This window comes from Quercus suber, unplaced genomic scaffold, assembly GCF_002906115.3.
Source record: "Quercus suber isolate HL8 unplaced genomic scaffold, Cork oak 2.0 scaffold_227, whole genome shotgun sequence".
In the NCBI taxonomy this organism is placed as follows: Eukaryota; Viridiplantae; Streptophyta; class Magnoliopsida; order Fagales; family Fagaceae; genus Quercus; species Quercus suber.
Window position 1 is genome coordinate 219,341 of NW_027069685.1, and position 72,089 is coordinate 291,429.

The 72,089-nt window shown below is 35.0% G+C and overlaps 4 protein-coding genes across 4 annotated transcripts in view; 3 read left to right on the forward strand and 1 right to left on the reverse strand.

Annotated features, from left to right (window-relative positions):
• Positions 1 to 2,110, forward strand: part of LOC112027593 (myosin-binding protein 3) — a 4,302-nt gene extending 2,192 nt beyond the window's left edge. Inside the window, exons 3-4 of the mRNA XM_024060245.2 lie at positions 1 to 1,222; positions 1,355 to 2,110. The exon at positions 1 to 1,222 is cut by the window's left edge and continues 243 nt beyond it. Of these exons, the coding sequence (XP_023916013.2) occupies positions 1 to 1,187 (1,187 nt within the window). The 3' untranslated portion in view covers positions 1,188 to 1,222; positions 1,355 to 2,110. The remainder of the gene's footprint in view (positions 1,223 to 1,354) is intronic.
• Positions 2,111 to 14,691: 12,581 nt separating this feature from the next.
• On the forward strand, positions 14,692 to 16,756 carry LOC112027611 (HMG-Y-related protein A). The gene is made up of 2 exons (XM_024060267.2): positions 14,692 to 15,004; positions 16,011 to 16,756. The coding sequence occupies exons 1-2, from the start codon at positions 14,954 to 14,956 to the stop codon at positions 16,542 to 16,544; spliced, it is 585 nt and encodes a 194-aa protein (XP_023916035.1). The 5' UTR covers positions 14,692 to 14,953; the 3' UTR covers positions 16,545 to 16,756.
• A 6,318-nt stretch (positions 16,757 to 23,074) lies between these two features.
• LOC112027591 (DNA repair protein RAD4) lies at positions 23,075 to 39,221 on the reverse strand. The gene is made up of 14 exons (XM_024060244.2): positions 39,119 to 39,221; positions 38,391 to 38,462; positions 38,156 to 38,277; positions 37,633 to 37,938; positions 37,435 to 37,527; positions 36,576 to 36,668; positions 35,579 to 35,680; positions 33,345 to 33,394; positions 30,118 to 30,870; positions 27,985 to 28,330; positions 27,700 to 27,894; positions 27,445 to 27,597; positions 24,554 to 24,763; positions 23,075 to 23,775 (listed from the first exon to the last, which is right to left on the reverse strand). The coding sequence occupies exons 1-14, from the start codon at positions 39,159 to 39,161 to the stop codon at positions 23,377 to 23,379; spliced, it is 2,937 nt and encodes a 978-aa protein (XP_023916012.1). The 5' UTR covers positions 39,162 to 39,221; the 3' UTR covers positions 23,075 to 23,376.
• Positions 39,222 to 63,153: 23,932 nt separating this feature from the next.
• On the forward strand, positions 63,154 to 70,319 carry LOC112027603 (THO complex subunit 4D). Its single transcript, XM_065780187.1, has 7 exons — positions 63,154 to 63,472; positions 64,453 to 64,692; positions 65,546 to 65,689; positions 65,778 to 65,863; positions 67,001 to 67,190; positions 69,139 to 69,206; positions 69,869 to 70,319. The coding sequence occupies exons 2-7, from the start codon at positions 64,498 to 64,500 to the stop codon at positions 70,074 to 70,076; spliced, it is 891 nt and encodes a 296-aa protein (XP_065636259.1). The 5' UTR covers positions 63,154 to 63,472; positions 64,453 to 64,497; the 3' UTR covers positions 70,077 to 70,319.
• The last annotated feature ends 1,770 nt before the right edge of the window (positions 70,320 to 72,089 follow it).

Here is a 72,089-nt window from a genome sequence, read left to right on the forward strand (position 1 = left end):
AAGGTGGAGAAGCAGTTACCACTGTTGATCGGCTGAAAGCAGCACTAAAAGCTGAAAGAAAAACTTTAAGTGCTTTATATGCAGAACTAGAAGAAGAGAGGAGTGCATCTGCAATTGCTGCCAACCAGACAATGGCGATGATAACCAGGCTTCAAGAAGAGAAAGCAGCAATGCAGATGGAAGCATTACAATACCAGAGGATGATGGAAGAACAAGCTGAATATGACCAGGAAGCTTTGCAACTTATGAATGAGCTCATGATCAAGAGAGAGAAGGAGAAGCAAGAACTAGAGAAGGAGTTGGAAATATATCGTAAGAAGGTGTTGGATTATGAGGCAAAAGAGAAGATAAGAACCATGAGAAGAATTAAAGATGGAAGTGTAAGAAGTAGAACCTCTTCTGCTTCTTGCAGCAATTCTTGCAGCAATGTGGATGACAGTGATGAATTATCAATTGATCTGAATCGTGATGTAAGGGATGAAGATAATGGCTACTATGGCCATCAAGATAGCAGTCAAAACAACAGCCCTGATAATGAAGTTTTAAATTTGGAAGAAATGGCACTAGATTGTGTAAAACATATGAGTGCTCTCGATGAGTCATTGGTAGAATTTGAAGAAGAGAGGCTGTCTATTCTAGATCAACTCAAAGCACTGGAGGAGAAGCTAATCACAATGGGTGATAATGAAGGATTTCTTGAAGATGAAAAGTCAATTGAGCATACCTCAATGTATGGTGTTCAAGAGCTTGAGGAAAATCATGAATTTACCAGTCCAGAAGAAAATGAAATCTCAAATGAGTTTCCAAAGGATAAACAATTTCCAGACAGAAAAACAATGAGTTCAATGGCCAAGAGCCTCCTTCCTTTGTTGGATGCCACCGACAATGAAAACGAAGGGTTATTATACGAAGAAAATGGTGAATCTGAATATGTTGATATGGAAAACTCCTTCATATCCAATTTTGAACTGGATGGCAAAAAACTAGCCATTGAAGATGAAGTGGATCATGTTTATGAGAGATTACAAGCTCTTGAAGCAGATAGGGAGTTTCTAAAGCATTGTATGAGCTCCATTAAGAAGGGAGATAAAGGAGTGGATCTCCTTCAAGAAATCTTGCAACATCTTCGAGATCTGAAGGCTGTGGAAATCCGAGTGAAGAACATGAGTGACGATCCTCTAAGGTGAAATTTAAGTTGACTACCACAAATGAGAAGCAAGAGGTAATATTATAATACTACCTGTTATATTGTATTAGTATTTCCATTCTATCTGATATAGAACTGCAATGGAATTCTACTTCATATCACACCAGGTTTGAATTTGCATATAATAAATGTGTTTGACAAATACAGATTGCTTTTCTCCGAGGTGAGCAGGATGACTCTGCAGATGAAAGTGGTTGGATAAACCACTTCATACAGTGCACATTGGAAAGAAAGCTCATCAAAATGTATGCTTTCTAGTCCCAGGAAGTCTCTTGATGGAGAGGGAAATTCCTGGTAATGGTTTGTTTGAATTGGTGCATGAGATGCAGACTACAGAATTGAAGTCTGCTCAAACTTCTAATTTTTCTTTTGGAATTGAACTACTACAAGTTTGGTGCAAAACCAGAGATCGGAGTTTCCTCAACACCACCCTTTCCTAAGCAATTGTGAAAGATGTAGAGGAATGTGTCTGCCTGACCTAAGTCAGGGCACTTGGGGCTCAATTTTGCTTTATTCCTTTTTTTTTTTTTTTTTTTTTCTTTTTTCATCTCTTTAGTTTTAATCATGTTTCTATTTTTGGTGGATGTGAGAAGGAAGAGCTTGGAGGAGAAGACATTAACTTTTTCTTCTTCTGACCTTTTCATCCTAAAATTTCATATGGAGTTTCGGTATCCGGGGGCCAGAAGTTATATGTATACCACATATATAAGTTATGTCTATACTATTTGTGAGTGGGGGTCATATTGTTGTTCTAGTTGCTTTTATTGTTTCAGTTTGTTAACCAGTTCATGCCATGGAAAGCTTTGAACGGTGTGTAGCAGAAATCTTGTATTACACACTTTTTTATTAGACAATTATAAGTTCTTGGTAGTTAAGCTGCTAAGGTTAAGTTTTTTGCTAGTATAGGTCATTGTTCATTAGAATTAGTATCTTTTCCCTTCAAAGTTCACAGCGTAGCATAATATCATATGTACATAACCAAAGTAGCCTTATTAATTGATAGAAACCTGTAAAGCAAGATATTTATGCTTATATGCAGATCTTTTTTAAATACGGCTGAAATCAAGAAGAATCCAATGTGTAAACTTTCCCACACCCACCTTCATCTTTATTTGCTTTTCTTGGTTGCCTTGGTCCCTGAAAAATAACATGAATTTTGTTGTATCCCAAAAAATTTCTGTGTCAATTTAGTTCATATGTTTTCAAAACTAGTCATTTTGGTCTTTGAATATGCTGACATTTCCCTTTTATGATGCTGCAACACATGACAGACTTAAAAGAAGCGAAATGACCAGACACCTAACTGTTTAAGGGGGATGAATGAGCCACAAGATAACTATAGTCTTACAAAGGTGTTACTGTCTAGGTCTTTATCAAAGGTAGGGTTTACTGACGATGATTCTGGGTCCATTATATGTGGCACATTATCATAAAAAAGGGACATGTTAACAGTTTCCATCATTCTATGTGACATGGTAGTATAGAAGAGAGGTTTGGAAAATATTAGGACTAAATGGGGACAAAATTTTACAAGGATAAAACTAAAATTCTTTTGATTTTTCAGGGACCAAAGGCATTAAAAAATAATGATAATAACTATAAAAAAAGCCATTTTCCCCTTTCTTTTTAGCTAGATGAATCCACTGTATAAACCAAACTTTTCAAACATATACCCCAGTTTGATTGCTAGGATCTAGGTTTAAGTCGGCAAATTTTCTTGTGTCAAAAAGTGCTTTAATGAGGATTGTATACGTTCAAGTTTGTATAGTTAAGTAGTGGTCAGTTGCTGCTTTGAAATCTCTAGTTCCATGATTTTATCAACTAAGTTTCTAAATTTTGTTGCATGGTATAATAAATTGTGCCCAAGCGGTAATGCCACCTCAATGGACTAGGATCCTTTCCATTTTTCTCTAGTTCCATTTCCTACTTGAATTTGGTTACCTTGGGGCAAAATTTGCTCTATAGCACAATTTTAGAAAAAATTTAGGAGAATATAGCACCCAAACGAAGTTATTTAGGTGTTATTTGGCAAATTTGCCGTTACCTTGGTATGTAGTATGCACTTTCTGCCACTTGTTTCATGTTTATCAAAGAAATAAATCTTGATTGATACCAGTGGAGCTAAGTTATAGATTAATTGTCGCTTAAACCCAAAAGTAACAAGGTGTGCAAACAACATTAATTTACTCAAATTCTATGGTAGATTAATGCGCGTTTGGAACTCCTTTTAGAATAATGATTAAGCTATTGAAATCAACATTTCCTATTTGCTTAATCTTTTGGATAAATAATATATAGTTTTTCTTGATATTAAATAAGTTGGTCCTACTTTCAAACTTGTTTTCACTCTAATTTCCAAATACATATAGAGGGTTAAACTTGTTGCACATAAACTGTTTTACACAATTTTATATATCTCAAAAAGCAACTAAAAAAAGCACGATGATTTAGTTACTTTTTGGGGTGTGTAAAATAGTTTGTGTGTAATTAACACTACCCAAAAATAAAATCATACATGTGTAGAGAAGTGACAAAATAATAATTATTCTTAACAATCAAATTTACCATTTTCTATCCACTTAAACTTTTGAATAAGTGACTGTTTGGTAACTCCAATTGTTTTTAATAAGATTTTTCAAGCAAATATAGTCACATAATTCGGAGTGTAAAGCTGCATGCGAGGGGCATCCGCCCATAATTTCAAGTATTCTGCAGCTAAGGGTCCTCTACCTTGCTGCATGTTTCAATTCTGCTTTCTGTTCCCCACTGTGTAGCACAAAATTACACGCTAAACCGGGAACCTCGCTTGTGCTATCAATTTTCTTCTCTTTCAAATGATATCAAATCCAGCACTTCTAAGTTCTAACTGTCAAGAATACACCTATTAAGATCTTATACGTTTCTTCTCTCAATTGATTTTAAAAACTGTGCTGATATTTGTACCATATGCTCGATCAAAACACATTCCCAGAGGTCTGCACTGCTAAATTCAGTAAATTTATTGAGCTAATTAAGTTGACAGGAGGGTGAGCTTATTTCTAGGCATTTCTTCCATGTCCAGCCTCATTTAACATCTCCTGGGAATCCTGTTCTCAAAGCGTTCTATAAAAATATGCAATAGCTATGCAAGGACATGAATGCTAGCAGGAAAGTGCAAATCCTTCTTTCACAGTCGTGGCTGAAATACATGAAAATATGAACATGAAAACTTTATTGCATGGTAATATCATATTTCAAAAGAAAGTAACACCATTTTTTTTTTAGTTCTTCAATAGGCAAACGAATATATTTACCTCAATCAAAATACAGGAAACATGACAAAAGTTCCTTCTTGTATTCACAAGCGCTCTATTTCCCCAAAAAAAATTATAAATAAGATTCACTACAACATTACTCTTTGTTAGTTGAATGCTAGACAAGTACAAAAAGAAGAATGTTACGTGTGTAGCAGACTGTGCAATAGACATTGCTACTTTTTTTCGCATAAACAGAGGATATTTGAATTTTTTTTTTTCCAAATAACATTAAATATCAAAAATTTAGTTAGTTGTCACGTTTCAAAACAATATTGGAACTAGCATCTCGAGGGTCTAAAAGTCGAGTTCCAAGATAAAAATCGAGTTTTTAAGTCTCGATTTGTAAGTGGTGGTAGCTGATGTGGATGAAAATCCACGTGTAACTTGAGTTTTAAAGACTCCGCGTTCCNATAATTAAGTCCGGTGAGAATGAGGAGCAAATGGAAAGCATATTCTTCAAAGTTGACCTGGAATGACCAACATTCGGTGGCCTAGTTGGTTAAATACTGGGCCAACAAGTTTCAAGACTTGAGTTCGAGCCTCAACAACGTAGTTGTGTTGGTACTCCTTATATCCTATCTCTATTCCAAACGATCCAAAGATAATAAGTGAGTTTTTCATAGATTGAGAGTATAGGATCTCAGCCAGGAGTAGGTAGGGTACTACTATGGTCACACCCAAGTAGGGAAGCCACTTAGTTGTGTTGGTACTCCTTATATCCTATCTCTATTCCAAACAATCCAAAGCTAATAAGTGAGTTTTTCATAGACCTAGAGTATAAAGTCTCACTCGGGAGCAGGTAGGGTACTATTATGGTCACACCCAAGTAGGGAAGCCACGTAGGTCCTTACCCTTTACCCATTTTTTGTTCACCAAAAAAAAAAAAAAAGTTGACCTGGAATGCAAAAGTATCCCCGAAAGCATTGTGGAATACAATAAAGGAACAATTTTTTTGTCCTTTGTAAGTTGAAGTAGGTGAGCAAGGACAAAAATGTTTATTGTAACTTCTGTCTACATAGATGGAACTCGATACTTTCATTTCTGTAAAGAAAATTCTAAAAAAAATGAAAAGGCTTTCTATGTCTAAACAAAGATGAAAAATGAAAACTTGAGACCTTTGAATTAGTCGTGGCTAGAATGGCAGTCGAAAAATTCAAGTTTCTTTTCCTGAGACTCCACCAGAATAAAAGTTGGTTCAAATTCACATGTTTGAGATGAATAGGAGAATAGCAAATAGGTTCAATTCAATTGAAGAATCAAAAATGTTATTCTAAACATCAGAAACCAACTATCAATCAGTGGATGAGATAAATCTAATAAGTTTCAGAAATTTAACAATTCAGAGTTTTTTATGGATATCAACTGGGTTGATAATTTATGGGCAAATAGTACGTAGACTAGAGCATCTTATTGACTTCCCATCTCTCCCTCTTTAATAAACTTCTCATCTTGGAATTTGTTGATTGTTTCCAACCCTACTCTCTTATTTTTTGGCTAAAGAAAAATTTATTAGAACAAAGAAGGCTAGGGGCTCAAGTGATAGCCCAACAGTAATAACTAATAATATATTTTATGTTGTCCCATATCAGTAGTTAAAACCTCACCGCTCCTTTCTACACTATCTATTAAAGAAAAAAAAAGGAGGCTACACAGAAATACAAGTAGGCATGTCAAACATAAAGGAATTAACAACCCTTCTAGGAAACACCCTAGGCCACCATGAGCACCCTAAATGAATGATATATATTTGGTGTGGGCCCTTCCTAAACATAGGCTCGAGAATACGTCACTAACTTAAGATTAGAGCAAAAAATGAGGGTCACCACTTAGATTAGGTCCAAAAAACACTTTGTACTCCAAGCAAGTTATTGCAAGATTCATGAGTTAAAAGAAGGCATACCTAAGACTAGCGCCTATGCATATAAGAAATCAAAAGACATCCTAAACATGTTCCCACTAATAGGTATCTGTAGGGTGTCAATTTTCTGGACATGCCCAAAAATGAATGGGATCTAGGCCCAGTGGACCCATTACAATGAATTTGTAGAGAGTGGGCCGAAGAACTAGACTTTAGTGAGGGATAACAGTTAAAAAGGGTTTTTATGTTAATCAAACAGAAATGAGCTAAGTTTATCAAAGAAAGTTTGTCCTTGTCACAATTCAAGGAGCTCTACTCTTGCATATATGTTGGGTGGTAATGGTTACAGGAGTTCTTGAGATCGCCATAATGCTTTCTCTCCCTTTTTCCAGCCCCCACCTCTATGGTGGGTTTCTCCTATTATATAGTCCTCTTTAAACGATCTTAACCTTCCACTTGTTGATAATTCAAGCCTATACTTGAGTGACTGTCCTATCAGACGCCCTCTCTGGCGTTTTGTGAGTTGCAATAACCGAGGTAGCACTGTTCAGGAGTCATTTCCTCATAAATGCAGCCAGAACATTGGTTACGGGCATTTAATGCAGAGGTAACAGTTTCTCCTTGAATTGCTCCTCTACCATGTTCCCATGGCTGGCCCATTGCACTCGTCCTTCTTTTTGGAATGCTCTGGAAGGCTGCCTTTGATGGCGTGCCACTTTTCTCTTCCATGATCTTGGTTGACCCAGGACAGGATTGTCCTCGGCGATGTTCCTCGACAATTTGGGTCTTCTTCGTTCGTTCTCGAACATTCTTTTTTCCTTGGCATGGGCCTTGGGCTCAGTATAAAATGGGCCGGGGTTGCCAAATTCTTTGACCCCACAGTATCCTAGGAATGTTTCTATACATGTTAAAATTAAAAATAAAAATAAAAATCATCCCAAACATATTCCTACTTACTTGAAAGTATATTTTAGCATGTCACTAATCAAAAGAACCCATAAAAGGAGAGGGGACATACCAAAGTTAGCCTTCTATGCACCTATAAAAAGAAAGAACAAAGGAGAAAAGTAAGCATAATGTGGTTTCCAATCAAGTTGTGTATGCAATGACCTAGGGTGAGTATGCAATCTTGTACGTGCCCTTGATGCACAAACTAAACTTCAACTAAATTTCTACCGTAGGCATGTTACTAGCCTAATAATCAAGCATAAAGTATAAAGTAAAGAACTTTCAATAAAGACTGAAAATTAAAGAATAGAAATCTAAACAAGATGTTCAAAGACAAAAATTAAAAGAGGCAAAAACTAAGAGAAACTAAAAGGACTCACCTAGACGACTGATTAACTGATATCGGCTAATAAGTGATTGTGAGGATCCGCATTTTCTAAAGAAAAAGGTTTGGGCCCTTGGGGGAATAAAGTGGTTGCTCAACTGGTTATGTGGTACTGTTACCCCCTACATTGAGGATTTATAATAGTCTCCACTTATTTTATTTAAAAGGAAAATAATTTTTTTTAAAAACTAATGAAAAAAAACCTAATGAAATACGTCTTTATTGAACAACTATAAAATTACATCAATGGAGTAATGAAAAGAAAATTGCAGGGCCTTGATCTTAGTTACAATCTAAGAAACGAAAAGGTACAATTTAAGGAAATAAAAGGTACAATGTTTTGTTTTCTAGATACAATCTGAGGATCGAAAAAAGTACAACTGGTTTTGAACCGGTCTATGAACCCAAGATCTAAGTTTGGAGGCTAAATTACAAAATAGAAAGTTGTTAGGCGCCTATTCCTCCCAATCCAAATATCGATCTTCTAGAGATTAATGGATGGCATATCATGTTATGCATTCATCCAATCATATTATCATGCTACGCAATACCAAAAAAAAAAAAATGCTCATCGTGTAGATTTAACATAAATTAAAATCTAATTCTCAAATGCATGACATATTTTTATATGCGTGAACATGTTAAACTCATATTATCAAAAATCGTGATTTCGAACAATCAAGTATGGTGAGAATTAAATTAAGAGTATACTTGCATGCACAACCTCTTTCAAGTTTAGGAATTTGGACCACCTTGCTGCTCTTTTCCCCTTGGGTGAATCCATGGATCTTTCTCTTGAGTCTTTGAGGGAATTGTGATTGTTATGGTGTGTAGGAGATTGTAGTGTACTGTATGTAGCACTTGGAGAGTCGTCATGATTGTAGGAGAAGTTTTTGGGAGAAGATAAAATAGGTGCTAAGTATGCTTATGTATAGCTACTTGCAGAGAGTAATATTGCATATAAGCAATCTAATGTCTCTCTCAAGAAGCTCCCTCAAAATTTCTATATGCTAAAATTTTCTGAATTTAGAATCCTTTTCCTGATGATCTATATTTGTATTTATAGAGGGGAATGGATTAGGAAGTCTGAATTTCTCTTCCTTCCCCCTATCTAGGAGTTTTTGAACTCATGTTTACCTTCTTAGATGTTTAAATTGTAGATTGAGTGGAAAAAAAAAAGGCACCAAGCTCCAAATCTAAGATTTTTGGAATAATGTTATGTTAGGGTCATATTTTCTATATATTAGCTTATCTTTGATAAAATGCATTTTACTTATAATTAGATAGATCTAAGATGGGTTTAATATATCAAGAAGTATATTGCACAAACATAACAAGTGGTATCATTAAAGACATGAAGATTGAACTAAGAAACAAGTGAAGCCAAACAGTAAACTTCGACACTAGTCTCGACACTAGCATCTATCAAGACTTAATGAAGAATTCTTGACACAAACTCGATTTATTGAGATCTACGATTTCAAAATTCTCATATTTGAATTTCAGCCCATGATGACGTGGATTGCAAGGTTTTCATTCACTAAATCTCTAAACCACATAAAAGCTTTATTTTAAAATCATTAAAAACACAGAGACTCAATTAGAGAGCTCATACACTCTATGAGAAGCTATTGCGTTTTGTAGGCCTCAGGGTTTTGTAACTAAGTGCTTTCAAACCTTCAATGTGCTTTGGAGTGAAGAATTTTGCAACCAACAACAATCAATCAGTTGCTGGGAGTTAGTCACGCACTAAGGTCTGTGTAAAAGAAGAAGTCTCTACAAAATCAAGTCCAATTGGGGATTGGAGTAGAGGTTCAACTATAGGTTGGTATTTTGAAATAGTTCAGGGTGGTGATAAGATTCCTTATACTTGTAACCGCTTGATTCTTGATTAGTGGATTCTTGAGAGTGGTGACCTGAAATTCACCTAGTGGAGTTTTTGCCTTGCGAGAAATTTTTCACATTCGTCAACAAATCAACTTGTTCATTTAATTTCCACTGCACTTAGTTTATTTGGTGATTTGTTGGTGCCTCCACAATTTGCATGTAATTTGACCTAATTACTTGGGTAATTGAATTAATTAACCAGGGTCAGTTTATAACCCAACATGTTAGTTAACACTTTGACCATTTAACCATTTAGCTCCAATTTCGAATTTTACATAATTTTAGCTCGATTTACTGAATATTAATTTATTTTGAAGATAAATACAAATTTTTAGCCAATTTTTAATTAATATTTTAATGGTCATATTACTCCCTAGGATGTTTATGTCACTACTTGCCCATAAACTAGGAATGGAAAAATTCACCCAACCCGACCCTAATGGGTCGGGTTTTACCCGGCCCATGAAACATTAGGGGTGGATTTGGGTTTTAATTATCCAACCCATAGCGGGTTCAAGTCAAGTGCCACCCCGAACTCGACCCGCATAGAATAAAATTACAAAAATAACCAAAATATATATAACCGCTAACTAACCAACCCTAAACTTAATCAATTCTCTCAACTGCCCCTCACCCTCACTCTCATTCCCACACCAACCCACCCTCATTCTCACTCTCTCAGTCCGCCTCCGACCACCCCTTCAAGCCCTCCCTCCACCTCTCCATCTCAGCAACTCCCCCTTGTCACTGACCCATAGGCCAACTTGGCAAGCTCTCACTCTTAGTCTCTTTGTCTCACCAACCCACCCTCACTCTCACTCTCTCAGTCCGCGGCCGGCCACCCCCCTTAAGCCCTTCCTCCACCTTGTCGTCAAGGTGAACTCAACAACTCCCCTTTATTAGTGTCACCATAACTTGGTTTCCACTCTCACGAGTTCGTTCTCGTTCTCCACTTTTTTTTTTTTTGAGGGGTTGGTTACTTGATTTCCTACATTTATATTCATTATGATTGAAAAACAGGGGTTGTATATTCATTATGATTGAAAAACAGGGACTAGTTTCCTACATGTATATTCATTATGTTTTGTTTTAATTGAAAAACAGAGGCTGGATTTATGATTGAAATATAGTGAATGGATTTCAAAATTGAGCCATAGGTTGGGGCTTAAAGCTTCAAGAGAACATAAAATTGAATTTTTTTTTTTTTTTTTTAAAAAAGATTGGGTCACGATTTAGGGGCCTTTAAATTGGGCCATGAAGTGGCATGGTGGGGCAGGGCAAGGCCTGTGGGAGCCTATAAGGGCGGTTTTGGGGGTTAAAAAAAAAACTCGTTTAGTAAATGGAGTGGGTTCGGGTTTCGGGGAGCGGGTGACAGGGTAGGTTCAGGGATTAAAAAAAAAAACCGACCTATTGCCATTCCTACCATAAACCATAACCAAATTTTCCTTGCTTTATTTCAATAAATATGTTCATATGTAGTGCAAATGTAATGCACATCTCACCCCTCCTTCTAATTTTGAGTAACCAACACTCCATTTTCAAGAACTAGGTCATCCACCCTTTGAATGATTGACTTTAAGTCTGAGTTTGCATTTAAATTTTTTATTTAAATCTTGCATGCTTAGAAGAGAACAATTAGTGGGAACCTTGTTAGGAAATGACAAGCAATACAAGTGAAGGATTACCTATCAAACAGACCAATCCTAAAAGAAAAGAATGAAGACAAGGGACAATGTCCAGATTAGTAAAGGGAGTGAATAGTGGAAATGTGTGATGCGTTTGAAACACCGTAGCCTTATCAAGACCCCGATAGCACATCCATAGGATTGTTTAGGTAAATTAGGTTTACTCACCCACCTCTAATCGCCTGAGAAAGACAAATCTTTCAAGACCAAGACAAGAAGAATTGGCAAAAAGTTAAAGAATTTTGTAACTTAACTGTACTTCTTAGTGCTATTAACAGAGACATCTAATGTTCAAATAATTTTTCTCGCTGGAACTATCAAAATTTAGAGGAATTCATATAGCAGATGGGGCCAGTATGGCTTGATTAGAAGAAGAAAATAAGAGTCAAATAAAATACGAGTAGGAAACAACAAATTTAATCACTAACTAGTCTCCATCTTTGATCATATTTTTTATAACTTAAGTGTTAGTGCTGTTTAGATCAATGTCGTACAAGTACCACTCCGAGCATCTCTTTTTTGTTAGCATACATATCTAGGATTAGTCCATTGTATAACCAATTGCATCAACAACTATATTATATGTCACAAAATGATACTCCCATTTTAAAGATTAAAAATCCATAAATGAATCCCAAAACCCAACAATCTTCTTCTTCTCTTCTTTTTCTGTATTTTTCCTTTGGTTGCATTGGTCCATTGGATGGCCGGTTTCAAAATCCAGGTATTTGTTTGGGTTAACTTTTAACTTTCATTTTTTTTTTTTTTTTCACTTATTTGCTTGTGTACAATTTTTTAAAACCTCACTTTTTTAAAAAATACAATTATAATTTTATTAGCTTTTAATAAATTTTATTGAATAAAAAAAACTAATAGAAAATCATTTATTTGGGTGAAAAGAGGGGAGGATAGAAGATGAAAGTTTTACTCTAGTTGGTGCCATGGGAAAAAGGGAGAATGAAAAAGGAGGTGGGTGAAAGTTTTCTACTAGACAAATGGAGAGAAAATGTTTTCCCCCTTTCAAATTTACTATTTTGTCTAACCTTTTTGTTTTTTCTTCCCTCTACGTAATAAAAGAAAAATAGTAAATTTATTCAAATCAAAAAAAAAAAATTTCACTTGCCCATCCTTTCTACCAAATAAATATAAGAGAAAATTAAAAAAATTTATATCATGGGCAAAGTTTGGATCCAAATCTAATATACTAAATGTGTATTTAAATACTGCTTATTTTGCTGAAACTGAAAAATTATTACTAAAATTACTGTAAATAAAAGTAAAAATTACTTGAAATAGTACAGTGGGACCCACGAATATTAGCAAAAATAAGATGAATAGTGACATAATTTTAATTTTTCATTCATATCAAAACACACGCTAAGGTGTGTTTGTTTGGAGATGAAATAGGGTGGATGAAAAATTTTAGTGAGAAAATAGAAATAAAAACTTTTTGGAGTGTGTTTGGTTAAGTGGGGAGGAAATAAAATAAATTGTGGGATCTAAGTGTTTTCTCCTTGGACCCACCAAAAAGTTCTCTCCAAAATGAAGAGAAAACTGAAGAGAAAATTTTGACATCATTTTTGGACAAAAATGCTCATGTGCAACTACACGTGGGCTTGTTCATGTTGCTCTTTTTCATTTTTTTTTTCTTTTTCTTTTTCTTTTCTCCTAGACGTTGCCTCTTCTTCCTTTCTTATTTTTTTTATTTTTTTATTGGGCTAAGGTGTGTTTGTTTGGAGGTAAAATATGGTGGATAAAAAACTTTAGAGAAAAAATAGGAAGGAAAATTTTTTGGAATGTGTTTGGTTGAGTAGGAAAGAAAGAAAATAAATGGTGGAATCTAGGTGTTTTCTTCTTAAACCCACCAAAAAGTTTTCTTTCCAAAATGAAGAGAAAACTGAAAAGAAAAATTTGACATCATTTTTGGACAAAAATGCTCATGTGCAACTGCGCGTGGGCTTGTTCATTGTTCACGTTGCTCTTTTTCTTTTTTTTTTTTTCTTTTTCTTTCCTCTTAGACATTGCCTCTTCTTCCTTTTATTTTTTATTGGGCAGGCTTCCTAGTTCCTACACGTCCAGCTCTCATATTCTTCTTCTTTTGCTTTCTTTTGTGTTTTTATTTTTTTATTTTTTTTTTTAGATGTGATTTTTTTTTTCTAGACATGATTTTTATTTTTTAATAAATTTAGGTGATTGATTTTTTTTTTTTTTTGGTTGTTTATCCCTTTTGGTTTAAATTGAGCATCCTTTTTTAATAAGAATATACGCATAAATTTATACAAACTCATTTTTTATATTCTTCCACTTTTCCACTTTCAACTAAACAAAAAAGAGAGAAATTAAAATTTTTTCTATCCTCCCTCTTTTCTATCCTCTCACCATTTCCTATACTCCCACTTTTTCACTCCTCCAACCAAACAGACTATTAGTTAAAAGTGGATATGTATTAATGTTACTATTTTAACGGACATTGAATCCAAGTCAAGTCCTTAACTTCTTTTATCATTTCTCAAATTTCTAATCTAATAACCTCTCACTTTTCAACCTCCCATCCTTTACTCTTTTTATTATTTTTCTATTTTCTAATCTAGTAATCTCTCATTTATTTTTCATCCTCCCAATCAAATAGGTAATTTATGACCCTATATTATACTATTAAAAAGAAAAAAACCATTTTCGACCCTTTAATATCTTTATTGGTGGGTAAGGGACCACATGATAGCTACCCCATAAACCTCATCTCCAATTCCAAAAGGACCAAAACGAAAAGAAAGACAATCCGGTTTTTTCTATCCTCTCACAATTTCCTATACTCCCATTTTTTCACTCCTTCAACCAAACAGACTATTAGTTAAAAGTGGATATATATTAGTGTTACTATTTTAACTGACATTAAATCCAAGTCAAGTCCTTAACTTCTTTTATCATTTCTCAAATTTCTAATCTAATAACCTCTCACTTTTCAACCGCCCATCCTTTACTCTTTTTATTATTATTCTATTTTCTAATCTAGTAATCTTTTATTTATTTTTCATCCTCCCAATCGAATAGGTAATTTATGACCCTATATTATACTAATTGAAAAAAAAAAACCATTTCCGGCCCTTTAATATCTTTGTTGGTGGGTGAGGGACCACATGATAGCTACCCCATAAACCTCATCTCCAATTCCAAAAGGACCAAAACGAAAAGAAAGAGAACCCGGTGATTTCAAAATTTTCACCAAAATTCAAATTTTTAATTAAATAAATAATTAAACAGAAACCCACCCCACCTCCCACGTCATCGATCCGCGTGTATTCCCCGATCTATCCTGAACCGTCCGATCATCATCCACTCAGACATCCCCAGCCGTCCATTTCATTTAATAAAATATAAAAAGCCCCATTTTTAAATGATTGTTATTTTTTTCAAAAAAAAAAAAAAAAAAAATTTGCACTCTTTCTTTAAATCCAAACCTCAAACCTTTGCAATTGCTTCCCAGATCAAACATTTGGGGTTGTGTTTTATTGTTTTTGTTTTTGAACAGAAGTGTTTTGTTGTTGTGGCTGTTCAGTTCTGTAATAGTTAGCTCTGTGCTTTGAGTGTGAGACACTCTTTCTCTCTCTCTCTCTCTCTCTCTCTCTCTCTAAAAGCCCTTCAATAGCTTCTTATTTTCTCTCTCTTTCTATAAAGATTGCAACTTTCATGGCAGCTGAAGAGGTTAATAAGCCTAAATCACTTCCTCCTTACCCAGAGGTACACCACTCTATCCCTACAAATCTCCACAAAATAAGAAACTTTTTTTCCCAAAAAAAAATCTTTGTGGCACTTATTTTATATATTTTCCTCATCAGGGTTGAGCTCTGATTGATCTAAATTTTTTTGCTTTTCACTATGTTTTTTAATTAAAACGGGTTCTTCAAGTTAACAAAAAATAATAATAATAATAAATAAATAAATTCTCAATTTTCTTTTTCATTGTCAAGTGTGAAGTCTACTGGATCTAATTTCTTTGTTTTTCTTTGATTTGGGTCTTGTTACTTGTGCTTAGTCTTTGAAACCTTTTATTTAAAAAAAAAAGAAGGGTTTTCTACGGAATTTTTTTTTTTTAATTTTCTATTTTAACACTTTTTTTCCTCCTCATAATGTGCTCTGGATGGTCAATAATTCTTTGTTTTCCATTTGGGTTTATGCTACCTCTGTCCAATTTTGGGTTTTATTGGAAAGAAAAATGGGGTTCCTGAAGGACTTCAAAATTTTGCTTGTTTTTTAACCCAAAAAAAAAAAACTAGTTTTTCCTTCAGACCATGAATTTACATTTTACTGATCATAATTGAGCCCTAATTCATCTAAATTCTTAATCTTTATGCTTTGGTTCTTGTTACTTGAGCTCAATTACTCAGTACTTCAAGAAAGGATTTTGAAAAAAAAAAAAAAAAAAAATCAACATCTCCCATACCCAATTCGCTTCTTCTTTTTTCCCCATCAATCTAAATTTGAATTCTACGGAAATTTTGTTAATACTGCCTTTTAAAATTACCCATCTAAAAGATTAACTTTTTGGTGATGTATGAGTTTTGAAATTCCAGATGATTGAAAGCAATTGAAACACTGAATTGAATTTTGTATTGTACTTGCTTTTATATAAATACTAGCACTTAAAGTTAATAAGACCACATTTAAAAACAAAAACAAAAACAAAAATTACCCAGCCAAAAGAAAAATAAGCGTTACTGATAAAGCTTGAGTTTTGAAACTCCAGATGATTATGGATGCAATTGAAGCATTGGATGAAAAGAACGGTTCAAACAAATCAGCCATATCAAGGCACATTGAGTCCACATATGGGGACTTGCCTGCTGGCCACTCGGCACTCCTCACAGACCACCTCAACAACATGAAAGACAGTGGAGAGCTTGTTTTCTATAAGAACAACTACATTAAGCCAGACCCAAATGCGCCTCCTAGGCGGGGGCGTGGCAGGCCGCCAAAGCCAAAGGACCAAATGTCACAGGGCTTTGACTTGGGTCCCACGAGGCCTAGGGGTCGCCCACCTAAGGACCCAAATGCGCCTGTGCTTCCAAAGTCGCCCAAGGCGCCCCCAAAGTTGCCCAAGGTGAAGGCCTCATCAGGTAGTGGGAAGCCGAGAGGACGGCCAAGGAAGATGGCGAGGCCTAGTGGAGGATTGGGCGGAACAACGGCAACAACAGAGCCAACAGCAACAACTACTGGAAAGCCTAGGGGTCGACCTCCAAAGGTGAAGGATTCAATGACTGAAGTGAGTGTTGAACAATAGACTACTCTTTAATGGTTGTAGTGGTGTTTGACGTCTCTATGTGTTTCTTTGTAGAATTGGGTTGGTGTTAGTTCTAGTTTTATGGTGTTTTATCATGTAATTGCATGTACAATGTGATGTAGCTGTCTTTGAGGCTTTGTTGGTTTCTAATCTTAACAGAGGATATGGCTAGAAGTCTAGAATTAATTATGGATGCTGTAGTACTTTGTTCATTTGTTATGTCTTCAATAGTCTTCATGCCTGCATTTCTTCATTTTGGGGGGCTAGAGTTTGAGAATGTAAAAGTGGGTTTTGTTCTTTGTTAATTAATGACTTGCTTGATGTTGGTCTATTTTGGATGTAAATTAGAGATAGTCCCTAGAAATAATGATGATTGTATAAAAAGCATTAGCTTGGATTTGGTTTAGATAATTGGAAGGAGGAATAGACAATTTGATCTATGACTGTGTTGGCACTTGGCACAGAGGAATTTGCATGGGCAAGAACCTCGTAAGGTACTTTTGTTAAATTTCAGGGATAAGATTGAATTTTGTACAAAGAGATTGCCTTTCAAGGGGTCTTATCCATAGCCATTGACGTGTCTCTGTCTGTGTTAAAAGGCCCTTTGACAATTGGTGACTTCATGTGGGGGCCTGATCTTGTTGACAATATGGTTTTTTGTGGAGGAATATGTTGCCTCCACTTAATTGACAATTGGTTTCTGTATCTGTATGTTTGTTTGGGGAGACCAAGAATATGGGGGAATCAATATATATCTATGAGACCAAGAATATGGTTGAAATTTATGGGGGCAGTTTTTTTCAGTGTAGTAGTTTGCTTGAATTTCTTAGCAAGGTTTGGTTTCCATGCTTTCAATGGTGCCATTAAGATTTCAGCCATGAATGAATTCGATTAAGCCATGACCCACAACCCGTTTTTTGTTCAAACAGCTGTGTTGACTTTACTTTGCTTTATATTGCAGATGAGTCATTGTCTGAAAGCTCATTGCATCATGTATTGGGCATAAATAGTGATTTGTCATAGCCTCATAGGAGTATTTGTTATCTTTGCCGTTGTTTTGTTTATATCACTTTTTTTTAGAAGAATTGTTTATATCACTGAGAAATAAAGTAAATCAATATTTTGTATATATACAAAATATTGATTTACTTTATTTCTAAGTGATAATAATAATAAAATTGTACTTTGTACTATCATTTTCGTTCTTGTATTTAGCCAGAATGTGAAGTGTTTGTAACTACCCATTATATGATCATCTCTCTTTTGGGTTGTTGATATAGATTCTTGTGACCTCTATGGTTCAAAGCTTGGTATTGAGGCAAAAAGAGATTCAATTATTTGAAAAACATTTACTAAAATCTAGCCCCACCTATTTTGAGCTGTCAATTAGGGTGAAATGTATCTATTTGCCCTTGTAGGTTAACTCAGTTTTATAGAGGCTTGGAGTTTTCAAGTTTTCTAGTTACATTATGTGTGATATTAATTGTTTTATACACTGTTTTTATCTACTTCTTCAAAAACCTAATATAAAATTACACGAGATAAACGTGATTTCACATACAAATGAGTGATGACTAATCTACAACTCTCTCTAGTCACACCTCTTGTAGGTTTTAACGAGAAGTAAATAGAAGTGATCCAAATCTAGATAGTCATAGAGATAATCTATAATGAATAATTAAAGTGGAAGCTAAACAAAGTACTAAGTTAATCCTTTTTTCTTTTTTCTTTTTCTTTTTCTTGTTTGAGAAGAAGTTAATCTTTTTTTTTTTTTTTTTAATACAAAATAGAATTCTACTCTGTCTTAATTTTAGTGTATATGTATGTAAATCTATCTCCTGAAGACTTGAACTTCAGTCATTGCTCCTCACACTTTACAAGCACTTATACTTATAAAATGATCATCGCACCAAAGATGTGCGGTGATAGAAGTTAATCCATTTTAATTGTGTTTAAATGTGTGAAATTAAGTTTTAGGTTTGACTTACTTTTAGTATTTTTTAAAAATGAATCTCTTTTTGTTGTAATCAAAGATGGTCATATCACCTACTAACAAAATAAAATGTGAAGATTAAAACTTACTACCACTTGTCATTGTTAACAAAAAAACATACCCAGTTAAAAAGTACTTGAGGTAAGGGCTGTAAGGCAAACCCTTAAGTTTTTAAACTCTATTATAATTTTATGTTAAAATGTTTTTTAACTAATTCATTTTGATATTGTAAGCGGGTCCAACAGGCTAAGCCCACTTAGAATAGTGGATTTAGGATAGACGGCTTAATACAATTAATTTGTTAAAGAATGGGCTTTCGATGTCAACTTCAGTATATAAGTATGGATTGGCTTTTAAGTTAATGGAGATAAAGTTAAATAATTCTTAAAGATGAAACGAAATTTGGGATTAAAACTTCTTTGGGTTAGGTTGAGGAGCAAATGTTTATAAATTGTTCAAGTCTTAATTACAGGATAGTGATGTGCAATATATGTATTTCTTTTCAGTTTTTATCTCCTATTTTGTTGGGGTTTCATTTCTTTATATAGTTAGCTAAATTACATCTGAGCCCTCCACTTGTACAATCACTGACCTTCTTTTAGATGCTTGTCTCATTAAGGTTTTATTAGAAGCAGTAGAATGTGTTGTAAGTGGTAGAATGTGTTCAGAGGTCATTCCTCCATTAATATGGTCAGCTGAGTTGGTACAGTGCATTGAATATAGAGGTGATAGTTACTTTGTCTGGATACTTTCTTTCTTCTTTGCTTGCACGTCTCTACCGTCTTCTTCGATATTCTGTTATCTAGTGCAAGTGGCCTGCTTGACAATTCTCGAGGAACGCTCACTCTTCGGGCTTTTTGGAATGTCAGCCTCTTTGTGGTTCCTCCTTAGAATCTCATCCACATGTTGAGTCAAGATTGATGTGTGGGTGGGCCCTTCCCCCTCCTCGAACTTGGCCCCCGGGCTCTATTATGTACTCGAATCTTACCCCTTCCACAGATACTATTTCCAATATATTTAAATTACCTTTAACCCATTTCAAACCAATCCAATTCTCTCTTATAATTACAAGGCTTATCATTAACTCTAAATATAGCTATTAACAATACCACGTTTTAAAAATCTGCTTATGCCTTTTTCAAAGTTTGAAAAAATAATAATTATTCGTAGCATTTATTTTATGACAATAACAAAAATTAGGTTAAAAAATATAAATTAAGTATATAAATAGGATAACAGATCTTTTTTCCCCCCTAAATCAAGCAATCTAAGTTGAGCACTTGATTTTTTTTTTTTTTTTTTTTTTATAGAGGTTTTTTAATAGTCGGTAAAAATTCAACACCCTCCTCCCCAAAGAAAAAAAGACATTGACAATATTATGCCTAGGTGCAAATATGTTATGCATCTATCCAAAACAAATGATCATATTAGATTTGTAAGTTTGTTTTAAAAAACAATGATGTCATCTTTCAATGGATGGATGACAGATGAAGGATGATAGCTAGATGTCTTAAATTTTTTAAGTAGATAGATTGTAATCGTCAAAATTAGGGGATTCATTATCTTTCTAATGATAGTCAAACATTACAATTGATAGCCAAATTAAATGATCAAGAATTCAAATTCTATCCTATTAAGTATTAATGTTTACTTTTGAAAAGAAAAAACCAAAGTTGAAATCCATCATTCAAAATTATTATAGTTATTACTTATAATATTTGTAAAAATTTATTATGGCATCTGTATCAAGGATGATAACCAACTATACCAAGGGATTAAGATTTTCAATAGTTTTTAGGGTAACTTTACTACAAAATTCTCAAAATCCTATTTATTCATTTTTTTTTTTAATGAGTAGATTAGATTTTATCAAATCATCAATATTTTATATTAGAGATATATTATTCCAATATAATAAGCCCAAGTCCAATTTTTCTATTTGTGTAAGTCAAGTCTTCTACTTGTACTAAAAGTTTATTAACCATAATTAATATATAATTAGTTTAAGATTTAGACTACTATATATTCTCATGTTATAGTTCATTGTAATACAGGATTTGTATTACACTCTCATATGTTAAAGATGTAGCTCGTTTCCTCTATGAACGTAAGTTGTTAAACTAAACTACGTAACTCTCATGTTCTTATGTTCTCATACTTTGTGCTTACGTTTTCATATCTATTCTAGCATATTCAACATGATAATATTTAATATTCTAAAAAGTGTTGATTGTTACAATTTTAGTGTTTATGTAAATTATTGATGATGTGGTAAAATCTAATTCATTCATTTCAAGATAGATGGATAAGATTTAAGAATTCTATATTGAAATTATCTCAAAAACTAAGGAGGATCTTAATCTATTAGAAAGTACATATTAGTTATTGCTCTTAATTGCACAAGTGTGTATGTATAGATACTACAAAACTGCATCAAACGTTGTTTTTTCTTGCATATATAACCTTGTTATTCTATTAATTTCAATTTGATAGGCAATCCATGACTTGTTTGAAAACCATAATTCGAATTATGAAATCTTTCTCGTAATTTATATCTTAAAATGTGAACAAGAATTAAGGGTTTTCTTTTTTTTCTTTTTTTTTTTTTTTTTTTTTTTTTTTTTTTTTTTTTTTTTTTTTTTGAGATAGTTACAATATACTCCCAACTCCGCAGCTCAAACTCTTTCCTCCTAAATCTCCCAAGCACTATACACATGAAAACGTGTCAATTCAGCTATAAAGCCCTTCGCGGAACTTAGGGCTACTTAAGTGCATTAAGTTTTTAAATACATTATTGGAGCCAAAAGTACCCGACCAGTCTATGTTTTCTAATATTTGTCATATACTGTATAACCTTTAGGTAAGTCGCCCATTGAAATTTTCGAGCTTCAAAGATCGCCCACTGAAATACGGATACTTCAAAGTTTTTGAGCGGGACGTGAAAGCCATTTACTAGAAATTGCTTTTGACATTCCTAAAGTAATAGAGTGCAAAGTGATGTGTCATTTTTTTATATAACAAACAAACATACATGATACAACAACACGCCAAGTCTAAGGCGGTTAGAGTCGCGGAGCTATTACTTTAGGAATGTCAAAAGCAATTTCTAGTAAATGGTTTTCACGTCCCTCTCAAAAACTTTGAAGTATGTAGACAATTTGAATTTTATGAGGTGAACAACAGTGAAGTAAGAAACCAATAGACGAATCCAAAAGAATGTAGTACAGGCTTTGGAAGATAAATATCTTCTATAGAGTTATCATGTTCTTATGGAAAGTCATGAACACCTTCAAAAAGATCTTCAAGGCAAAATAGTAACAATAGAACATATGGAAAAAGCATAACCAAAACAACTTTTGAAGACAAACCACTATACTACACCCAGCAAGCCCTCCAATCCAAATGATCCAAATCCTGAAAGAAATTTGGACCATGGTGCTCAGGAACCAGGAATTATACCCCCACCAAAATTAATCCCGCCTTAATGTTTCAATTCATTCAAACACTGTAACCCATGACAAGTTATAATAGTAGTTTTCTCCAACCCCAAGATGTATCTTGAGGAATTTTGAAATTCCAAAAGCTCATCCATAAACCCATGCTACCCATATGAAACCAGCTTTAACAAACATATTCCAAATATGCTTTAAGATTGTTGTTTTATTCCAATGCCTTTACCCATTTTAACTCCAAACCCCACTCTCTTTAAGTGCACAACCAGATTCGAAGCCACTTTTGTATTGATTTTCAGCCAGAAAATATAATAATAAATAATAATAATAATAATAATAATAAAATAGCTTGTTCAGTAGATGCTACCACAATTTTGCACAGGCATGTTTATGAATTGCTAACGATGAGATCCATCTCAGCCCATCTAGCCATCTCAAATAATGCATGCAAACACCTAGAATGCTCTAGGAAGTAGGAACCTAAATCTACGGCAGATGTTACAAAAACTAAAGTAGAAACTATGATTTTTTTTTTTTTGGTTAGTAGGGAATTTGAAACTAGGTCCTCCCTATGGATGAGATTGGACAATGTCACTAAAGTTACAAGGCTTTTCAAAACCCAACCTTCCAAACAAAATTTAACTTACCAAACTATCTAAAACATGTGATACTTAATGAACGATATACAAATTTTATAACAATTATGAAAAAGGATGTAACTAAACAGAGTTTAAGAAAAATAGAGAACCAATAAATCAATATGTACTGTGGAATTTAAGGCTTAAGCCACCCATCAACTAACAGACATCGTAGACACAAGCTGAAGTACCAGTCACTTTTCAGAAATTGACTTCTCTTGCTAAAGATCATACAAATACCAAAGATGAATCCAGTTTGAGTTGTGCAAGGAAAATAATCAAGAATATGGGTCATTAGTTGCCTTCCTGGCTGTAATGTACCACACATCTTCAATGACTACAGTTTTGTACTGTTCATTTTCTATCAAGTATCAACAACCACCTCCTCCTGCATGTAAAGATGCATGAGATTTTGCAAACCATATAATGTGTTCATCCATGTAGAAATGGAGAAATGCATGTTTAAGTCATCACTACCCAAAAAGGAGAAATTTGTACAAAAAGGATCCTGTAAGTTTATGTTCTCATTTGTACTCAAAGAAAGGGGAAAACCAAGACTCTCTCATGTCCCTAGATATTTACATCATTACATGGAAGTGTAAAGATATCAATGCCTGGCTCACTGCACAACTGACAGAAATTAGACGCATAACAAAATGGCAATGCTTTATGAGATTGACTTCAGTAAGGAATCTACTTGTACATCTTCAAGCATTAAGTTAATGTAGAACAGTGTCACATCTATAGTGCTACAATTCCTCCACTTGGACTGAAAATCCACAATGACATCGCTTTGTCAGCACCAAACTCTCCTCATCAAAAGTCTGGTCCTCTGTCAAGAAAACATGCTCATGGTCTTCTGGCAGGCTAGCTTGAGCATCCAACTTGGCATGATTTATGTCTTCTGTCTTGCATACATGAGACTGCTTGCCTTCATCACCTCCACCAACTGGTGCATTTAATTTGTTATTAATATGTTGAGTGTTGGTCTCAGTGGATGTTTGTGATGACAAGCTGTCACCATAACGGTTGTTCAACCTTTGCCGAGTTATGATGGAACAAAGAAGCTGATACCACCTAGAAATAGCTTGTGCTTCACTTCGTTTCTTCTCTTCGGCCTCTCTCCTTTCTTCTTCTTCTGAGTATGCCTGGAGAACAGAAACAACAAATATTAGAAAAAAGGCCTCTCCAATAAAATTAGTTGACCAAACACACAAAAGAGGAAAAAATTAGTTGGAATTCATGGAAAAATGGAAGGATGTCAAATTTTTAGGAAAATTTAGGAAGAAAGCTTGAAGGATAATAAAGAAAAGATTTTTGGACAGTTTAAAAGATATGAGTTTATCCTCAAAAAATCATTTCTCAAAAGCCTAAACTATTAGGAAATATTGAATTTAATATCATTATTCTAACACTCCCTCTCATGTGAGAGCCACTCTCCATTAATAAGTGGGACCCAATACATGGGATTTTTAACTTTCTAAATGGAAGGCAGGGTTTGAAATCAAGACAAGCTGGCTCTGCTAACATGATAAACTACCACTTATCCCAAAAGCTTAAACTATTAGGAAACAATGAATATCCTTTAACCAATATTTTAACAAAAATAATTTTCTTTTATACCCCAAAATTTGTTGAGGATCCATAGCTAATCCCAAAAAATCTGGAATTAAGACTTTGAGCTTTGTTGTTGTATTGGTCAACCCAAAAACAAAAGTAACTATCAGTAGGTTTTAATAAACAACTTGAATGCCATCAAATATGTAAGCAAATCTGGATGAAAGAATCATGTATGCCTCAGGAATTTTACAGAAAGGGAAAGGGAAAGGAGAAAAATATTAATCACAAAAACAAATACAAGAAATTCTAAAAACTTCACACTTCTCTCAAGGGCCCTAACACATCATAAAAGTGCAATATAGTTACCTCTAAAATTGCATCCTTGAACTCAGCACACACCACAATACCATCAAAGACAGGATGCGAGTGTCCATTTCGGAATTCAAAACCAACCATGGCAGGCGCATAATCAATCTCCAATCTCTTGGCAACATAAAACACCCTCGGTAACCTCAAGTGCACAGTACCAGGTGGGAGGCACTTCTCAGACCAAACTTCCACTTGACCACGTTCATTCTGTGTCCAATAGAGAACTTAGCTGTAAGTGATAATCAAGCTTCATAAAGAGCTTGAGAACCAAACAGGAAAAAACTAGCTGGTCCATACACAAGTAGCATTTTGAAAGTAAAAAACTTAGATAACCAGATAAAAGTAGTGGGGAAGTGCGAGAATATTCTGCTACTAATTCTCCATTCTGGCATGCATATAATTTTGCCACATACAGACTAGTAGAGAATCTTGGCAAGCCAACATAAAATCTCAAACAAAATCTTCAGGCCTTAAAACTTGTTCTTTGACAAAAAACATAGGCAGCAAAGAAATATTATCTAATCAGATTTAAGATAGGAAACAGCAACATAGGAAGAGTACAAATCCCTTGCCAAATGATGATAAAAGATCAACAGAAAAATTCCAAATTAAGAATAAGAAATAAAACTACAATACTCTAGCTTGATGCAACTCAAAGAAGAAATACAGTCTTGTCAGTTGGTCATAGCCACCTATAGAATATGTTTAAAACCCAATCATGAACCTAAACAATTTTTCCTGCAGCCCTTATACAAAAACCAGGACCCATAAAGCTGAAGTAACGTGCAGGACTCATAAAGAAGGATCCCAGCCAAAAGGTGAAAACAAACAACAAAGGATAAAAGGGGGAAAACCCTATGCCACAGCTTGAAAGATAAAAGCAACTATATAATGGCCCTACTAAAAAAGGGACCAAATCCAAAAGAAACATATGCAATAAATGACGGAAAGGTGGACACCTGAGAACCCGAGAATAATAACTAATCCTGCCTATACAATATATTGAACTTACTGGGATGTGTACACTATTTATATTTCAAACCATATTCTGAAATTTAGTTATTTGCTAGCAGGTAATCTTGTTGACCATATATCACTGATTGAGCACATTTGCCACTATGTAATTGGAAAAACCTAGCCACAGCAACATATTGCCCAACATGTCATGGGATAAAATTATTCTCTAGAAAAGCTTTAACTAAATAAATGAAACAATTTTCTAGTAAAACATGCACAGAGTCCAAGTCAAAAGGGACAACCACCCAACTGAGCAATAAAACTTTCTTCTATTGTGTATACATTGTATCTAACAGGGGGAAGTAAAACAAAATTCAGAGTAGCAGCATGGTAAAAATGAAAGAGGATTTGGCACTGGCAGTAAGCATATGGGTAAGCTAATTCTAATTTGGGTAAGTGCCCGCCTCATTTTGCCCCTAGATACTAAAGGGAGTTCAACCTTAAGGATTATTATAAAAGTCAACAAAGCCATAGTTACAAACAGAGTAATATATTCACCCAATGGGATACTTCTGACGTTAAGAGTTTTTTTTTTTTTTGATAGGTAATAAAAGCTTTATTGATAGCAAAAGTGCAATGTGTTTACGATTGTAATCTCACAGCAATGCAAAAAATACAATCAAATCATATGGAAAATCTAACAGAAATAATGAAATCAGACAAGGAAATACAATGTATGAAACCCCAAATACGAGACCACTCAAATGAAGTCCTAGCTAGCGAAGTCTTCAACAGATTAATAAGTCTCTCAATGTCCTCAAAAGTTTGGGCATTGCGTTCCTTCCATACTAACCACATAAGACACACTAGTACCATATTCCAAACATTTGAAAAATAATTCCCCAACCAATTCCTCCAAGCAAAAAGAAGGGGGACAACTATACTTAGCATCACCCATTTAACCCCAAACATAAGAAAAACCTCACTCCACAAAGCATGAGCAAACTTACAGTGGAGTAAAATATGATCCACAATTTCCTCACCACACCAACATAAGCAACACCAATTAACAAGAGGCAAGTTCTTCTTAACAAGGTTTTCTATTGTAAGAATACCACCCCTAGCAGCAGTCCATAAAAAGAAAGACACCCTTTTAGGTAACTTAACACACCAATTGCTCTGCCAAGGGAAGGAAACAAAAGGGGCTTTCAATAAGGACTTATAAAAGGAGCGCACATCAAAAATACTACTACAATTCAACTGCCAAATCATAACATCATCACCCTCCCCCCTTGGAATTCTGGCAGAAACATGCTCAAAGAAAGAGTAAAATCTCCCCATTTCCCAATCATTAAATTTACGATAGAAAAGTAAGTTCCAACTCCTACCTCCCCCATCTGGTGCATATAAAACTAAAAATCATTGCCATCACATCATACACAATACATCATTAATTTTTTTTTTTTTTTTTTTTTTGATGGATATCATACACAATACATCATTAATTTATAAAATCATACTTGATGACCCAAACCCAGCCCTTACCCCCCGCCCCCTTCTTTTATTTTTTTTCCTCCAATGCAAACTTTACAAAAGTAATATGTATAATAGAAACAGCTTGCAACCCAAAAAGTAGACCATGACGATGCAAGCTTGATATCATTTTCTAAACTTTTTGATGAATCTAAGTTAGTTGTTGTAGCAAAAGCACATTTGAGTTCTTTTAATGAAATAGTGATCCATCTGAATGGCATGTCAAAGCACATCTATGTGCAATTATCTCTCCATCCAAGATAAAAGCTACGAAGCAACAATTTCATACATCAGTCAGGACCAATAGGAATTGATGATTGCATATAAATAAGAAAGAGCTGCTTCAATTTTAATGAAATGAACCAACTCCATGGGATTAAAAAATAAATAAAAATCACCTTTGGAACAATTCCATTTACAGCATGAGGCAGATTCAATGGTTCCAGTTGCCACTTCCCATAAAGTTTAACTGTTCCTTCATAATTGCCCCCACCACATTCATCATCTTCAGGAACCTGTACTTTTTGAAGCTTTGCAGAACGTTTCAACTCCTGTCCAGAGAGAAAAAATAAATAAATACATGGACTAACTTTAATAAAGAACCATAAAATCTAATAGAGTAACATGGTAGAACCCTATAACCCAGAATCAACCTTCACAGGAAGCTCATTCGCTTTAATTTGCAGCCCTTCCCGTAGCCATCTTTCTTTTGTCTTGATTGTGTGTACACAACTCCGTGGATAAACTGGATGACCAGAACAAAAGCCGAGAACTGGACCCTTTGGATGAAGTATCTGATACTTGGTAAGCCACCTTTCAATAGCATAAAGTTGATGGTTTTTATAGGCCTGCATATGGTTAAACAAAGTTTTCCATGAAGAACTAGCCATTTAGAAAGTTTACCACCATGTCAATCTAAACTTAGCAGTTCACTCTACCTGCTGGTTAGTTGGAAGAGGCTCAGTTAATGCCCTAGTTTCCAACTCCATGTCCTCAAGAGAGCTCCTGCTAGCAACAAAAGATTTGCCACTCTTTTTTGAGATTTCTAGGCCGAACTTCCCATGCAAGTTAGCACCTCCTAGAATATCATCCCTAGTTGGATTATCCAACTTTCTGGATGCTTTAACTTTCTCATGTTCAGTCAAGGCCTCAATTTGTTGCTTTTCAGTATGGACCATGCCTGCAGTGGCTCCTGCCTCTAACTCTCTCAGTGGCGCCAACACTGCATCCCACCAAATTGAATTAACTCGATGTGATCCTATCTTGTACCACTTCATACAATACCTGTAATATGCTCATTTTAGTACCACACCCAGGAATTGAGATAATTACTACCTCTTTAAGAAATTTCAGCCGTACTAAACACTATTACCAGAAATTTGAAACTATAGTCAAGCAAATAGAATAAATAAAAATAAAAAATAAAGAAAAAAAACCATAAAATGACTATTGGCATTTATAAGGTCCAAGCATTAAGTTTCCTGTCATCTAGTGTGACAAACCATTAACAGTATTCCTCATAAATTTTCATGTATTGTTTTCAGAACACTACCAACAAATACATGGAAAATAATCACCAAAAAAAACCAGAAAATGAGTTAAGACAATATGCAACAATTTACATGAGCATGTCTGGAGAGGCTATTTATTATGCTGGTCATCATATAAATAGAAAGATTCAGGCTTAAAGCACACATTGGCCAGTGAAGCATATCAAGTGCGTAAATGGATGCAGGTGCAAATAAGCAGAAACTAATATCTAATAGTGTAAAGAAAGCTCAAGAATTATCAACAATAAACGCTGGCTACTGATGTCAGATGGAACAGCAGGACATTGAGAGCCTTTGTAATTTTCAGCCAAAAAAAGTACCTCTGTAATTTATCGCAAAAATAATAATAAAAATTGTAGTTGGCAATTAAAGATGACCAAATGACCTTTGAGAGAACAAACAAAATATTCTCATGCAACTTTCTTCCATCATCTTATTAGGGCATCAAAGCTGTCTTGGTTTAGTGGTAATTACCAACCACCTTAGAAAATCGTAAGTTCAATCCTATCATTTGATAGTACACACACAAACACAAACATTCACATCCACCCTTTATTAGGATTAGTTAAAAAAATCATACATTCTTTCTAAACCATTGTCTAAGTAATTTTTTTATGTGCTAAAACACCATCTAAAGATTCTAAATTCTACCATGGCATCCATGTTCAAAAATAAGTTAGCAGAAAAAAGCCATTTTTAAAATTAATTATTTAGAGATACCTAACATTTTAGATTTATTATTCCAAAATTCAACACAAATAATAATTACCTTCATTGGCTAACAAATAAAACTTTAGTAAACATGTCAATGAAGTTAATGAAGAGACCACTACTACAAATATGTAAGTGCAGAGTTATTGTCATTTGTCAGCTTCAAGGATTTGGATTTCTGTGGTCAATTTGATAGAAGCTTGACTAAACCATCCAACTTCATTAAAAGTCACATGAGCCTTTAATAAACTAAAGGCATAGTAACAAACAGAACATAACATATAGAAATAAAAGACTTGTCCTATAATAGCTACGGGCTAAGCAAAATAAACTACTGGGCCTTCTTTGCTTTGGGCTAAGATGCTCCTGCATCGATTTGATAGGCATTATACATGGAAGATTTATTATTTTTTTCAGGATTTAACCCCAAAAGAAACACATATAGGCAAGAATAAATTCAAATTATGAATACGTATATATCTCCACATTCTACCAAAGAATCCCTAAGCTTCAGTGTGGAGATCATTTGGTAGAATATGTAGATTTACATGAACCCAAAATTTGAAGTTATCAAATTATAAAAACTTGAAATTTTTTAGGTAAAATCCTCTTTACTTTATTTATTTATTTACATATTTTTGATATATATGTGTGCGTGTGTCTTTTGCAATGATGCCATTACAAATGCCTGTTTGAAGGATAATGCAACAAGAAAGCACTGGAAGCTGATAGTATCCATAAAGGTAACAAGGCTACAACTGAATCAGAAAGTAACTGTGCATTAGAATTACAATCGTAAGATGGCGAAACCTGCGTGTCACGTCTTTGGCCCCTTGCCCAGCAAAAGCAACTACATATCTCAAAGATGTTTTGCATGCAGCAGCCATAGCTTCAACCTTCAGCTCCCCATCAATAACTGCATTGACAACATCAACATGCACCCACTTTCCAGTCAAGTTGTCACCGTTGCAGTATACTTCTGCCCAATACAAAGGAGATCCTACTTTTCTTGAGCCAACAGCAGTAGAGATCCCCTGGGAAGAAGTAGGAGATTCTTCACTTACAATTCTTTTCATTCTTTTCAGTGGAGAAGAGAAATTTGATGAGTTCAAGTCTTTCACATCTGATTCTATTTTGCTCTCCTGAGTCACAACTGCTGTTGCAGTTAGAGCCATTTCCAACTGCATCTCAAACTCAAGATCCCCTTTCCTATTCAGTCCTTGAGATTTCTTGGTAAGGCTTGCATCAGAGATATCATTTCTTGCCTCACAATGTAATGAATCTGACATTATAGCATCCAGCTCACCAGCAACAGGTGAATCTTTGGACTGAGCAATGTTATCCATACTTTTGCATGAACCCCTCTGAGAAGTTTCACAGATATTGCCACTCTCATTGCATGAAGATGATTTAACAGGAGAGACCGAAGCATGCTTTGGTTTAGCCACCATTAGTGTTGAAGTTTTAAATATCCCCTTACTCGATCTGCTTGCATCTTGAATGAAAGATTCAGACCTATCAGCTTCTGGTTTTAAGGAGGAAACATCCAAAATGGACACAAACCTGACAACAAATGTATACTTTTAATACAAGATATGCATTCATATATCCAACTCAACATGAGATATGACGCTTTCCCAGAATCTGAAACCCAGGCAATAATAGAAAAGAAATCAACCTAACAGAGAACCTTTATCATTAATCATCACTATTGAAAAGTGACTACTGCATGTCAAGAGATACAATGTCATCCTGAGCTTTACTAGGACTTACAACAGCATAGGATCTGTTTATGTCCTAAAGAAGAACATATGCTGTAACAAAGTTGAAGAAATAGTACGTAATTTTGCAGTATTTTTTTATACATAATCCCATGGCAGCAAAGTAGATGCAAAAGCAAATCTTAAAACCCAAGGGTACATCAACCAACATATTTTGATCGAGAAAATCATAAGCATAGACACCTATGGAGTTTAATAGAATATTTACTGATTCTGAGAGTCAAGCACATTGGCTGTTAACAACTAATTTGGCAGTTCATCTATGGAATTTAAAGGTGAAAAAGTCAAATTCATAATCTTTAAATGATCACATATTCACATCTTTTTCCAATTGGAAAGGTACATACTCCCATTTTGTCTTTGTTAAATTACTAATTCTCCCAAAAGCTTAAGCTATTAGGAAACGGAGAATTTAATCATTTAACCATAGTTCTAATGGTCTTAAACCCATGACTTTACCCTCTACCTAGAGAATGAGATGCCATTTTTTGAGCAAAGCTTTGACTCTAGTCTTCTACATCTACCATGTAAGAAAATGATAGATAAAACAATTAAACTCTAAGACCATCTCAATAAGGAAGCTATAGCTCCAATTATTAACCTCCTTTCCATAAACATTGTGTTTAAAATATCATTCTACTATGGCAGGGCATTTGGTTAAGGTAGAGGAACACATTTGCCATCCTGATGAATTAATCTCAAGAAGTTGCAACCATAAACGATACATTATCAATAATTATCAAAAACAAAAAATAAATAAACGAAACATTCTCAATGGGCATGAAAGGCTTTATTAAAAGTAGAGGAGAGACCTCATATACACAAGATGCGTATACAAAGTTCCCCTAAAGAAAGGCTTCTTATGCAGCTTAAGCAAAATACTTCTCAAAATATGAGAATACAAGGTGAAAACTTCATGTCTATGGCTTACTCTTATATCTTACAAACAGGGACGAAACCAGGACTTAGAGTTAGAGGGGGCAACTTTGTTGCTAACTGTGTACGAGGCTCCAATCTTTAAGTCTACTGCTTTACTACTAAGGAGTTTTATTTAAAATTTTTTAAATGGCCAAATTGTTTGTTCGGGGTAAAATAGATTGATTACGCTTAATTTTTTTAGTTTTATTATTGGTAATTTTTGTTATTGGGATTTTTTTTTTTTTTTTTTTTGTGCTTGTATATTTTGTTTAAGATTTAATCTATTAATTTTTTATGTCCTTTAAAAGGTGAAAAATGCTAAAATCACAAAAAAAATTTACAAATTGCTAATATGGTTAGTAGTTATTGATAAGTAAAAAGTGATGCAAGTGTATGAACCAATAAGAATTTGCTGTCTCAATAGTTTGTATAAACTTTGTAAAAATGTTTGTGGCTATAACATTACTCTCGAAAGAATTAATGACATTATTAAGGAGGGCAAAGTGTAATTTTATTGAACAAAATTGCTAAAATTAGTACTAATTAATATAGTAATATTTAAAAAAAAAAAATAGGGGGGGCCATTGCCCCACCTGGTCCAATAACAGTTCCGTCCCTGCTTACAAACATATTTCAATCAGCAACCAAGATTGACAACCTAAACTTAATATTATCCTTCTTATTCATGACAGTCCTTTAGTGGACAATTTCTTCATTACATAAGAAGCTTTAGGACTAAGAAATATTCGCATGAATCTCTTCTAGACAATGAGAAATTTTGAATTTTATACTATTTCATAGCCAACTTCTCACAATAGCTTCTTCAAATCAACACTAAGACAATGCATAACAAAACTATTCAAAAAATCTATACATCTTATCTCATAAAAAAAAAGGTATATATGAAAACAGGTTTGAATCAAAACAAACATGGATTATTAATTTAAGGTTCTAGGGTTATGGTAGCTTCAGTCACCTCTCAAGTTAGGTTTAAAAGCCAAAAATGCAATGAGAATTGAAAGTCAATCCTAACATAGTATTGTTATGCTCAAATGATGCTACAAGGACCCCATGTTTTGATGAACTGATCAGTTTTTTGGAGAGAAAGTGGTAGTAAATGAAATCTCATGGTAGATCAGCACAAAGGAGGTCTGATGGTCTATATATTGTTTAAGAAAAACCCTCCAGGTTCAAGCTTCCAACATCAAGAGGTTCAAAAAATAAAAGATATATTCGTACTTCAAATGCAGATATAATAAAAAAATTCTATCAACAAAATGCATTTATAATAGATAACAGGATATATTATTATCATTTTTGTTATAACAAATGCCATACCGGGTTGTAAGATTCAAAGCTCTAAATAGTGCCACAGACAATGCAACAATCTGCAAGAAAACAATGACCCTGTAACTTTTCCTTAGAGCACTAAGCAATATATGCATATTCACAGAATTTCCCTTCTCCCAACAGTGAAGTTAACCCAATCTGAATGAAATTGCTGATTCTATGGAAGGTAGAGTTTATCATATGTAAACACTTCCCTGAATATCTGAGGGCGAAGAAAACAGAAGGCTCATCCAAGAAAAGCAAAAGTGAGAATAGTTCACAACCTATTAAAATGGTTAATGATGTCTAAAATCCAAAAGCATATACACTCACTAAGGAAGAAGCAAGAAAACCGTCTCAACATTTTACCCAACTAAGTATAAAGGTAAATCAAGACAAAGAAAAGTAACATCAACACCAAAGAACTGGCTGGCAACTGGATTCTTTTCACATAAAACTTAAGTTTATATTCATATTTTTAGCCAAATTTCTATGCCACGTAATTTCTGGCTTAAGCACACTTTTTTATTTAATCACTGTTATGTGAATTGAATCTGTTACTCCTTTTCTTTTCCCCAAAAAAATGCCCTCACGTCCCCTAAACTTTTGACTGTAGCTATCACAGTCCCTAAACTTTTATTTTAGCCAAATCAGTATTTCTGCTACTCTTCCATTAAAACTAACACCCTTCACGTGGAAAACAAAATTACCAAAACCAATTTATAAATAACCGATGGAAAGAAAATTCAAAAAAAATAAAAAATAAACCCAGGCTAGATTCAGTTTTGAAAGAGACATCTCAGTATAGCTTGCTGCATCTCATAGATCCACCGCCGATCTAGGTTTTGGAGTCTCCAATCACTGGTTGAACTCGCTACCATCATTCTTGATCCCGCTGTGGGTTTAGTTTTCTGCACAAAATTTCCGTGTGTGGGTTTGTGCCTCTGTTAATGTTGTTTTTAATTTTTTTTTTTTTTTTTTCTCACCACTTTTCTGGGCATTGAATATGGTTTGGAAGTGTTAAAGAATATGGAAGATAGGATTTGGGTTTGGGGTTGGGTCGGAGTTGCTAGGGTACCACCTTCTAAACAAGTTTTTTGTTTAATCATATAAATAACAAAGGTTCAATTTTAATCAGGGGTGGTTAATTTTAAATGAATGGTGGATTTACTTTTTTTTTTTTTTTTTGATAAGTAAGAAGAGAATATTACTGATAAAAGAATAGCAAGAGAAACACAAAGAGTTCACGGTAGTGAACAAAGGAAAAAAAGAAACAAAAAGACAGAAGCAGCCCCTAATCTATTCTAATAGATGAAAGAAAATCCAAAAGGGTAGAACAATCCGAATAACCCCAACATTGAGACCAATCAAAGAGGGTCCGCTGGCAATACTTAGCTACATTATTTGCAGTATAAGATTTGTAGTACAAGGACTAAGCTACATTATTTTCTGTGAAATTTTTTATAAGCTGAACCCAGCAAAGCGGGGAAAAAAAAAGGTATTTTTTTGGTGTGTTGTGCTTACCAACATGAAAAGCTTTAGAACTCTGGTGATGGATGTCAAGCGAAGGTAACTATGGAAGGCAATCACTCTCTCTTCTCTCATAAGTTTTTTGTGAATTGATTTTGGTAATTTTGTTTTCCACATGAGGCCATTAGTTATCCTAACAGTAGAGTAACAGAAGTACTTATTTGGCAGATGCGTCACATTCAAGGAGCAAATCAGCTAAAATAAAAGTTTAGGGGGTATGATGGCCACTACCCTAAAGTTCAGAGGGTGTCAAGGCATTTTTCCCTTTCTTTTCCTCCCGCCCCCCTCCCCTATTTATTGGATAATCACAAGAATTTGCATATGACAAATCAATAATCTGTTCTTCACCAAGAATGCATTCAAATAAATTAATTGATGTGATCTAGCTCTCAAATTGGATACAAAGATACTCTCAGCATATATTGGCCCTTTTTCCAGAATTAATTTACATGTGTGATATTATACATTTTTTTTAATTAAATTCAAAAACCTCAAGACATATTTAATTGCACTATGCTCAAGGACATGAATTTGCAAGAAAATATAGTATAGTATTTTCTAGCAACGGTAACTAATTTAGTCCTATAAAGGCACTTGATAAACTCCAGGTCTTTATCAATACTAGTTTACATCTAACAGAGGAAAACAAATCTATATAGGACAAGCCAACAGAGTCTTCAAAAAGATTTAGTCATAAGAGATTAAGAAGCTACCTCCTCTGGAGTCCCTTCATGAGTTTCAAGAGCAAAGGCCAAAGCCAAAGGAAATGACCTCTCTGCATTGGTTGAGCTTTTAACATGGAAGCTATTTTGAAACTGCAAGTTTTATATAAAGGCATTAAAGAAGATCGAACAAGTGACATGTCACAAAAAAACTACAACTCAAGACAGCATCTACAAATAACCCCAACAGTGATTTCAGATGGTTTTAGCTTGCCTATCCATGGTTTAAATAGTATCACTTCTGAGGTTCTATTTATTATGCTTCCATAATCCGGTTCATGATCCAGACATCAAAAAAGAGAGGGGAAAAGTGACATTTCACTATGCTAGATAGGGGTAAAAGTGACATTTGCTTTTATATATCTCTCTTTCTCTCCTAAGACTATGTTTCTCTCCTGGCTTAGCCATGGCCAATAGCATCTTTCATAAGCTGTCCTCTACTTCTGCCAATTTTCAGAATTGAGTGATTGTGTGTGTGTGTGAATCCATTTGGTTGCCAAAAAATACAAATTTTAATGATAAACAATAACAACCAAACCTTAGTCCCAAATTTTTGGGAACGGTTATGAATCTTCAATAGATTAGTCAGGGTTAGCCACAAGTATTATCATAGTGAGATTTCTTAAGCTACATCCCATTGCCACAAAGGCTACCATGCTTGCCTCTCAAGATAATCGTAAATGCTGTCTTGTCAAACGCTATGTTGAATTTTAATTGTTGATTTCTATTATTGGGTATGCAGTTCTTTGATTCACACATGAAAAGTTTATTTGGGAGGTCATTACGTTATGCTTTTTCATAACCTTAAATGGGTTTCCTTTTCTGGGTGTCATGAAATGCTACTTTGAATATACATCTTTTTACTTATCAAAAAAAATGAAATGCTACTTTTTAATCCAGGGGTAGGCAAGGGGAAACCACTCCAAACCATAGATGGTTTATTTTTTTGGTAATCATCCCAACATATAATAATTGAACAAAAGCATACCCAAAGAACAAGGGGACACAAAGCATCTGCAGTAAGTTCTGTGACCTTTGCTATGTTCAGCAAGTGTGGAGGTAGAAGAGACAGTAAAGAAGCCTGCCACAATAATCAGATTTATTCATAAATAACAAGTAGTGTCTCATTCCTTCCATTTCCATGACCACTGAATGAAAAAAGATAAGGGAACTAATAATCTAATATTTTAAGAGAGATAGAGAGTGAATAACAAGAATTTTGTTCAAAGCAACAAGATTTCTTCAGTATACTAGGTGTATATAAAAGATCTCCTAAAGATTACTAGCAAAACAGAACTGCTGAACAAAGAAGTAGTACTTTCTGCTTCTAAATAGTAAACCCTTGACAAAATAAGTACTGATCCAAAAAGTAAACAGATTAACAAGAAAGCGAAGTAAAAATGATAGACAATAGACAATTTTTTTTTCCCTGTTCTTTCTATAAGTATTATAGTTTACAGACACTAGGAAAACCAATAAAAAGTATTATAGACACTAGAAAAAACTAACATGCATTATTTGAAATAACCAGCCTTTAAAGCCAAACTATTGTCTCGACCCCTTATAAACAGAGGCTTTGGTTTCAACCATGAGAGCAGTAAGTTAGGGAAGTGGAAAGCTACCCTCAACAATGCAACATAAAGTGACCTCTGATGCAAAATAATAATACAACAACAATTAGTGTAGGAAATCAAAAACATGGTCCTTGTCAAGTTGTAATAATAACATAATTATAGTAGTTTGACAAACACCATTTATGCAGATGACAATAGACTTCTGAGTGAAGCTTAATGATGGCTATAACTATAAAAATGCTGAGTTAATCATTAGAATTAACAAGAAACAACCTGAATAAGAGGATCATCACAAGCTCTGTCAACTAATCTGCCACGTGCAAGCATACAAAGCAAATGAACCTTATGCACAAGCTCTGCCAATTCCTGCACGAGAGGGGAGGACAGAATATATTTTAAGTAGGAGAAAGCTTTCATGAGAAAAATTCCATGCCCAGTACTCTAATGTTATTTTAAAAATGCATAATCCACCTTATCCTCGGCAGAAGCTCGACGAACAGGTTTCCTTACACCAGAATTTGATGTCTCACTAAATTCAATTGTAACTGGAAGATTGCATGTGGAATCTGAAATGGGTATTGAACCATCTTCCCAGTCCGAGTCATTCAATTCTTCCTGATTTTCTGAGAGGAATTGCTGTAAATTTCCCTCATCAACTTTCTTTTCGTGGGCGGTCTTTCCCATTGGATCCTTACTACAACCTTCAGCCTCTGAAATATTCCACTGGGCCCCTGAATCCACATCTAATTTATCATCTCTTTTTGGCCCACCCTCTGTCTGAAATTAAAATAAAGTAATGCAGAAAGAATAAAACGGATATCAAATTTTACACAGAAAGAACATTCAATTTCTGTAATGACTCCAAACTGGGCAAACAGAAAATCAAACTCCATAGAACAAAGATGCATCATGCACACTCACTAGGCCAAAGTTCCATATGGCATAATATCATAATGCTACTACTTGTCGAAACATAAAAGTTAACAGGACCAACCATGCCAATTGAATCATGCTGGCTCAGGTTGTTGTAATGTTTCTCTTTCCCGGAAGAGTCACGCTTCTTGGCATGTCTAAGAAGTCTGCCAACAGCCTCCCTTGATATGTCAGCAAGTGTTCCTGAAATCAAGTAAAAATACCGATTACACTTTAATGACATAGAATGCTATCTCAACCTTTACCTGAGACTCATTACACCTAAACTAACAGAAGATTTAAGGAGTTAAATATACCACTGTCATCATGCGACTCTAAACAGCTTCTGTTTCCTGATTCCGGTAGAGCTTTTTTAGCATTGTCCCTACCTGCCCAAAGCACACGAACAATTACGTAACAAACTGACTGTATAAAGAGGCAAAACAAATATTTTGAGAGTGTACATAACTCTCAATGTGTATGCTGCTGCCATTCCTTAAAATCCATATCTTTAACCCAAAAAAAAAAATTTACTTTAGTTTCTCGTGTTTCATGCTATCAGTATTATAAATTCAAATTTGCAGTTTCTCTACCTTCCCCACATATATTCTCAGACACCATATATGGTACTAACTTCAAAAATACACACACTCAATAACACCATAAAGCAATCTCAATCAAACCCAGAAGTTTTAATCACTTTGGCAAACTACTGCATTCTCTTAAGCTCAAATTAACTTCTAAATACAAGCAATGCACCTCATTTGGTTGCCTAGAAAGTGTAGGAAACCAAAAAAACGAACTTCACAAATCTCAAATTCTTAATTTTAGGAGAACCCAGATGGCCAGCAACCAAGAGACCATAATTCAAGAATTTTCCACAAGTGAAGTGGGCTCTCTTCACAATCTGGGAACCAAACAAACATTAAACATACAATATATGTAAATTTCTTCTTCTTTTTTCCCCTCTATTTTATTAGAAAAACAAACAGAACCCAGAAAACAAAACGAGGAAATAGTTAAAGGTTGAAAGGACATGAAGTACCAGAAGATTGTTTCTGCCGCTTGGACTCGTTCCTGGTTCGCATTTTTTACAAAATTGTTGAAGTTGGAGAGACAGAGAGAGAGAGAAATGCGCGCCTATTAACTGTAATGCACAATTTATATTAGTCCAAATTTTTATATTTTTTATTTTGGTAAAAAGTTCAAAATTATTTTCTCTTTTTTAAATAGAAGTTGTTGTGAAATTATGGAAATATATATAAAACAAAGTGAAAGAAACAAAAAATATATATTGATAAACTCTTATATTCAAGTAGTCATCTACAATTCTTTTGATCTCTCTTAGACGTGTACAATAATAGTAAAGAAATCTTACATATATATAGTAACTTAGAATGCTTGTAGATTTTAGGGATAAGGTTATAATAATGAGTACAATTATGAACATACATCTCTCCTGTAGGCTTTACACATTTCAGTCTTTACACATCCCAAATAACATTTTCATTACCCAAACTTTACACATTCCAAACAGACTTTATTTCTAACACTCCCCCTTTGATGACCACTTTCTAAAAATATGTCTCGTTAAAACCTTACAAAAAAAAAAAAAAAACCCTGTGGGAAAAAAAATTTGGGTAAGGAAAAATAGTACAATATTCTTATATATCTTCTAGTGCCTTAGGATTGCCTCATTAAAACCTTGCAAAGGAAAACCCAATGGGAAAAAATCTTAGCGAAGGAAAAAGAGTACAACCAGCACACATCTTTTAGAAATTTTACTCCCCCTCATGAGTATATCAAATATCCTTAAGTCGACGCATTCCAATGTTGTTCACCATCTTCTTAAAATTCATAGTTGGTAATGGCTTGTGAACATATCGACCAAATTATCACATGATCGTATTTGCTTAACATCAATATCACCATTCTTCTGGAGCTCATGTGTATAAAAGAATTTTGGTGCAATATGCTTGTTTCTATCACCCTTGATATATCATCCCCTAATTTGAGTGATACAAGTGGTATTATCTTCGTATAATATCATTGGACTTTTTATGATTGATGATAATCCACAGTTGTCACGAATATGTTGAATTACCGATCTCAACCAAATACATTCACGACTTGCTTCATGAATTACGATAATCTCTGCGTGATTTGAGAAAGTAGCAGAAATTGTTTGCTTAACAGATCTCCATGAAATAGCAGTATTTCCATAAGTAAATAAATTTCCTGTTTGTGATCGGCCTTTGTGTAGATCAGAAAGATAACTTGCATCAGCATATCCAACTAACTGTGGTTTTGATCCATTTGGATAAAATAATCCCAAGTCAGTAGTCCCACGAAGATAACGTAAAATATGTTTAATTCCATTCCAATATCTTTGAGTTGGTGCAGAACTATATCTTGCTAGTAAGTTAAATGCAAATGCTATATCAAGTCATGTGTAATTTGCAAGATACATCAAAGCACCAATTGCATTAAGATATGGTACTTCAGGACCAAGAGTTTCTTCATCATTTTCTTATGGTCGAAACAGATCTTTCTTGACATCAAGTGACTGACCCACCATTGGAGTGCTCAAAGGATGAACTTTATCCATGTAAAATTGTTTCAAGACTTTTTCTGTGTACATTGATTGATGAACAAGAATTCCATTTGGAAGATGTTCAATTTGTAGGCCAAGACAAAATTTTGTTTTACCAAGATCTTTCATCTCAAATTCATTCTTTAAACAATTTGCTGTTTTTGTTAACTCTTCTGGAGTCCCTACAAGATTTAAATCATCAACATGTACTGCAACAATAGCAAATCTAGATTCTGATTTTTTGATAAAAACACATGGACAAATTGGATTATTCTCAAATCCTTCTTTCAAAATATATTCACTGAGATGATTATACCACATGTAGATATCATTATCTAATGATCCATATAGATATGCTATAACAACATCCATTAATCGCATATCCAAATTTTCTTTTGCTACCAAACTAATCAAAACTATTAATGTAATTGTGTCCATTACAGGAGCATATGTTTCTTCATAACCAATACCAGGTCTCTACGAGAAACCTTGTGCTACAAGTGGTGCTTTGTACCTTATAATTTTATTTTCTCATTTCGTTTACGTACAAATACCCATTTGTATCCAACAGGCATTACACCTTTAGGTGTTCGAACTACAAGTTCAAAAACTTCACGTTTACTTATTGAATTTAATTCTACTTGAATCGTCTCTTTCCACATTGGCCAATCATTTCTACGTTAACATTCATCAACGATTTGTGGTTCATATTCATTATCATTACTTCTGGTAATATCAAAGGCAACATTATATGAAAATATGTTGTCGACAACAATTTTATTTCTATCACATATTTCTCTTGTATTTACATAATGTATCGAGATCTCGTTATTTTCAGGTACCTGATCCTCTTTAGGGGATAACTCTTCAAGAGGTTTATTTTTAGGAGATTTTTGTGCATAAGTTTTGGATAGATCAATTATTTATGTGACCTGTTTCCTGGGTATAGCCTCTTTATAGGCTGCAACTTGTTTTTCTTGTACTTCTCTCTTCCGGGGAATTTTATCTTTAACACCGATAGGTCTTCCACGCTTCAAGTGTGGTTTTGATTCATTTGCTGTTGTATTAACTGATTGTCCTACAGGGACTTCAATTCATGTTGGAGTATTAGCAACTAGAATGTGAGATTTCACTATTTTTTTTTTATTGTTGGTGAATACATCCGGTAATTAATTTGCAATTCCTTGCAAATGAATAATCCTTTGAACTTCCAGTTCACATTGATTTGTACGAGGATTAAGATGAGATAACGTTGAAACATTCTAAATAATCTCACGTCGTGCTTCAGTCAACAACTTTTCTCCCCCAAATGGTGGAAAGATTGTTTCATTAAAATGAAAATTCTCAAAACGTGCCTTAAAAACATCACCAGTTAGAGGTTCAAGATATCTAATGATAGATGAGAAATCAAAACCCATATAAATTCCAAGTCTATGTTGAGGACCCATCTTAGTGCGTTGTGGGGGTGCAATAGGTACATATACAGCACAACCGAATGTGCGCAAGATGAGATAATATTTGGTTGTTGGCGAAGTACAAGTTGCAATGGTGAAAATTTATGATAAGCAATTGACCTAATGCGAACTAATGATGCAGCATGTAAAATAGCATGACCCTAAGTAGAAACTGGTAATTTTGATTTCATAAGCACAGGTCGAGCAATAATTTGAAGTCTCTTGATAAGTGATTCAGCTAAACCATTTTGAGTATGTGTATGGGCAACAGGATGCCCAACATCAATCCCAATTGACATGTAATAGTCATTAAAAGCTTGAAATGCGAATTCACCAACATTATCTAAACGAATTTTCCTAATTGGATAATCAGGAAATCGTGCTCGCAACCTAATTATTTGAGCAAGAAGCCTAGCAAATGCAACATTTCTAGTAGAAAGAAAACATACATGTGACCATCTGGTTGATGCATCAATTAAAACCATAAAATACTTGAATGGACCACAAGGTGGGTGTATTGGTCCACATATATCACTCTGAATTTTTTCTAAGAAAGATGGACACTCAACAACAATCTTTGAATGTGATGGTTTGGTAATTAATTTACCTTGATAACATGCACTACATGGATAATCACTAGGTAAAAGAATCTTCTGGTTCTTTAAGGGATATCTATGGGAGTTTTCAATAATTCGACGCATCATTATTGATCCTAGACGATCATGCCAAAGCATAAAAACCTTTGGATCCAAACACTTCTCAACGTTATCTCATGTTGACGTTATCTCATTTTGATCCTGGATGACCTAGACGATCATGCCAAAGCATAAAAACCTTTAGGTCCGAACACTTCTGGTGTATTGTAACATTTGTTTCAATTGTTCTCATTGTAGTATAATATAATCCAGAAGAGAAAATATGCAGTTTTTCTAATATGAGCTTCTGGCCCAATACTATTGAAGTAATATAAAGAAATTCTTCACTACCTTCGTTATTGGTTTCAATATGATAACCATTATAACGTATATTCTTAAAGCTGAGTAAATTTCTGCTTGATTTAGAAGAATATAAAGTATTATCAATACAAAATTTTGTGCCCTTTGGCAACATGATAATCGCTCTTCGAGAGCTTTTAATTAAGTTTGATGAACCTGATATGGTATTGACATTGGCTTTGCATAATTTTAAAATTTTAAAATATTTTTTATCTTTAAGGATCGTATGAGTTGTTGCACTGTCTGCCAGACAAAAATCTTCTCTATTCATCTTGGAATTGATTTTACTAGTATGACCCATGCCTCTTCTCATATGCAAAACATAAATTAAACTTTATTACTTTAAATATAAATAAAACATATCAACATAAAAATACTTATTTCATTGCCATAATATATTGAAAGAAAAATAATTAATTGGCATGGACATTTCCATTACCAATCACACTTATTAGAATACAATAATATAATAAAAGAAAATAATTAACTGGTATGGACATTTCCATCACCAATCAAATTATCAAATTTTCAATCAACATCCTTAAAGAAATCAGAGACTTCAAGATGAGTCATATCCACTCCATTCGAAAAATGAAGATAATTCATAGGATCTTCAAGATCATTATGATTAGCAAAGTTCGTTTCAATTCCCTTTTCCTTTTCTTTTATGGAGGCTTGGTATAGATCTACCAAATGTTTAGGAGTACTACACGTACGTGACCAATGATGGTTTTCATGACCCTTTGATGGTTTTCAGCAACAACTCATTATTTTGTTCAGCCATTAGAAAATTAAGCATTAGTTCATAACACTTTATGAACATATCGATATTGCTACTGCAGTAGCACATTCAAAACATGATATATGTGTCTTCTATTATATAATTTTAATTGTGGGCTAATTTTAAAGTGCCATATTAACTCATTTGCACCTTTAGTTTATTGCAACTTTAGTCATACTGAGCTTTTAGGATGATCAAGTTCTTCTAGAACTTGTAATTCTCCTAAGGGGTCCTTTATATTAAAGTACTTAGTTTTTATATAAATAATAACAAATAAAACTTATTGCTTTTGAACGATCCTTCTAAGATACTCTGTTGCTATCCATAATAATATCTTCAGGATTTATTACATCAACATAGATCTCATCAAAATTCATTGCTTCCAGATGAATCTTAATATCAGGGATCCATGATAAGAAATAACTGGCTAAAATATATATTTACAAAAGAAATTAATTACATAATTACATAAGAAATTTAAACTTTGTAAAGTTTGACATCTATATCAAATATATAATTACAAAAGAAATTAAATAACTAATTTTTTTTCTTATACGCAATTTTAATGAAACAATACTACACATATATATTCAAAATTTGATTGTAATGAAACAATACTTGCATATTTAAAGTTTATCAAAACACATTACATATAGCTATAGGTATGATTGAGTTGTTTTATCACTAACCATTTTTAACAATATCTTTTTAATCAATTAAATGTGAATCTCATAACAACATATAACAATAGGATAACGTGAATCTCATAACAATATACAACAATAGGATAACGTGAATCTCATAATTTTTTTAATCAATTAAAAATCACTAAAATTATGAGCATAAAACGTAAAGACAAACAAATAGGATAATTACTAATTCCTTAAAAAGAAAACTTACAGTGAGTTGAGAGAACTATACAAATAATCTTTGATGTTTGAAGAACAATGGGATTACAACTTCCTTTTGAAATTGGGTAGAGACTCGTGATGATAACGTGTTGTGAAATGATGGAAATATATATAAAACAAAGTTAAATAAACAAGAAATATATATTGATAAACTCTTATATTCAAGTGGTCATTCACAATTCTTTTGATCTCTCTTAGATGTGTACAATAATAGTAAAGAAATCCCACATATATATAGGACCTTAGAATGCTTGTAGATTTTAGGGATAAGGTTGTAATAATGAGTACAATTATGGACATACATCTCCCCTATAGGCTTTACACATTTCAGCCTTTACACATCCCAAATAACATTTTCATTGCCCAAACTTTACACATTCCAAACAGACTTTATTTCTAACAAAGTCCAAAATTTAATCAAGTCATTTAATTTTCATCTGTTTTTTAATTTAACTTTTTTTTTTAATTTTTTTTTTTACTTTATTCCATGTTATTTCGTTCTCTTCCAATAGAATGTCCTATCAACTGTCTTAAAAGTGATATCATTTTGCTAGTTTTCATATTTTAAATATTAAAAGAAAACTATAATAAATTTTTTTTTTTTAGATACTTGTGATTACAAATTTTTTTTTTTAAACGATAAACTCTTCCTTCAACGCGCTTCCCCAATTGACACCACTATGTGTGACGTCAAAGTTTCTCACTAATTATGGGTGCGTAGAATATCTGCTTGACCCGCCAAGCCACTCGACCCGTCTGCTCCATGTGGGTTATTGATTTAAGCGGTTTGGGCTGGGTAGGTTAGACCCCCAAATAGTAGATTGAGTTGAGTAACGGATTGAAATATTGACAACTCGCTATAACCCAACCTGCCTACTTAATTATAAATAAATAGAAATATATATTAGTTCAAAATTTTTAACCATATGTTTTGTATTGAAAGTTAATGAATTCACCTAATCAATTTTTATAGCTACTCAATAGCAATTCCTTAAACAAAATATATAAAATAAAAAAAAAATTAAAAAAAAAATCAACATTGAAACCCTAAACTCACTTCAGTTGTAAACTACTATTGAGGGGAAAATTGATGCATCTGAATAAAATGGTGGGAAACAAGCCGAAACTCGACTATAGGCTCTTGAGATGACACCCAAAGGCTTTTGATGTGGTGACAAGCCTATCCAAGCAAAAAAACAAAGGCTGCACTTAACAAAATAGTAACAAAAGCCCAATGAAAAATATTTTACAATACTTAGTTAGTACATTGTGGTCCTATTTTGATAGTTCAAGGGAAATAAATTCTCCAACGATAAGAGTAAAGTTACACTTAAGTTCAGAAATAAATTGTCCAGCAGTAGGGGTGAAATTACACGGTCTAGCAATTAATAGTTAGATAAGTTTAGGAAAATTTTAACTCTTGGGGGTCCTTGTTTGTCTCATTCAAAAGGAATTTATTATACTTTCAACCATCATTACATCAATGTGAGGAAAGAGTTTGATTGTTATAAACACATCATATCCTTCAATAGTAAAATAAAAATCAAAGGTTCCATAGGAAGAGAAAAGGAAGGATTAATTGGCATGGTGTGAAGGGAGAGAGAGATCCCAGCTCAATGCAGCGAGTATTAAACTAAGATTTCGGTGAGTATGTGTATATAAGGCATGGACGAGCTGAATGTGGGCTGTTTTGAGTGAGTGAGATAGGATTAATGCTGAGGTTGGAGCTTTTTATCATTAATGGGCTGTTTGTGACTATTTGGAACACATTTATAAGTTGTGATAGTGTAAAGGGGAGAGAAGAATATCTGGGATTAGATGGGTGTAGAAAGGAGAGCTAAACCACCAATAAAAATGGGAAACAAATCCAAAGTCCCAGAGGGGGTGGCTTTCCTCTAATGGGCTGAGGTGTTTATGTTTTTATAATAGGGTTTTAGAGAAGCATTAATTAACAAGAATCCAAAAATGTAGAACTAATCAGAGGTGTTGAATCAAAGTTAATCTTCCTAAGATTTTTGGTTAGAAGTTCGAGATTTACTTTAGGGGTTGCCTTGCTTCTTTGGGTAATGATGAGATTTTAGAGTGCTTTGCATTGAATGCCAGGAATTCTGGGGCTAAGCTTTAATCAATGTGATTAAGGCGTGTATCAGGAACGAATCTTAATGTTGCAACTGAGATTTGGACTCTCAAGAAATAAGATTCAACACCCCAAACTAGGTGTTAAGCTTTAAGTCTACTTTAGGGGGTTCCGTTGGAGATCCATTTAAGCCCTCCAAACCACATGTTCCCAATTTTTCTCCTTTTAGGATTCATGGGCTTGGCACATGAATCATGTCTTGAACGTTTTTATCATTTATAGCATCAATTTGTTGAAGTTTGAATAATTTGGTTTCAGCCCCCCTTCTGCTAGAGATACAGTCTTGAGGAAGATTCAAACTTCAGTTAATATGACAACTTTCGAGCATTATTCACGTCAGGTAGAGGGTGGCAGAAAACTAATGGGACAGCCCCTAGTTCATCCTTAAAGGCTTGGTTCTCTTGTAGAGGCCTCTAATTGTTTTTTGGTTAGGGATGAACAATGACTGATTGCCTACTCTCAATCCTTTGCCTCTTGCTGGTGTGTTTAGGATTGGGCTTACTTACATGGGCTGGTTACTTTGGGCCAAGTTGTGTAAAATGGTCATCAACCCATGTTTGTCATGGGTTCTCATCCCTCATGGACTTTTGTTAGTTAATATTTGGGTTTTTTCATAGATACTTACAATGGGCCTTTGGGTAATTAGTTGTAATGATTGAAACGATATGACAAGTTTCAAAATACTTTTGTAAACAACTTTTACTATGATGAATTCCATATTGCAAATAATGTTCATGGTTTTTAATAATCGCATCATAATTTAAATGACAAGCTTGTAGATTTGAATATTTACCATGAGTGTTGAAAGTATATATTATGGATGTCGTGATGCAAATGATGTTCTTGTATTTCATGAGTTTATAATATGAGAACATAATTTTCAAGATAACTCCCAATGGGTTTTTATAAGATGATTGCCATGGTAATTTTTTACCATGATATTTTTCTTTGCCAAGTGTTGATAATAATCTTGGGTTTTTTTTTTTTTTTTGGACAAAGTAGTGCCAATGAAAATTGGGTTTTGGATTTTTGCAAGTGGGAACTGGGCTTTTTGATATTGCCCGTGAAGATTAGGCTTTTGATGTTGTCAATGAGAATTGGACTTTGGATAAATGAATTGCCATGGGTTTAAACCATGGGCTTTGATTATGAATTTGAATTTCATTGATAAAATTGTTCTGCCATGGATTTGAATCATAGGTTCTTCAAATATTGCTAAGCATAAGTATTCTTGGGCTTTAAAATATAATAGGATGTGTGCATTTGAAAGTAAATAGGTGGTACTCAAATAAAAAAAAAAGTACATTAACAACTACATACACTCTATATTTAGCCATCACCTTCAGCCAACATTAAAGCCTTTTTTTTTTAATTATTCCTTCAATTCTTCACCTTCCATCAGTTGCGTACTCTCCTAGACAACCACAAAGGTAATTGTTCTTTTGTCTTGTATTGTTAAATGTTTGTATCTATATTTTTTTATTGAGTATGTTGTTTGTCTTTTTGATTTGGGCTCCATATATTCTTATAAATCTACAAAATGTTTTGTTTTTGGATCCATTTTATATATTATAAAAAATGTTATGGTATTACATGTAAAGCCAGCTATACTTACAAACTCAAATCCATCCATTGAAGATGCAAAAAAATAAAAAATGACATGTAACATTAGATTGAAAAGCTAAAGGTCATTTAGTTTCTAATAATTGAGTTAGTTTTAATTTTGTGCACGTGTAATACTCTTAGTAGTTCTTAACTTCTTGTAGTTAGTAATATGGTTAGTTTAGACACCAATGTTGGTTATCCTTGTATGTAAGTATATATACTTTGTAGTTTATCAAAAGAATAATGTCAACCCGCCTAACCCTTCAAGTTCAAACCACCAAAATTTGTAACCAATTCGCCAAATTTAGACTTTGGTGGGTCAGTGGCGGATTGGAATTTTTCCAACCCACTAGTGGCAGATTGGATAGAAATATTGGCTTTTTCCAATCCAATTCAATCCACGCACACCCCCTATTACTAACCTCGATCTCCATGACATGACACTCTTGTCAAAGGTTTTGACCCTACTACCTAAAGTTGGAGACTTCAGCAACCTCCTCAACCTTGTAATCCACTGATGCGTCCACTACCCCTTCATCCTTATGAATGAAAAACAAAATTTGTATAGATCAATTTCTTAATGGTCTGTTTGGATTGAGAGGGAGGGAGGGGGAATAGAGTAGAATAGCATAGCATAGATTTAACCCAAAATTAGCATATTTTTAGCCAACTCTACTCTATTCCCATCCATTCCCCCTCCTTCCCCCCTCCATCCAAATATGGCTATGAATGGGTGTAACAGTATAAAATATGAGTATTTGGTTTAATTTATAAATAGAAATGTGTTATGATATAACTATAATTATTTCCCAATTTTTAATTTTTTAATTTAACAAATTCAAAAATAATGAAATGACGGGACTTAAAGGCAATGCCCATTTACCATAATGGATAGGATAAGTAATAAATAATAGTTAAATGACTGAAATGAAAGGGGAAAAAAAAAGTTTTAATTGTGAGTTGAATTTTTGACAAAATTAATTTGATATACATGGTAATTTTCCCAAAAATAATACAACATTTATACATTTAGGGCATGTTTGATAAACTATAATGGTAATTACATAGGAATAGAAATAGATATTACAAGGAACACAAAATGTTGTAATGTAATAATTATTACTATTCATTTGTTTGGTGACAACACAATAATAGAACCCTGAAGATAGTGTAATGAAAGTATGTTAAATCAAACTTAAGATATATTTTATGAAATATTTTACTCATATAATTATATTCCCTAAAAAATAATATTTTTTAAATTTGAAAGAGAGATTAGTTATTTTTTTATGATTTTTTATTTTCATTATTATTATATGCATATGAAAATTTTGTCTATTTAGAAATATATTAATTGTAGAAATTAATACACCTGCTAAGGAATAGCTATTACATCAATTTTAGAAATGAATAATTATTCCTTATTTTAAATGTAACGGTGTAAAATATGAGTATTTGGTTTAATTTATAAATAGAAATATGTGTTATGATATAACTAAAATTATTTCCCAATTCTTAATTTTTTAATTTAACAAATTCAAAAATAATGAAATGACATTGTTTTTAGGGGACTCAAAGGCAACGCTCATTTACCATAGTGGATAGGATAAGTAATAAATAAAAGTTAAATGGCTAAAATGAAAGGAAAAAAAAAAAGTTTCAACTGTGAGTTGAATTTTTGACAAAATTAATTTGATATACATTGTAATTTTCCCAAAAATAATACAACATTTATATATTTAGGGCATGTTTGGTAAACTATAATGATAATTACATAAGAATAGGAATAGATATTACAAGGAACACAAAATATTGTAATGTAATACTTATTATTATTCATTTGTTTGGTGGCAACACAATAATAGAACCCTGAAGATAATGTAATGAAAGTATTTAAAATCAAACTTAAGATATATTTTATGAAATATTTTGCTCATATAATTATATTTCCTAAAAAATAATTATTTTTTAAATTTGAAAGAGAGATTAGTTATTTTTTTATGATTTTTTATTTTCATAATTATTATATGCATATGAAATTTTTGTTTATTTAGAAATATATTAATTGTAGAAATTAATACACCTGTTAAGGAATAACTATTACATTAATTTTAGAAATGAATAGTTATTCCTTATTTTAAGGAATAGCTATTAGAACACTTGTAGCAGTGTAGCTAAAAAGCTATATAGCTATTTTAGCTCCATCAAAACACACACAAAAAAAAATCATACAGCAGTGGAGCTAAATCTATTTTTTTTAGTTTCATTGCTATAATGCACATCTATCTATGGATATGCACTGCAACTTAGAGCTAAAAAATAATAATAATTTTTTATTTCCTACCTGGTTGTGTGTGTGGCTGTGATGGTTGTGTATAGTAGATATATTATTTTATTGTAGTAGATATCTTATTTTATTGTGATGTTTATATTATTTTATTGTATTGAAAACTAAAATAGATCAATTACTACAGCATGTGTGTAGGTAAAATAGATAAAGTAACTTTTTGTAGTGCCAAATAACTAAATTTTTAGCTCCACTGCTGTGGATGCTCTCACTATTCTTTGTAATAAAAACATATCTAAACTACTAATACATTACTGTACCTATTACAATCTACCAAACATACTCTTATAATATGACCTTTTTTTTTTTTTTCTTTTTTAAGTAAAGGTTAAAGAGACTACATCTCCGTTGATTGAACCCATGCTTTCTTTGTTGAGCCATGGACATAACATCTAAACTTCAAGTTCATGTATTTTTTTTATTTTTTATATATAATCTTCATTTTATGAACTCTATCATGTGGTCTACATGCGCATTGTGTAAGTTTAGTTATAAATTTTAAGTTAAAATTATTAGTATTATGCCTGTATGATACATAATTTAATCATGAAACACTAAAAACTAAATTTTGTCTAAAAATTTCTTATGTTAACACAAAAATATTTTGCACAAAGAGGCTTTCTTACATTCATCATAGGTAAAGAGTAATCATTAACCTACACTATATTTTTTTTTTTAATGCTAATGCATAACAAATACTTTCGGTAATGCTTTCCATATTTTTTATCTTCTTTTTCTTTACATATTCTTAGGTTTTATCGATTAAAAAAAGTACATTGTTAATACAAAAGAGGCATAAATTAGCATCACATTATTCACATAAAAGTGATTATGGGTCGAACTCACTTAACAATAATGCAAATATGGATATTAGTTGTCAATATGGTATTTTAGCTGCCTCATTTTACGTGCCAAAATCTCAAATTTTACACAAAAATCGCATAATTACCATTTTGACTTTGGAAATCAAGGAATGTTGGGAATGTTGGAATTTGCCTGCGTTTGGATAGCACTGTTTCTTACTCAAAGTAAAGTTGCGGTTTGTGTTTTTTTTTTTTTTTTTTTTTTTGCCGCGGGGGACAAAATTTACTGTACATGTACTGTGCGTGCACTGTTCATGCACTGTTCACGCAATATTTAATATTAAAAGTGGGTCCCACAACACTATTCACACATTTAAAAATTATTTTGCTACAGTGTTTTCAGCAACAATCAGTTTTTATCAACTTTCAGCAACAATAAGTACTATCCAAACGGACCCTTTATCTCCATTGGATGTCAGATTACCCCATATTCATGTTTGAGGTCAAAATAACTAGGATACCCCTATTGATCAATCTTTGATTGAGTTGACCGGCTATCAAACTAAGTAAAAAATTCACTCAATTGTTAAATTCACTCACGAGCCCAAATCAGATTAAAATTAAGTAAGATATAGTAAAAAAAATAAAAATGCTTAAATGTTAACCTTTATGACATGTTATTAAAGTTTTATTATATTTTAATGTTATTAAATTATAAGCAAATGATCACGGATTAACCTAAATGAGGAATTGTTGTTGTGACGAATTTCAACTTGGTGAGGTTAATTTGCTAAAATTCAAGATAAGTAATTGATGTGAAAAGAGTTTTGAAAGTTAAAAAAAAAAAATCATGAGAAGAGTTTTGGAAGTTTAATTAGTTAATTAATGTATGGAGTGGGATATATTTAATATGTAGGGTCTATTTGAGATTCACTTATTTTATTGAAATTGAAAACTTTTTGTTGAAAATACTGTAGATAAAGGTAAAAGTTATTTGAAATAGTACAGTGAGACTCATGAATAGTACAAAAAAGTGCAGTGGGACCTATGAATAGCAGTAAAAATAAGCTGAATAATAAAATAAGCTAGCAAATTTCATACATGCCAAACACACACGTAATACCTGTTTAGGTAGCTTATTTTTTGCCAACTTATATTATTATTTAGCTTATTTTTGTTACTATCCATGAGTCCCACTGCATTTTTTGGTACTATTTGATAAATCCTGAAAAATCAGTAGGCTGAAAATCTCGAGCGTTGGTGATCTTGAGGCCGAATTCTTAAAAAACAAATGTAGAATCAGAGGAGACCGGTGGAGGCCGACCCAGAATCCTCTGATGGTAAAGTCAGTCGTTATTACAGGCCAAAAGAAAGTATTTATAAAGTTCTTTATCTTCTGTAAAAAAAATGTTTCTCATACCTTACTTCTTCATTTGGGAATGCTTATATAGTATTTGTGGAACGATTACTCATTTAACAACCGTTCCTGTTATTGAGGAATTTAAAAGACAATAAGATAACTTCCATAAGTGTCATGAGAGTTACCTCATTGGGACTTGTGCTCTATAACGGTTAATGGAGGGTTTGGTTCATAATGACTCAACTCATCCTTTACGTTTGGAGGAACTTAAGTCATCAAAAGCCCAAGGTTCAGTAACCTCATTCGTTCATTACTAAGGACAGACGAGGTTTGCTTTAGGGACGAGCATAGGAGGGACGAGCGTAAGAGCCCCTCATCCCATTCTTTACATTTTGTCATGGACGACCCATATGGATGAGATAAAACTTAGCCCATTTCCTTTACACCATCAGTTGCCCCCCTTGTCTGTGGGTCATCCAAGGAAGTACAGTAACATCATTCCTTGGATGGACGAGTTCATCTTCATAGTCAGATGTGCCACGTGTCATAATTTCACTGGTGGCTAGTCACGTCGATTAATTTTTTCGAGATATTTGCCACGTGGCATCTTTTGGTTGGCTGTGTTGTTTTCAATGTTTAAGTCCACGCCTTATAAATAGTGGAATCCCTCTAATACCCTTTCCATTTCTGAAATTTTCCTCCCTAACATTCCTCGTCTAGAAGTTTCTACGTCTTTAGTCTTCTTCCGTCTAGAGCCAGGTATTCTCTTCCTTCTTGTCTTTAGGTTTTCCTTATAAGTATTCCTTAGAATGTCTGAAAATATCATTTCCTCATCTAGCAATAGCTTAGATCATGTCATAAACGAGTATCATGACACCACTAGTTATAGTGGATCTAGCAGCAGAACTGATAGTAGCATGGGGAATACCACAGATGAGGAATATATTTCTGGCGTCCCTGGATTTCCTATAGACGTTGTTCAAAAACGTCTTAGGGAGAAGGCAGCCTCTAGGGTTCAGGCTAGTACCTCGACGAGTGTTCTTCCGTCCAGTCCTTTGGACGAGGAAGAAATTGTTTATAGTTGTGCAGTTGGTGTCAATTCAAAAACCGACGAACAAATACTTAATAATCTCAGGAAGTGGTACCAAATTCCAGACGAGCTTAACCCCAAGTTGGCCATCCATGGAGAGTGGTGCTGCAATCCTCGTTTTGGGATAGGCGTCTATGAAGCCTATTTTTTAGGTGGGTTAAGATTACCGTTAAATGCTTTTGCCAGGGAGCTGCTTACCAGATTAGGTTTAGCAGTGTGTCAATTCAACCCTAATGCATGGAGATTGATTATCTCCATGCAAATTTTGTGGAGGGAAGTATTTGGAGAAGACCGTCCTATCACTGTGGACGAGTTCCTCTTCTGCTATAAACCCTCGGAAATTAGTCAATCTTTAGGTTTTTATCAATTTACAGTTAGGGGTGCAAATTGTAGGCTAATAAAGTCTCTAGCCTTATTTGACAGAAATTGGAAGATGGAGTTTATCTTCGTCTCTGATTTCTGGGCTAGAAATCCTATGGACGTGGGTAGAGATCCTTTTGTCCCCTATGCTAGGGACTTAGGAAACCTTTGTCCTGAAGGTATGCCCTTATCCTTTCTTTTTTCTCTTTTTTTTTTTTGTGTTTAATCTTTTTGTTGATTGTTTTATAGTTGCTAGACGTCCTTCTTTGAGCAAGTTTCACCGTGATCGCGTCCACAGGGCTCGTCTTCACGTTGACAGGGATTTCCACTCCTTGGTTAACCTTAGGAGTCTTGCCAAGTGGAGAGTTGGTCCTGAACCCTCCGACAAGGCTATTGCACACGAAGTTACAGTCCGTAGACGTAAGTTGATACTTCTCTTTTTCTTTCTTCCCTCTCCCTTTTTTTTTTAATTTTATATATTGATTTTAATTGCTTTTCAAGGATGGCAACCTTAAAAGAAAACAAAGGGAAAGAAGCTATGGACGAGGGGAGTCGTCCTATTACAGGTGAGAGAAGGAAATCTTTATCAAAGAATCTGGACTTAGGAAATCTTTCCAATCACCGAGGGAAGAAAGCTAAGCAAGTGTTGTCCAAAGTAGGAGTCGTCCAGCCTAATCGTCCCACATTTCAGCTGTCCCTCCAAATCTTTGACGTAGACTCGTCCACTCCAACTGAAGTCACCCCATCCAAAACTCCTCCGTCCAAAACTGTTGCTCCAACCTCGTCTCAGCCTTCCCAAAGAGTTCCCATGAATATTATTGAAAATTAAGACGTAGCTTGGGAATGTTTTGAGAACGCAGTGCTTGATGAGGACATAGCTGTGTGTTATGACATGTCCTTGAAGGACTTTGAACATTCTGGAATTCATGATCTTTTCAAGGTGTGTAATTTTATTTTTACTTTGTCTTTATTATTTGTAGGTTTTTCTCGTCTAACCATTGTTTCTGTCTTTCACTTTTGTAGGGAATGTTAAAGTTTATAGTTGCGTTCAGGCAGGCTACGGAGTTGGACAAGATGAGGATCTTATTGGAGAAGAGGATCCAGGAGGTGAAAGACGAAAGTAAGAAGTGGGCAGAGGTGGCGTCCAAGGCTAAGGAAGAGACGAAGGTTCTTCAAGACTTGGTTGAGGAGTTGAGAACTGATATCGTGGAAAAAGATACTCGTCTTGACCATTTACAGAAAAAGAATAACGAGTTGAGTACTCTTCTCTCCAAAGCTAAAGAAGATGCTGTGGCTGAATTTAAGGCATCCAAGCAATATACTAATCTCCTGGACACCAATTATGCAGCGGGCTTCTAGGATTTCAGAATGGATGCTATGGAAAACTTTCCTGAAGTAGATTTTAGCTCCATTAAGCTTAATTTGAATGTTTCTGTCACTAGCTCTCTCCTCTAACCTAGCTCTGAGGACGCCAATATCAAGGACAATGTTTCAACCCTGCCCCCTTAAGACGACCCTAAGGATGACGCTCCCTTTATTTAGAAAATATCTCAATGTTTTGTATTTTCCCTTTTTTCCTTTTTTTTTTTTTTTTTTTTTTATCTGGTCCACTGTTTAGGACCTGTTCATGTAATATCAACCCTGCCCCCTTAAGACGACCCTAAGGATGACGCTCCCTTTATTTAGAAAATATCTCAATGTTTTGTATTTTCCCTTTTTTCCTTTTTTTTTTTTTTTTTTTTTTTATCTGGTCCACTGTTTAGGACCTGTTCATGTAATTCAAGTACATTTATCTCGTCATTGGTTTTAGGACGAGTTTTTAAACAACTTAAGTTTTAATTTTGCAAGGGTGTTTGGACGTTGGTTGTCCACCCTTGAAACAATTGAAAGAATGCTGTTATTTTTCTTTTATATATGCATGGACGAGATTTTTTATTTCCATATACAAGACTTTATGCTTGACTCATCTATATTTGATATATATACTTTTACCATTTTTATTGGAATTTCACCGTGTGTAATTCATCCATGTGAAATGGTAATTATCAGTATTACCCGTCCTTAGACTTGGCTGATTTTCATGTTTAATGAGGATAAGACCCTGCATTTTGCTCATCCATGGACTGGAATGTTCTAGTAGGTTCCTTAAGTTCAAAACACTCGTCTATGCATTTCCTCGTCCATGGTCTGGATATGCACTATGCTTTACTTCGTCCATGACATGGACAAATATGCCTTGGGCTTTTTGTGATTCGCTCAAGGCATGAGCTTTATCTCGTTCTAGTACCTCCTTAGATGTTTAACATTCCAAGGATGTTCTAGTTTCCTCCCGTCTAGGGCCTCCAAGTAGTAGGATCATTGTCTTTTATAGTTGACAACTCTGTAGGGTCCCTCCCAGTTAGGTCCCAATTTCCCATAAGCTAGGTTCTTGGTCGCCAAAGAAACCCTTTTCAGGACAAGGTCTCCTATGTTGAATCACCTTGGCTTCACCATTGCATCATATCACCTAACTATGAGGTTTTTATACCTTGCCATCCTTTATTCTTCATCTGTCCTTACTTCATCTACCAGATCGAGGTTCAAGTGGAGCTGCTCCTCGTTATCCTTGTCCTGATATGACATCACCCTATGGTTAACCATGTGCATTTCTATAAGTATGACTGTTTCGCTTCCATAGGCTAGTTTAAAAGGTGTTTCCCTTGTAGAGGTTCTCATCGTCGTCTTGTACGCCCATAAGACACCAGGTAGCTCATATGGCCATACTCCCTTTACCTCCTCAAGCCGAGTCTTAATGATTTTCAGTAAAGATCGGTTTGCAACTTCGGCTTAACCGTTGGCTTGAGGGTGGGTGAGGGAGGAATAGTGATTTTAGATTCCAAAGTGTTCATCGAAGTCCCTAAAAAGGGCATTGTCAAATTGTCGCCCGTTGTCGGATACTAATACCTTGGGCACCCCAAACTTGCACACTATGTTCTTCCAGACGAAATTCTTTACATTCTGTTATGTGATACTTGCTAAGGGTTCCGCTTCTACCCATTTGGTAAAATAGTCTATCCCTACCACTAAAAAATTCATCTGCCTGGTTTCGAGTGGAAAAGGACCTAGGATGTCTAGGCCCCACTAAGCAAAGGGCCACGGGGCCATCATCGGGGTAAGATACTCTGATGGTTGCCTAGGGATATTACTAAATCGTTGGCATTAGTCACATACTTTGACATAAGTTTTTGCATCTGCTTGGATAGTTGACCAATAGTATTCTACACGGACGACCTTGTGGATGAGTGATCTAACTCCCGAATGATTTCCACATGCTCCTTCATGAAATTTCCTCAACACATGGTTCGCTTCACTCGGAACCAGACACCTGAAATAAGGTTGAGAAAAGCCTTTCTTGTACAGAACTTCGTCCATAAGGATATACCTAGCTGCTCTAACCTTGAGTTTTCTAGCCTTATCCTTCCCTTTTCGGAAGCCTTCCGTCCTTTAAGTACGATACTATTGGGGTCATCCAATTTTCTTCACTCTCTATTTGCTGCACTTCCAGGAGATCTATACTTAGGACGCACTATACTTCATCGAACCCGTCCATGGCTCCAATCGCTTAGGCTTCCTTTGCTAAAGTATTCGCTTCCACGTTCTCCTCCCTTGGGATTTAAACAAAGTTAGCTTCCTTGAATTTCTTCACAAGCCGCAATATTTTTTCTAAGTATTTTTTCATCCATTCTTCCTTTGCCTCATACGTCCCATTTATTTGGCCCATGGCCAACTGAGAATCTCCCAGTATTGACTTTGTTTCCACAAACTTAGTCAGTTCCAACCCTTTAAGGAGGGCTTCATACTCAACTTCATTGTTGGTTGATTGGTATTGTAGACGAATCTTATGCTTCAATTTATTTCCTTCAGGGGATTGCAAAACCACCCCTATTCCTCCTGTGTGTTATGTGGATGAACCGTCCACGTGGACGACCCATTTTTTACTGTCTTCCATTCTTTCTATGTTATCACAGCTTAGTGTGAACTCCGCAATAAAGTCTGTCAAGGCCTGAGCCTTTATAGCATGCCTTGGTTGGTATCGAATGCCAAACTCACTAAGTTCAACAGCCTACTGGATCAATCGTCCTACGGCTTCCAACTTATTCATGGCTTTCTTGAGCGGATGGTCTATCATAACATTGATTACATGGGCTTGGAAGTAGTGCCTCAACTTCTTGGAAGCCGTGATAAGTGCAAAAGCTAGCTTTTCTATTAACAGATATCGTCCTTCCGCCCCCCCTCAATGCCCTGCTGGTATAGTATACTGGCTTTTGTACTTTTCCTTCCTCTCTTATTAATGCTGAGCTTACGGCATACGGGGTCACTGCCAAGTATAAAAACAATTCTTCTCCTATCACGGATGGATTCATCAACGAAGCCGTAACGAGGTACATCTTCAAGTCTTGAAAGACTCATTGGCACTCGTCCGTCCAATCAAATGCTTTCTTAAGAACCTTGAAAAATGGTAAACACTTGTCAGTAGCTTTAGAAACAAATCTGTTGAGGGCAACAACTCGCCTAGTGAGAGATTGGACTTCTTTAATATTCTATGGAGGCTTCATATCTAGAATTGCTTTAATCTTTTCCGGGTTTGCTGTGATCCCTCTGTGTGAAACCATGAATCCAAGAAATTTTCCTAATGCTACTCCGAAAGCGCACTTGCTGGGATTCAACTTCAAACTGTACTGCCTTAGTGTATTAAAGGTCTCTTGCAGGTCGTCTAGATGTTTTCCCTCGTCTAGGCTTTTCACCAACATGTCATCCACATAGACTTCTACATTTCATCCAATCTGAGGACGAAACATGTGGTTGACCAGTCATTGGTATGTTGCTCTAGCAGTTTTCAAGGCAAAGGGCATTACTTTATAACAGAATAAGTCTTGACTAGTAACAAAGGATGTCTTCTCTTGGTCGGCCTCGTCCATCCTTATTTGGTTGTATCCTGAGAAAGTATTCATAAAACTAAGTAATTTGTGGCCTGCGGTAGAATCCACTAGTTGATTAATGCGCGACAATGGATAGCTGTCCTTGGAGTAAGCCTTGTTTAGATTAGTAAAATCTACACACATCCTCCACTTGCTTTTGGCTTTTTTAACCATTACTACATTGGCCAACCATTCTAGATAGTACACTTTTCGTATAAACTTCGCCGCCATCAACTTCTGAACTTCATCTTTAATAGCATTATCTCTCTCAAGGACAAATACCCTTTTCTTTTGTCGCACTGCCTTGAAGGAAGGACATACGTTTAGACAGTGGGTGATGACACTAGGATCTATACCCGACATATCTTCATGACTCCAAGCAAATACATCAATGTTTTTCTTTAAAAACTAGATGAGGTCCTTCTTAATATTTTCTTCTAGATCTGTCCCAATCCTGGTACACCTCTCAGGGTTGTTTTCATCTAAGGAAATATCTTCTAACACTTCGGTGGGTTCAGCCACAATTCTCCTCTCTTTGATGTTCATCATCTACACTTGTTCGTTCATGGCAAGCATGGCCAAATAACACTCCTTTGCTGCCAATTAATCTCCCTAAACTTATCTTACCCTATGCTCCGTAGGGAACTTGATTGACAAGTGATAAGTGGATGTAACTGCCTTCCAACTATTTAGAGTTGGTCTTCCAATTATGGCATTGTAAAAGGATGAGCAATTTACCACAAGAAAATTTACATCTTTGGTTTCTTGCTATGGATATGCCCCCACCACCACTAGCAAAGTAACGGTGCCTACAAGCTGTACCTTCATTCTTCCGAAACCCACTAGAGGCGAGTGTACTAGGCAGAGCTGGTCTCGTCCAACCCTCATTTGCTGAAAAGCTAGATAATAAAGAATGTCTGCCGAGCTTTCATTGTATATCAATACTCTTCTGGTTATATAGTCAGCAATAACCAAGGTGATGACAATAATGTCGTCATGAGGGTGGTGAATTCTCTCTGCATTCTCATCTGTAAAAGTGATTGCCTGCTCGTCTGTGGTTCTTGCCCTTGGGGATTGTCCAGAAAGTTGGATGCTTTGTACTACCTTCAAGTATGTCTTCTTGAACTTGGATGACTGGCCTGTGGAATTTCCCCCTATGATAACTCTGATTTCTCCGAACGGTGGTCGTGACGACTCTTCTACTTCACCCTTCAATTTTTCTTACTTGTGGTCTCGTCTAAGGAAACTCCTCAACTTTCCCTGCCTTATAAGATTCTCAATTTGCTACTTTAAATCAAAACATTCGTCTGTATCATGTCCATGGTCTCTATGGAAGCGACAATACTTATTCCTATTACACTTATTAAGATCTCCTTTCATTTTTCTCTGGCCACTTCAAGGAAGGATCGTCCCAAATTTGCATAAGGACTTGCTTAAGCGGCATATTCAATCGTGTATACCGTTGATTTCGTGTTGAAGGACCTGCCTTTTTATTGTCTCGGTCTTTCCTATCTTCTATTCGTCTCTTCTTCTAACGAGGACCCTGCTCGGGGTGGCGCTGAGTGTTTGCTTCCATTCTTTTCCTTTTCTTGGCAATGATTGCGTCTTCTGCATTCATGAAGTTTTGGGCTGAATGGATGAGTTCAGCCATAGTTTGAGGCTCTTGTTCGTAAAGCTTGTGGATAAACAGGTCAGAATTGATCTTATTGTGGAAGGCCACTAGCAATAGCTTATTGTCCATCTCATCCACCGCTAAGGCTTCTCCATTGAAACGAGTAATGAAGGACCGTAAGCTCTCATTTTCTCCTTACTCTATGGTTAATAGGCTAGATGAGGAACGCTTGTGCCTTTGTCCTCCAATAAAATTATTAACAAATAACTTGCTCAACTCTTCAAAAGAACTTACCGAATTTGGGGGTATCTTGCTGAACCACACCCGCGCTGACCCTTTGAGGGTGGTGGGAAAAACTCTACACATTATCTCATCTGGAACCCCTTGAAGGTGCATGGTAGTCTTGAAGGTGGCAATGTGGTTGAAAGGGTCATGCGTCCCATCATATGAATCTAATGAAGACATCTTGAACTTTGGTGGCAAGGGATGACCATTGATGGAAGCCGTAAAGGGAGAATCAGTTCTATGAACCAAGTCTTCTACGGGATTTGTCATTCTCATGTTCTCCTTCATCTCATCCATAACTTTCCTCATTTGGTCCATCTCCCTTTCCAAGTGTGGCACCCTTCTTGGTGTAGTGCCCCTTAATTGGCTCTCCGGCTCTGCATTTCTTCCATCTCCCCGGCTCTGTCCATGTTCTTCTCCATAGGCCTCATGCCGTTGCCTTTTGAGATTAATCTCCTTTCTCAATTCCTGATTCTGTCGAGTTAACTCTGCCATGGCAGTGGCCATTGACTGCACGTGTTGGACAGAAGATGGTTGCACGGCAGGCGCTAATTGATGACCACGATGGGGGTTACTGGAAGCATCTCTACTCTCTTAAGGGCCTGGACTAGTAGCCCTTGATCTTGTTCGAACCATTTCAGGCCTTTATTGGAGAAAGAAATTGTAGAACTCAATAAACGAAGTTCAAATGCAACAAATAATTCCTCCCCACAGACGACGCCAACTGATAAATCCTGAAAAATCAGTAGGCTGAAAATCTCGGGCGTTGGTGATCTTAATGCTGAATCTTGAAAAAACAAATGTAGAATCAGAGGAGACTGGTGAAGGCCAGCCCAGAATCCTTCGATTGTAAAGTCAGTCGTTATTACAGGCCAAAAGAAAGTATTTCTAAACTTCTTTATCTTTTGTAAAAAAATGTTTCTCATACCTTACTTCTTCATTTAGGAATGCTTATATAGTATTCATGGAACGGTTACTCATTTAACAACTGTTCCTGTTATTGAGGAATTCAGAAGACAATAAGATAACTTCCATAACTGTCATGGGAGTTATCTCATTAGGACTTGTACTCTATAACGGTTAATGGAGGGTTTGGTTCGTAACGACGCAACCCATCCTTTACGTTTAGAGGAACTTAAGTCATCAAAAGTCCAAGGTCCAATAACCTCGTCCGTCCATTACTAAGGACAGACGATGTTTGCTTTAGGGACGAGCATAGAAGGGACGAGCGCAAGAGCCCCTTATCCCATTCTTTACATTTTGTCATGGACGGCCCATATTGATATGGACGAGATAAAACTTAGCATATTTCCTTTACACTATCACTATTCATGAGTCTCACTATTCTATTTTAACTAACATTTATCTTTTATCTACAGTATTTTCAGCAAAAAAGTTTTCAGTTTTAACAAAATAAGTGAATCCCAAATAGACCCGTAATATATAAATTTTATTTTTATTTTTATAAACAAATGTACAGACACAAAAAAAATATTAATTTTTTTTGATACAAAAAAAATATATTAATTTAGCCAAAATAAAAAGGGATAGTCATGGAATGGAAGTGATAAAAAAGAAAATATTATTGAGAGAGAGAGAGAGAGAGAGGAGATTATTATAATTATATAGGAAGTGAAAATAGAAAACCCCATGTTGTATCAAAAAAAGAAAAAAGAAAATGGAAAACCCCGTGTGGAAGGAAGTACGCGCGTCTTATAGCAAAAAGTTTTATCAAAAAAAGAAAAAAGAAAATAGAAAACCCCGTGTGGGAGGGAAGTAAGCGCGTCATATAGCCAAAAGTTTAATACTACTCATCATTCATCCTATAAAAAAAAAGCTCTCTTTTGCTTTTGCTTTTCCTGTGTCCTTCTGCGAAAGTAAAGAAACCCTAAAAAAACCCCACACAACACAAATATAAATCATCTTCATCTTCATCTTCATCTTCATGGATCTCTCATCTCCGCCCCCTTCATAACCCTAAAAAAAAAAAAAAAAAAAATTCCCCCCTTTTCCAAATCTCACTCGCTTTGGCCTCTCTCTCTAAAACCCTAACAATTCCTTGACTTTTTCTTCGTCTTCGTCCACGCTTTCTACCTGATAATCTTCAGGTACTTTCCACTCTCTGTGTTTATTTGTTAGTGCGAGCTTTCTGATCTGTTAGATAGAGAGGTTTTTGTTGTTGGAGTTCTGGATTTTAAGTTTCAGTCTTGGAATTCAAATCTCAAAGTAAGCAAACATAGAAAATACATGTTTGATCTGATTCGCTCTCTTATATACCTACACCTGCTTTTGTTGTCTCTTTGGGTTTTAGTTATAATATACATACTTATAAGTTTAGATCTTTCAATTGCTTTTTTGTCTGTTACATGGATCTTAATGTGCTTTATTATTATTATTATTTTTAATGTTGTTTTGATTTTCAAAATTTGTAAAATTAGACTCAACTGAGAAAAAATTTTATTGGGTTTTTGTTTTTAAATGGTTTATTACACTCTGTTTGCAACTAAACTGTGTATTGTGCGTTTATGGGACCAGTTGGGACTATGGTAATGTTTTGGTTTTAGAATTTGATATATTCATTAGGTTTTGTTGAGATAGTTGACCTGGAATGAGGGGTGGACTCACTAAGAAGCTGGAATAACCTACCCTATATGGTTGGGATTCCATCCATAGAGTCATAGTTTTGGATGTATGATCTACTGTGGTTAATACTGAACATGGGATAGATCCCTAGGGATACACTCGATCCCTTTCGCCAATTGTTTCACTCTGTTCTTGGTTCAGATGTCATACTTACACATGCATACCCAAGTGGGTGGGTCATAAATAGTCTTTAACAGGCATGTGAATCAGTGCCGATATTGGTCTGCCCTGTTCACGCTGATCTGTTACTGTGATGCTTTCATATTCGTGGTGTGCAAATAATTAATGTTGGATTTTATGTAATGAAATAGTGAAGTGATTCGTGTTGTTGCCTTCGTTTTCTGTGTCTTGGCAGTATATACACATATTAAACTTCAACCCTCACATGCCTAAGTTTTTATAGTAACATTATTAATAATTATTCTTCATTTCTTTCCTTTTACAGGTTCACATTTCTCTCTCGAAGACTAATACTTTGGCTACTGATTTAATGGCTACTGCATTGGATATGTCACTTGATGATCTTATTAAAAATAGAGGTTCCCGTGAGAGAGTTAGAGGGCGAGGTAGAGTTCGCCGTGGCCGTGGACCAGGCAGGGCCCCTGGTGGTGGAAGAATGCCTGGGCCATTTCGTAGAGGTCCTCTTGCAGTGAATCCTCGGCCATCACCATACGCCATTGCCAAGGCAAGCTCAAAACTGTGGATGTCTATACATATGCTTGAGAATCTGACATGCTTAAACAATCCAAATACAAGAGGTCATCTAATTCAGAATTAGACTCAAAAACAATTATTCATGGAGAAGCTCATTATGACTCAGCCACTAAAGTGCTTGCGCTGCAGTTGCGTTTGTACCATTATCTCTTCAATTTATTTGTACTTGTGGGGTTTTTGGGGTTATGCTTTGGGGGCTTTGCAACAGATCACGTTCATTATATTCGGAAGCTTTTTGGTGGTGTCAATAAGCTATAAAGCTACTTCCTAGAAATGTAAGCAAAGGAGCTTGCTTTAGGTGAAATTTTGACATGGAGCTCTCACCAGTAGCATAAAACTACTAAACAATTAGTGGGGTTGATTCTAGAAACATCTATAACTCATACTATATAGTTCCAATCACTTTAGTGTTTGATGACTGGTTCTTTTGACCGGTAGTCTGTGATGGATCCTCTTGCAATGTGGGGAATTCTTTGGTGCAAGATTTCAGTTCGTATCCAGTTCATGGTGTTTTTGCAAAGGAACTTCCTTCGCTCAACTTGAGAACTGGAGCTCTCAATCTTATCTCTGCACCGGTTTACATGCAGTGGGTCAAATCCTTACTCCTATCTACCAATCATTAGCTTAATTTACAGATTTCTGATTAATGGATTGTTTGAGCATGTTTCTAAGACTCGATGCTACTCTCTTAGCAGTTTCTTTTATGTTTTATGGGAATTTTGCTCATTTCCTATGATCTAGAAGAATGGTGAAATTATGCATTATCTGGTCATAAGCTGATGTGTCCTTTTCATTATCTGGATCTTTTTGTGTGCTTTCATCAGTCTGTCCGCAGAACCAGGAATTTCCCATGGCAGCATGATTTGTTTGAAGAGAGCCTTAGAGCTGCAGGGATACCAGGGATAGAAATTGGCACAAAGTTATATGTTTCCAACTTGGATTCTGGAGTGACTAATGAAGATATAAGGGTATGATTCAAGCCATATGTTTTCATCTTAAGTGCTTTCTGTAGAGGATTTTTCTTGAAGTTCACTTGAAGCTTAATGTGCAACTCAGGAACTCTTTGCCGAGATTGGGGACCTGAAAAGATATGCAGTTCATTATGACAAAAATGGTCGCCAAAGTGTAAGTATTTATGTTTAGTACTTGTAACTTCTATTATTATTTAATGCCAATTTTATTTTCAAGTTAGGTTTGATGTCTTTCCTAGATCATCTGACGCCGTTGTAGTGGCTATACTTAGTGCCTATAGTGTATTAATTTATATATTATATAATATTTTAAGCAGAATTACCCTTTACTCTCTAGCAGATAGATATTCTCTTTGCATTCATTTTTTTGGCTATTTTGCGGATTGCATCACCCATCAATTTATAATTTTGACACGTTAACTAATATTGGAAAGTCATTTGGAATCAATTTTTTGTGTGGTTAGAATATTCGTGTGACCTTAAAAAAATGATAAGTGATTAATGTTGCTAATGTCTCTATGAGAAACTTATTGTCATAAACTGGAAGCTCCTCCCCTTATAAGGGCTAGGTGGAGGTTGAGGCTGTGGGTTCAGGTTCCATTGTGTGTGTGTAACTTACCAATAAAAAATAATTAGCTTATTGTCATCAATTACTTCTATATTACATTGTTACTCTCTCACGAGAACTCTTTTTAGAAGCTTATTGTCATCAACTAGTTCTAAAAAAGAAGCTTGCGTAAAATATTATTTTCATTCTACATTGTCATCTGCTAGTTCAAAGGAAGTTGTGTCTGGATAAAATATTATCTAAAAGATTTGGCTCTCGTGCCTATTCTGATGGAAGTAGTATTGATGCTCCCTTCTGTATAAGCTTTTTTTTTTTTTTTTCTTCCTTGCTCATCTTATTAGAAGGATAAAAAAAGATATTTTTTTTAAAATGTCTAAATGGAAGATTCATGACTGTAAAATGTAAATCCAAGCATTAAAGAAACATTATTGAAACAAATTATCCACAGATAATTCTAAGAAACCGTCCAACAAGAAAATGCAAATAGACATAAAACTTATTGACATCTTGTATAATTCGAATCATTTAATAGATTCAACCACAATATGAACTCATCAAACTTAGGAAAAATTACATCGCTGCAGGTTTCACCAAGCAAAAAATTCAAGCAGACCCTACAACAAATGTATTTAGCACACTGGTGGTCATACAATTTCAATCATTTAACTCTTCTGTCATTTTGTCATTTTTAACTCCAACCAAAAAATAAATAAATAACTCTTCCCTCATTTGTATTCAAGCATAGAGAGGGATATGATCACATACGTCATAACAACTGTCCTCTTCCTCCTTCCATTTACTCCAGTAACATTCACACGAGCTGAAACAGGCACATCTGAATTGGCACCAACAATTTCAATCCTCATGGGCCTTCCATCCAAGAGAACATTATTATACCGCTTAAGAGCCGCAAAGGCATCACTTCTTCTGGTATACACAACTTCAGCTGAACCCTGTAACCAAGTACCATAGATTACACTTTACTCACTGGAGTATAACCACCAAAGTATGTTATCAAGCTAACAAATTCTACTTTAATCAACCATGGAACAGAAGAAAATAATAATAATATATGACAAATCAACAAAATAAAAACACCAAAGCTGCATTCCATAAACAACAATCCAACTTTATGCCAGTTCATCACAGCTGATAAATATATAGCATGTAACTATGAATGGCATTGCAAAACACATAAAGCACAAGAATGCATTTTTATACCAACAACAATGACAAATGGCAATAAACATATCAAAAATGCCATAGTAAAGCTAATCCAACAGGCCATATACTATAGAAATTAAAAAGAACTATAAATCTATGATACTGAGGACACATTATGCATGTACTTAAGGACCATCGTAGTATGATAGCTTACCAACTATTAGCTAAGCACCTCGGAATGTATCATGGTTCGTGCTGATGACTTTTACAGTAAGGCATAACCTCATGAAACTCGTGTAATAGAATCATATAAAAATTGAAGGCATCAGAGAGGGAGCATCAATCATTCCAAATACTCAAATCAGACCAAGAGATAATAATGCCTAAAATGCAAATATGTGTGAAATGAGCCTTTGGGCATTGTATTGATTTTATTATATTTTTTTTTGGCAACCATGTGCATAATGAACCCAAAGACTAATGCTTTTGCTAATTCAACTCAAATAAACTTTATAAAGAGTATGCCTTTGAAGGCTTTTGGAGTCTTTTGTGGTCTAATTGGATTAGAGGCCCTAATTTGGGAGAAATTATACAGTCCTCTGGTGGACCATGTCACTTGTCTACCATTCCACTAAAGGACTCCCACTTGTTTGAAATTGCTGAGTAAGTAATCAGTTTCTATTTAAAAAAATTNTAATAAACTTTATAAAGAGTATGCCTTTGAAGGCTTTTGGAGTCTTTTGTGGTCTAATTGGATTAGAGGCCCTAATTTGGGAGAAATTATACAGTCCTCTGGTGGACCATGTCACTTGTCTACCATTCCACTAAAGGACTCCCACTTGTTTGAAATTGCTGAGTAAGTAATCAGTTTCTATTTAAAAAAATTTCTAACTCAGCAATTTTAAACAGGTGTGAGACTTTTAATGAAATGGTAGACCACGTCACTTGTCCACCATGTGGACCTTATAATTTCTCCTAATTTGGAGACAGATTTTAGAAATTTTGACTAGGAGAGAAAGATGAAGCCCACACATAAGCGGCTCTAAGACAACTAAATTCAGAGTCATAGGAAAAACTTCTCTAATTAAGTTAGAATATCAATACAATGCCCAAATTATTTCATATTCTTCAATTCTTCCCTTCACTACAAGATTCACTAAGGAACCAAGTTATTCATATATTTTCTAACAACGTTACACATTAAGACGATCACCCCCCCCCCCCCCCCCAAAGTAGTTTTAAGTTTTAACTGTGTAGGGTTATCAAATATTCAATGATTTGCTATGTGTGTGCAATTGGTGAGTTACACCCACCCAGTGGGTTTTGAACTCTTGACCTTACCTTCCACGCATTCTTGCGGGAGGAGTGCCATTTGGAGCTAGAGCTCATTGGCTCTTGAAAATATTTTCATTTTAGATATAAATAGTGCTTGCAGTCTGGTGATCATTTTGGTATAAAACTGAGATATTTTTTGAAAGAATTCTGAATTAGTTTAAACAGATCTACTTTGGTTTCATACCCCCACCCCCATATTAATACACAAAAAGGTTGTGTTCGTGTTGTATTGTACACACATGGGTGATATGCACTTGATGTGCTATTCTTGTCAAGTCAGCCATGATGGATAAATATTTGCAAAGCTATAAAACTAGAGTCTACAGTTATTTTTCCATATATATTTTATTTACTAAGACTGTTGCAAGTTGTTTACTGAAGCTTCAATTTATGCAGGCCTAGGGTGGGTCCAATTGAAGGCTCTGCTGCAGTTAAGCGTGGCTCTGGGTAAATCTCTGACTTAATTGACCATTCTGTACCTAATTATTATTTAATTAAAGTCCGTCTAGTGTACCTTATGTTTTGTTTACATTGTGCAAATTGGAATAAGTGTCATAAGCCATGTTTTACCTATGTTTGGCTGATCTCAAAGTTCAAACTGGCTCTCAAGCCTGGTTTAAGCTTTTTTTAATTTTTGAAACAGTTTCATTACATTTAGGATATGGGACCTTGTTGAGCAGTTAGATGGGTCCACTGTTATAGTCCTTATCAGCATCCTGGTGGATGCTTGCTTGAACAGTTTCTACCAGATACTTTTGTGGTAATTTATTTTTAGTCATATCTGAAAAAGAGATTGTGAAAGCTGTTCTACAGTGTGGAATTTTGGATGTCATTTTCTAGTTGGACTTTTGTCTTCTTGTTGGTATGAAGATTAGAACTTAAGTAAGCTTAGATCCTATTTGTGTGCGCAAGGTGGAAGTTCTGTTATGCCAAACTGCATAAAAGAAAATATTCACCATTGAGATTCCTGTCATGGAATAACATCTAAATTTGGTTTCATTTTCCATGTCTTTGCATTTCTTGGCATTACAGTTATTGGCTGCCATTTTTCAGCATTTGGTTTAGTCACTTGCAACTGACTTTTTACATATTTCTGGAACTTCTTGTAGTCAAAGCCGACGTGGGGGTGCAAGGGGTGGCCGTGCACGGGGTCGGGGTCGGGGCCGAGGTCAAGGTCAAGGTCAAGGACGAGGTAGGGGCCAGGTCCAGGGCCAGGGCCAGGGTCGGGGTCGTGAAAAGAATCAAGCAGTTGAGATGTCTGTGGATGAACTTAATGATGACCTGGATAACTATCATGCTGGAGCTAAGCACATTTGAGAGTTTTCAAGCCGAAGAACTGTTCTGTGGAATTAAATATATTAATAGTAGTCAATTTTAGCTGTCAGCTGTACAAATTTGGTTATTTCGTTGGTGACTTCTGTTTTCGGCTTAATGCTTAGATAGTGCATGCAGTGAATTTTCATCACAGGATATGTGTAGCGTAAGTGAAGCTGCTGGATGATTCTTCATTCTCTAGTCTTGGTTTTCTTCACAAATTTATATATTAACGCGTTTGCCATCTATCTGTCTGCATGTGTTATTAATTACTTGTATATTATTTATTTGCTGTAAATGATGGAATTTTAGGATGTTATTTGCTAATGGTACTTGAGCCAGCTTTACTTTCCTGATAATGGATGCAGGGTGAAGTCAGAAACCATTGATATGTCATGTCATGTCTGAATTGAATATTTAGGGCCCGTTTGGTTTCTCCATAACTCAATTTTTTTAACTCAGTTTTCAAAACTCATAACTAGGGCTGTCCACGGGTCGGTCCGGGTCGGGTTTGTGCCCAACCCGGAACCGACCCGATCACTTCGGATTTTCCAGGCATAGACCCGCCGCCGACCGGCGAACGGAGTCGGTTCGGGTGGTCGGATTTTCATCGGGTACGGATCGGTCCTCGGTCGGTTTCGGGTTGTGAGAAAAACTGCCGGATTTTGCCAAAAGCCGCCGGATTTGGCGAGACCTGACCGGATCTTGGCAAGGTCTCAACGGATCTCGAAGAGATCAAGTCGATCTCGGTGAGATCTAGTAGGATCTCGATGAGATCTCGGCATATCTCGAAGAGATCAGGCCGAATCTCTTCGAGATCTCGCCTGAACTCGAATGGATCTCCTCAGATCAGACAGAAAATCGACGTTTCCGGGCAGTATACAGTCGGGTCGGTTGAAATCGGTTTCTCAGCCTCAAACCCGCCAACCGACCCGACGTTTTCGGGTTCAGAGAACAACGATCCGCCGCCGACCCGTCACCGGCGTCGGGTCGGCCGGTTATCGGACCGGATCGGACGGTTTGGCCGGGTGGGTCGGGTCCCGGTTTTGTTTGGACACCCCTACTCATAACTAAAACTCAAAACTTATCACTCGGTTCTCAAAACTCGTTTTCACTAAAAAATTCCAAAACTCTTGTTTGGTTTAAAAACCCAACCACATTACTCATCTTTTTAAGTAAACTTCTTGCTAAAGTTGTGGACCTCACCCAATGACTATACACAGTGGTGAATCCGTTTCCTACTCGCCTGTCCAAGTTCTTTTCTTTTTTTCCTCTCCTTTGATTCATTCCATCTGAAAATCTCTTGTAGGGTTAGGATTTGTGGCCCAAGTTCAAAAACAATAAATTTGTAAAGCGTGGATGATAGAGTTAGGTTAACTATGGAGCTTACAACGGATGATCATAACATACCAGTATAAACTAGCATAAGAGTACACGTAAAGACTAAGTATGTTCAAGTTCGAATAGACTTATCATAAATTGAATACAGGTTACAGTTCTTAGGGTTACAATTTCCCTTCCTCTTATTTTAGGAGCCCTTCTTCTTTATATAGCCTTCTCTCCTCCCATCTATATCGTCCACTTGTTCTTTATTTAGGCTCATACTTGAGTGCATGTCATGTCATGAGTGCATGTCATGTCATGTATCTTCCTAAACTTTTTGTGAGTGGCGGTAGATGAGGTTACCTTGTTCGGGGGTCTTCTCCACATAAATGCGGTCAGAAAAGTTGCTGCAGTACATTTAATACGGTGATAGCAGCTTTTCCTTTAGATATTTCCTCATTCTTATCGTCTCTAGATATATTCAAAGTTTATCTTGATCAGTAGGGATGCTAGGAAGATCATTCGGATCTTTTACACGTTTGATTAATCAATACTATTCGTATCCGAGGAGTAGGACCTCTTTGGACAGATGACAACCTCTTCGGATTGTACCCATCCCTTCTCCTTCCAGATGGACTTTGTCCCTACCAATTTCTTCTCTTCAAACGCACAGTCATCCTCAAATGAGGCCCT

Coding starts and splice junctions, on each gene's coding strand:
- LOC112027603 (XM_065780187.1), top strand. CDS start 64,498: ATGGCTACTGCATTGGATATGTCACTTGATGATCTTATTAAAAATAGA. Junction 67,191..69,138: donor CAAAGGCATCACTTCTTCTG/GTATACACAACT, acceptor GTTGTTTACTGA/AGCTTCAATTTATGCAGGCC. Junction 69,207..69,868: donor GCAGTTAAGCGTGGCTCTGG/GTAAATCTCTGA, acceptor AACTTCTTGTAG/TCAAAGCCGACGTGGGGGTG.
- LOC112027611 (XM_024060267.2), top strand. CDS start 14,954: ATGGCAGCTGAAGAGGTTAATAAGCCTAAATCACTTCCTCCTTACCCA. Junction 15,005..16,010: donor CACTTCCTCCTTACCCAGAG/GTACACCACTCT, acceptor TTGAAACTCCAG/ATGATTATGGATGCAATTGA.
- LOC112027591 (XM_024060244.2), bottom strand. CDS start 39,161: ATGCGAACCAGGAACGAGTCCAAGCGGCAGAAACAATCTTCTG. Junction 38,463..39,118: donor GCGGCAGAAACAATCTTCTG/GTACTTCATGTC, acceptor TGCTTTGGGCAG/GTAGGGACAATGCTAAAAAA. Junction 38,278..38,390: donor AGAGTCGCATGATGACAGTG/GTATATTTAACT, acceptor ACTTGATTTCAG/GAACACTTGCTGACATATCA.